This window comes from Choloepus didactylus, chromosome X (assembly GCF_015220235.1).
Source record: "Choloepus didactylus isolate mChoDid1 chromosome X, mChoDid1.pri, whole genome shotgun sequence".
NCBI lineage: Eukaryota > Metazoa > Chordata > Mammalia > Pilosa > Megalonychidae > Choloepus > Choloepus didactylus.
In genome coordinates, this window is record NC_051334.1 from 118,104,236 (window position 1) to 118,176,324 (window position 72,089).

General features: G+C 39.2%; 1 protein-coding gene and 1 pseudogene across 1 annotated transcript; both read right to left on the reverse strand.

The window, feature by feature from the left end:
- Positions 1–451: 451 nt before the first annotated feature.
- On the reverse strand, positions 452–36,426 carry LOC119522319 (nuclear RNA export factor 1-like). The gene is made up of 19 exons (XM_037820867.1): positions 36,352–36,426; positions 35,666–35,749; positions 35,456–35,560; positions 35,265–35,345; positions 35,085–35,154; positions 34,844–34,932; positions 34,573–34,751; positions 33,906–34,244; positions 32,448–32,484; positions 31,980–32,048; positions 31,838–31,893; positions 31,582–31,689; positions 31,406–31,461; positions 31,180–31,295; positions 31,041–31,083; positions 30,381–30,453; positions 29,643–29,825; positions 695–755; positions 452–548 (listed from the first exon to the last, which is right to left on the reverse strand). The coding sequence occupies exons 1-19, from the start codon at positions 36,424–36,426 to the stop codon at positions 504–506; spliced, it is 1,869 nt and encodes a 622-aa protein (XP_037676795.1). The 3' UTR covers positions 452–503.
- LOC119523253 lies at positions 17,983–21,717 on the reverse strand (annotated as a pseudogene).
- Positions 36,427–72,089: the final 35,663 nt, after the last annotated feature.

Below are 72,089 nucleotides of genomic sequence, written 5' to 3' on the forward strand. Positions count from 1 at the left end.
TTCACTGCCCTCACCAGCCAGTGGACATCCTTTGCAAAGCCCTTGTTCCAGGTAACATTCTCGCTTCTGCTGACCTTCAGGTACAGGATCACACTGAGTCACACTGTCTCCAAAGGCCAATCCCCAGATGTAACATGTGTCCTTTCTCATTGGGATTTATTGATATACTATCTGTGGAAGCAAACCTGAAGTGCCTGCTAGGGGCAGCCAGGGCTGAAGAGGGAGGCGTTGGCTCATGGCTGGGACAGGGGATGAGCAGTCCAGGACACACAACATACAATGTGCAACATCATTCTTTATCATGAGAAGAAGCAGAGATCGTGAGTGAGAAAACTACACAGAACAAGTGTCCCTTCGGTTGGTTAAGGGTCTGGTCTACAAACTAACTTTGGCTTCTTGGTCATCTGGACCTATAACCCCAGTCACAGGGGAGGCATCAGGCTGGAGAAAGGAGAAACGAAGATGATATGGATGAAGATGAAGACGACATCCAAGGGCTCCATTTAGGGGCTTTGTGTGAAGGCTTCCTCTGGAATCTTGCCCTCAGCCTGGGGGAAGTGGTGGGAAGGGGTTGGGATGCCAGAAGAGACAGGAGCCCCGAGTTTCATCCCCAGGCCCCCCAGCCTCCACCTTCTTGGCCTTCCTGAAGGCCTGGAAACATCCATCCTCTACCCACTGGGATCCCAGACCTCACCTTGAGCATGGTGAAGACCTGTCCAGCTGTGGTGTAGTTCCATTTGTTGTCCTGCAGGCACCTGGGGTGAGAGAAGAACAGGTGATTTCCATTACTACCACAAGGCAGACGCACAGACCGTGCAATGCCACTGACAAATCCATGTCATTATTATGCTGGGACATGTGTACCAGAATGAGCACTGTGTGTAATGATGAAGACACCTAGTGAAAATCAGAACATCTACCCATTAGCATTGTTCCCCCTCGAATTCAAAGCTATAAAATACAGCTGTTCAAAAGAAGAAGGGAGCTTAATTTATATTGATAAAGAAAGATGTCCAAGAAAATAGCAAATGGAAATTTTAAAAATATAAGTTTTCAAACATTTATTTAATTGAGATATAATTCACATACTGTAACATGCATCATTTTAAACTGTACATGTTAGTGTGCAATTCAATGAGTTTTTAGTATATTCACAATGCTGGGCAGCCATCACAATGATCTAATTCCAGAATATTTTCATCACCACAGAAAGAAACTCCTTATCTCTTAGCAGTCACTGTCTGTTGCCCCCCACAGCCTGCCTTTCCCCCAGAACTTGGCAACCAGTAATCTCCTTTCTGACTCTATGCATTTGTCTGTTCTGGAAGTTTCATTTAAAAGGAATCATACAATATGTGGCCTTTTGTGACAGGCTTCTTTCTCTTACCCTAGTGTTTTCAAAATTCATCCATGTTGTAGCATGTATCAGAACTTCCTCTTTATGGCTGCTTAATATTACACTATGAAGGTAGCACATTTTTTATCCATTCATCATTTAATGGACATTTGGGCTAGTTTACACTTTTTTGCTATTATAAATATTTCCACTATGAACATTCCTGTATGAGTTTTTGTATGATTGTATGTTCTTATTTCTCTTGGTATTTATCTAGGAGTGATATTCCTGTGTCATGTGGTAACTATATGTTTAACATACGGAGGAACTGCCAAATTGTTTTCCACAGTGAATGCTTCCTTTACTTTCCCATTGGCAATATATGAGAGTTCTAATTTCTCTACATACTCATCACCATTTGTTATATTCTGTTTTATTAATTGAAGCCATCCTAGTCAGCGTGAAGTGGTAATTCATTGTGGTTTTGATGTGCATTTCCCTGATGATTAATGATGTTGAGCCCATTTCCATGTGGTTATTTTCCATCTATAAGTCTTCTTTGGAGAAATATCTACTCAAATTCTTTATCCATTTTAAAAAATTGGATTACAGGCACACTTCATTTTATTGCACTTCACTTTATTGTGCTTTGCAGATACTGCATTTTTTATTGTTTTTTTTTCCTACAAATTGAAAGTTTGTGGCAACCCTGCATAGAGCAAGTCTATTGGTGCCATTTTTTCTAACAGCATATGCTCACTTTAAGTCTCTGTATTACATTTTGGTAATTATCACAATATTTCAATCTTTTTCATTGTAATTATATCTTTTGTGGTGATCTGTGATCTTTAATGTTACTATTGTAATTATTTTGGTGTGCCACAAACTGTGCCCGTATAAGATGGCAAACTTAATTGATAAATGTATGTGCTCTGACTGTTCCACTGACTAGCCATTCCCGTCTTTCTCCCTCTTCTCAGGCCTCCCTATTCCCTCCCAATAGTCACAACAGTGTTGAAATTAGTCCAATTAAATAACCCTACAATGACCTCTAAGTGTTCAAGTGAGAGGATGAGTTACACATCTCTCATTTTAAATCAAAAGTTAGAAATGATTAAGTTTAGTAAGGAAGGCATGTCAAAAGCTGAGATAGCCAAAAGGTAGGCCTCTCGCACTAAACAATTAGCCAAGTTGTGAATGCAAATGACAAGTTTTTGAAGGAAATTAAAACTGCTACTCCAGTGAACACATGAATAATAAAAAAGTGAAACAGCCTTATTGCTGATATGGAGAAAATTTTAGTAGTCTGGGCAGAAGAACAAACCAGCCTCAACATTCGCCTAAGCCAAAGCCTAATCCAGAGCAAGAACATAACTCTCTTCAATTCTATGAAGGCTGAGAGAGGTGAGGAGGCTACAGAAAACAAAGTTTGATGTAGCAGAAGTTGGTTCATGAGGTTTAAGGAAAGAAGTCATCTCCATAACAAAAAAGTGCAAGGCGAAGCAGCAAGTGCTGTTGTAGAAGCTGCAGCAGGTTATCCAGCATATCTAGTAAAGATAATAGATGAAGGTGGCTACACTCAACAACAGATTTCAATATAGGTTAAACAGCTTCTATTGGAAGAAAATGCCATCTAGGACTTTCATAGCTAGAGAGAATTCAATGCCTGGCTTTGAAGCTTCAAAAGATAGGCTGACTCTTTTGTTATGGGCTAATGCAGCTGGTGACTTTAAGTTGAAGCCAATGCTCATTTACCATTCTGAAAATCCTAGGGCCCTTAAGAATTATACCAAATCCACTCTGCCCATGCTCTATAAATAGAACAAAGCCTGGATGACAACACATCTGTTTACAACATGGTTTACTGAATATTTTAAGCCCACTGTTCAAAACTACTACTCATAAAAAAGATTACTTTCAAAATATTACTGTTCATTGACAATATATCTGGACTTCCAAGAGCTCTGATAGAGATGTACAATGAGATTCATGTTGTTTTCATGCCTGCTAACACAACATCCATTCTGCAGCTTATGGATCAAGGAGTCATTTTGACTTTCAAGTTTAATTATTTAAGAAATATATTTCATAAGGCTATAGCTGCCTAGATAGTGATTCCTCTGATGGATCTGGGCAGAGTCAACTGAAAACCTTCTGGAAAGGATTCACCATTCTAGATGGCATGAAGAACATTCATGATTCATGGGGAAGAGGTCAAAATATCAACATTAACAGAAGTTTCCAGCCCTTCTGGTTGACTTTGAGGGGTTCAAGACTTTAGTGGTGGAAGGAGCTGCAGATATGGTGGAAATATAAAGAGAATTAAAATTAGAAATGGAGCCTGAAGATATGAATGAATTGCTGCAATCTTATGATAAAACTTGAACAGATGAGGAGTTGCTTCTTTTTGTTCCTTTTTTCTCTTTTCCTTTTATTAGATAAACTGTGGGTTTACAGAACAAGTATGCATAAAATACAGGATTCTCATATACCACCCCACAACCAACACCTTGGATTAGTGTGGAACATTTGTTCCAATTTATGATAGCACATTTTTATAACTGTACTATTAATTAAAGGCCATGATTTGACTTAGGGTTCACTGTGTAGTGAAGTTCCATGGATTTTTAAAATTACTCTGTTACCATATATACAATCTAACATTTCCCCCTTTTAAATCATATTCATATATATATTAAAGTGCAGTTAATTGCATTCACAATGTTGTGCTACCATCGTCACCATCCATTACCAAAATATTTCCATCATTCCAAATAGGAACCCTGTACATTTTAAGCCTTAACTTCCCACTCCCTCTGGATGAGCAAAGAAAGTGCCTTCTTGAGATAGAATCTACTCTTGGCAAAGATGATGTGAACATTGTTGAAATGACAACAAAGGATTTAGACTATTACATAAACTTCATTGATAAGGCAGTGGCAGAGTTTGAGAGGATTGACTACAATTTTGAAAGAAGTTCTGTTGTGGGTAAAATGCTATTAAAGAGAATCGCATGCTATAGAGAAATCTTTCGTGAAAGGAATAGTCAATCAATGCAGCAAACTTCATTGTCTTATTTTAAGAAATTGTCATGGCCACCCCAACCTTCAGCAACCACCATCCTGATCAGGCAGTAGCTATCAACCTAGAGGCAAGACTCTCCACCAGCAGAAAGATTATGACTCGCTGAAGGCACAGATGATGGCTAGCTATTTTTAGTAATAAAGTTTTTTCTACTTTCTGTGGTTTATTTTTTTATTTTTTTTTAATTAGAGAAGTTGAAGCTTTACAAAAAAATTATGTAAAAATAACAGCATTCCCATATACCCACTATTGTTGACACTTTGGATTAGTTTGGTACCTTTGTTAAAATTGATGAAGGAATATTAAAAATTATACTAACTACAGTCCATAGTTTATATTAGGTGTTTTTTTAACCACATACTATCCTATTATTAATACTTTGCATTAGCATGGTACATTTGTTATAATTCACGAAAGAACATTTTTTAAATGGTACAATTAATTATAGTTCATCATTTACAATAGGGTTCACTGTTATACAGTCCTATTTTTTTTATCTTCATTTTATTGAGATATATTCACATACCACACAGTCATACAAAACAAATCGTACTTTCGATTGTTTACAGTACCATTACATAGTTGTACATTCATCACCTAAATCAATCCCTGACACCTTCATTAGCACACACACAAAAATAACAAGAATAATAATTAGAGTGAAAAAGAGCAATTGAAGTAAAAAAGAACACTGGGTACCTTTGTCTGTTTGTTTCCTTCCCCTATTTTTCTACTCATCCATCCATAAACTAGACAAAGTGGAGTGTGGTCCTTATGGCTTTCCCAATCCCATTGTCACCCCTCATAAGCTACATTTTTATACAACTGTCTTCGAGATTCATGGGTTCTGGGTTGTAGTTTGATAGTTTCAGGTATCCACCACCAGCTACCCCAATTCTTTGGAACCTAAAAAGGGTTGTGTAAAGTGTGCGTAAGAGTGCCCACCAGAGTGTCCTCTCGGCTCCTTTTGGAATCTCTCTGCCACTGAAGCTTATTTCATTTCCTTTCACATCCCCCTTTTGGTCAAGAAGATGTTCTCCGTCCCACGATGCCAGGTCTACATTCCTTCCCGGGAGTCATATTCCACGTTGCCAGGGAGATTCACTCCCCTGGGTGTCTGATCCCACGTAGCGGGGAGGGCAGTGATTTCACCTTTCAAGTTGGCTTAGCCAGAGAGAGAGGGCCACATCTGAGCAACAAAGAGGCATTCGGGAGGAGGCTCTTAGGCACAACCATAGGGAGGCCTAGCCTCTCCTTTGCAGCAACCGTCTTCCCAAGGGTAAAACTTATGGTAGAGGGCTCAACCCATCAAACCACCAGTCCCCTATGTCTGTGGTCATGTTAGCAACCATCGAGGTGGGGTAGGCGAATACCCCTGCATTCTCCACAGGCTCCTCAAGGGGGCACTACATCTTTTTTTTTTTCCTTGTTTTTCTTTTTTTTTTTTTTTTTTAACTTTCCCTTCTTTTCTAAATCAACTGTATGAAAAAAAAGTTAAAAAGAAAACAAACATACAATAAAAGAACATTTCAAAGAGACCATAACAAGGGAGGAAGAAAAAGACAACTAACCTAAGATAACTGCTTAACTTCCAACATGTTCCTACTTTACCCCAAGAAAGTTACATAATATAGCAACATTTCTGTGAACTTGTTCCTACTATATCCATCAGAAATTAACAGACCATAGTCATTCCTGGGCATCCCCAGAACGTTAAATAGCTTATCTGTTCTTCTTGGATTATTGTTCCCCCTTCCTTAATTGCTCTCTATTGCTAGTTCCCCTACATTCTACATTATAAACCATTTGTTTTACATTTTTCAAAGTTCACATTAGAGGTAGCATATAATATTTCTCTTTTTGTGCCTGGCTTATTTCGCTCAGCATTATGTCTTCAAGGTTCATCCATGTTGTCATATGTTTCACGAGATCGTTCCTTCTTACTGCCGCGTAGTATTCCATCGTGTGTATATACCACATTTTATTTATCCACTCATCTGTTGAAGGACATTTGGGTTGTTTCCATTTCTTGGCAATTGTGAATAATGCTGCTATGAACATTGGCGTGCAGATATCTGTTCGTGTCACTGCTTTCCGACCTTCCGGGTATATACCGAGAAGTGCAATCGCTGGATCGAATGGTAACTCTATGTCTAGTTTTCTAAGGAACTGCCAGACTGACTTCCAGAGTGGCTGAACCATTATACAGTCCCACCAACAATGAATAAGAGTTCCAATTTCTCCACATCCCCTCCAGCATTTGTAGTTTCCTGTTTGTTTAATGGCAGCCACTCTAATAGGTGTTAGATGGTATCTCATTGTGGTCTTAATTTGCATCTCTCTAATAGCTAGTGAAGCTGAACATTTTTTCATGTGTTTCTTGGCCATTTGTATTTCCTCTTCAGAGAACTGTCTTTTCATATCTTTTGCCCACTTTATAATTGGGCTGTCTGTACTATTGTCATTGAGTTGTAGGATTTCTTTATATATGCAAGATATCAGTCTTTTGTCAGATACATGGTTTCCAAAAATTTTTTCCCATTGAGTTGGCTACCTCTTTACCTTTTTGAGAAATTCCTTTGAGGTGCAGAAACTTCTAAGCTTGAGGAGTTCCCATTTATCTATTTTCTCTTTTGTTGCTTGTGCTTTGGGTGTAAAGTCTAGGAAGTGGCCGCCTAATACAAGGTCTTGAAGATGTTTTCCTACATTATCTTCTAGGAGTTTTATGGTACTTTCTTTTATATTGAGATCTTTGGTCCATTTTGAGTTAATTTTTGTGTAGGGTGTGAGGTAGGAGTCCTCTTTCATTCTTTTGGATATGGATATCCAACTCTCCCAGCCCCATTTGTTGAAAAGACCATTATGACTCAGTTCAGTGACTTTGGGGGCCTTATCAAAGATCAGTCGGCCATAGATCTGAGGGTCTATCTCTGAATTCTCAATTCGATTCCATTGATCTATATGTCTATCCTTGTGCCAGTACCATGCTGTTTTGGCAACTGTGGCTTTATAATAAGCTTCAAAGTCAGGGAGTGTAAGTCCTCCCACTTCGTTTTTCCTTTTTAGAGTGTCTTTAGCAATTCGAGGCATCTTCCCTTTCCAAATAAATTTGATAACTAGCTTTTCCAAGTCTGCAAAGTAGGTTGTTGGAATTTTGATTGGGATTGCATTGAATCTGTAGATGAGTTTGGGTAGAATTGACATCTTAATGACATTTAGCCTTCCTATCCATGAACATGGAATATTTTTCCATCTTTTAAGGTCCCCTTCTATTTCTTTTAGTAGAGTTATGTAGTTTTCTTTGTATAGGTCTTTTACATCTTTGGTTAAGTTTATTCCTAGGTACTTCATTTTTTTAGTTGCTATTGAAAATGGTATCTTTTTCTTGAGTGTCTCTTCAGTTTGTTCATTTCTAGCATATAGAAACATTACTGACTTATGTGCATTAATCTTGTATCCCGCTACTTTGCTAAATTTGTTTATTAGCTCTAGTAGCTGTATCGTCCATTTCTCAGGGTTTTCTAGATATAAGATCATATCATCTGCAAACAATGACAGTTTTACTTCTTCTTTTCCAGTTTGGATGCCTTTTATTTCTTTGTCTTGCCGGATTGCCCTGGCTAGCACTTCCAGCACAATGTTGAATAACAGTGGTGACAGCGGGCATCCTTGTCTTGTTCCTGATCTTAGAGGGAAGGCTTTCAGTCTCTCACCATTGAGTACTATGCTGGCTGTGGGTTTTTCATATATGCTCTTTATCATGTTGAGGAAGTTTCCTTCAATTCCTACCTTTTGAAGTGTTTTTATCAAAAACGGATGTTGGATTTTGTCAAATGCTTTTTCAGCATCTATTGAGATGATCAATTGATTTTTCCCTTTTGACTTGTTAATGTGTTGTAATACGTTGATTGATTTTCTTATGTTGAACCATCCTTGCATGCCTGGAATGAACCCGACTTGGTCATGGTGTATGATTTTTTTAATGTGTCTTTGGATTCAATTTGCAAGTATTTTGTTGAGGATTTTTGCATCTATATTCATTAGGGAGATTGGCCGGTAGTTTTCCTTTTTTGTAGCATCTTTGCCTGGTTTTGGTATTAGATTGATGTTAGCTTCATAAAATGAGTTAGGTAGTGTTCCCTTTTCTTCAATGTTTTGAAAGAGTTTGAGTAAGATTGGTGTCAGTTCTTTCTGGAAAGTTTGGTAGAATTCCCCTGTGAAGCCATCTGGCCCTGGGCATTTATTTGTGGGAAGATTTTTGATGACTGATTGGATCTCTTTGCTTGTGATGGGTTGGTTGAGGTCTTCTATTTCTTCTCTGGTCAGTCTAGGTTGTTCATATGTTTCCAGGAAATTGTCCATTTCTTCTGCATTATCCAGTTTGTTGCCATACAGTTGTTCATAATATCCTCTTATAATTTTTTTAATTTCTTCAGGATCTGCAGTTATGTCACCTTTTTCATTCATTATTTTGTTTATATGGGTCTTCTCTCTTTTTGATTTTGTCAGTCTAGCTAGGGGCCTGTCAATCTTGTTGATCTTCTCAAAGAACCAACTTTTGGTGATATTTATCCTCTATTGTTTTTTTGTTCTCTATGTCATTTATTTCTGCTTTAATCCTTGTTATTTCTTTTCTTGTACTTGGTTTAGGATTGGTTTGCTGTTCATTTTCTAGCTTCTTCAGTTGATCCATTAGTTCTTTGATTTTGGCTCTTTCTTCCTTTTTAATATATGCATTTAGTGCTATAAATTTCCCCCTCAGCACTGCTTTTGCTGCATCCCATAGGTTTTGGTATGTTGTGTTCTCATTTTCATTCGTCTCTATATATTTAGCAATTTCTCTTGCTATTTCTTCTTTAACCCACTGATTGTTTAGGAGTGTGTTGTTTAACCTCCAGGTATTTGTGAATTTTCTAAGTCTCTGATGGTTATTGACTTCTAATTGTATTCCATTGTGGTCAGAGAATGTGCTTTGAATAATTTCAATCTTTTTAAATTTACTGAGGCTTGTTTTATGTCCCAGCATATGATCTATTCTGGAGAAAGTTCCGTGAGCACTAGAAAAGTATGTGTATCCTGGTGATTTGGGATGTAATGTCCTGTATATGTCTGTTAAATCTAATTCATTTATCAGATTGTTTAGGTTTTCAATTTCCTTATTGGTCTTCTGTCTGGTTGATGTATCTCTAGGAGAGAGTGATGTGTTGACGTCTCCCACAATTATTGTGGAAACATCAATTGCTTCCTTTAGTTTTGCCAGTGTTTCTCTCATGTATTTTGTGGCACCTTGATTGGTTGCATAGACATTTATGATTGTTATTTCTTCTTGTTGAATTGCCCCTTTTATTAGTATGTAGTGGCCTTCTTTGTCTCTCAAAACATCCCTGCATTTGAAGTCTATTTTATCTGAGATTAATATTGCTACACCTGCTTTCTTTTGGCTGTAGCTTGCATGAAATATTTTTTCCATCCTTTCACTTTCAGTTTCTTTGTGTCCCTGTGTCTAAGATGAGTCTCTTGTATGCAACCTATTGATGGTTCATTTTTTTTGATCCATTCTGCGAATCTATATCTTTTAATTGGGGAGTTTAATCCATTTACATTCAACATTATAACCGTGAAGGCATTTCTTGAATCAGCCATCTTCTCCTTTGGTTGATGTTTGTCATATTTTTCCCCTCTGTCTATTAATATCCTTTATTGTACCCATACCGAATCTCTTTAGTACTGAACCTTTCTCCAAGTCTCTCTGTCCTTTCTTTGTTTCTCTGTCTGTAGGGCTCCCTTTAGTATCTCCAGTAGGGCAGGTCTCTTGTTAGCAAATTCTCTCAGCATTTGTTTGTCTGTGAAAAATTTAAGCTCTCCCTCAAATTTGAAGGAGAGCTTTGCTGGATAAAGTATTCTTGGCTGGAAATTTTTCTCAGTCAGAATTTTAAATATATCGTGCCACTGCCTTCTTGCCTCCATGGTGGCTGCTGAGTAGTCACTACTTAGTCTTATGCTGTTTCCTTTGTATGTGGTGAATTGCTTTTCTCTTGCTGCTTTCAGAACTTGCTCCTTCTCTTCTGTGTTTGACAGTGTGATCAGTATATCTCTCGGAGTGGGTTTATTTGGATTTATTCTATTTGGAGTTCGCTGAGCATTTATGATTTGTGTATTTATGTTGTTTAGAAGATTTGGGAAGTTTTCCCCAACAATTTCTTTGAATACTCTTCCTAGACCTTTACCCTTTTCTTCCCCTTCTGGGACACCAATGAGTCTTATATTCGGACGTTTCATATTATCTATCATATCCCTGAGGTCCATTTCGATTTTTTCAATTTTTTTCCCCATTCTTTCTCTTATGCTTTCATTTTCCATTCTGTCATCTTCCAGGTCACTGATTCGTTGTTCAACTTCCTCTAGTCTTGTACTATGAGTGTCCAGAATCTTTTTAATTTGGTCAACAGTTTCTTTAATTTCCATAAGATCATCCATTTTTTTTATTTAGTCTTGCAATGTCTTCTTTATGCTCTTCTAGGGTCTTCTTGATTTCCTTTGTATCCCATACTATGGTCTCATTGTTCATCTTTAGTTCTTTGGGTAGCTGCTCTAGGTGCTGTGTCTCTTCTGTTCTTTTGATTTGGGTGCTTGGGCTTGGGTTATCCATATCGTCTGGTTTTTTCATATGCTTTATAATTTTCTGTTGTTTTTGGCCTCGTGGCATTTGCTGAACTTGATAGGGTTCTTTTAGGATTTGTAGACCAATTGAAGTCCTTATCTCTAATTTATCAGATCTACAGCTTCGTGGAGTACACTTTCTCTAACTAACCAGCAGGTGGCGTCCACAAGCCACCTGTTCTCCACAAGCCAGTTCTCCCCTGCTTAGCCTTTTTGGTGAGTGGGGGAGTGAGTCTTGTGGGGTCTAATTGGTGTACCAAGCTTGCGTGTGTATTTGGTGTTGCCTGCCCTGTATATGGGGCGTGTTTCTGGGCAGTCGGGGAGGGGGGGTGGCCCTAACAATCAAATCTCCCTGGTGATCCTAGAGTTTTAAAGCTGCTGCAATAGTCTAATCCTTCAGTTCAGTCCTGCCACAGTTTGTCTCTGCCACTGACCCACAAGTCCTTGGTATTGGCGTATGGCTCCTGAGACTTGCAAGTGGGCCCCTCTTCCAGGCTGTGCACCCCGGGTCCTCTGTTGAGGGATGACTGTGCTATGTCACAGGTGAGTTCCGTCCCCCCAGGGCGGTTCTGGGCTGCTGGGCTGTGTAGGGGGGCTCCCAGTCTGCTGAAATGATGGCTGAATTGGGCTTTGTTAATTCACACTGCTCCACCTTCCCAACTCTGGGAGAATCAGCTGAGGTTGCAGGGAAGGCTGATGTCCACGCCCAGTTTTGTGGTGTGTGCCTGTTATTTGAAGCACTTCCGTCACACTGGGTTGTCTGGGGCAGCTCTGGGCTATGGGGCTGGCGATGGGCAGGAGTGTTTCCTGTCCACCAGGATGATGGCTGTGAGCGGACACCCCCCTTTTCTTGGGAAGTTGTGGTGTTTAGTGAATTTTCTCAGCCACTGGATTATTGCCTTTTGTCTCAGAGCTCTCTTAGTTCTGGTCTTGACTTGACCTGCCCAAATTGCAAGTCTTTGAAGCTTTCTGTATTGGGCTTCTTAGAGTAATTGTTTTAGAAAAAGAAAAAAGGATTAAAAAAAAAAAAAAAAAAAAAAGGGCCCTCCTCAGAGATCTAATGGGTTATTGAAATGCTAAGAGACAAAGCAACCAGGGCCATTAAGGAAAGGTCCACAGGGCAGAGAGATCAGCTTTTCTTCGGGATTTGCATATGCACCTCAGGGCCTGAGCTCTGCCCTTCCCCTTTCTATGTTCACCAGAACTCCAAAAATCCTCCGCTTTTATTTTGGAGTTTTTCGTGTTGTTTTTTTTCTATGCCTGTCTCCTCTCTGCTGGGCTGGCTGCTCTCAGATTCTCTGGTGTCTGGTCTCAGTCTATCTATGGTTGGAGTTTGGATCAGTAGAATGAGTTTCCGATTAGGGCTGCCACTGCAGTTCTCCCTTCTCCTTCCCGGAGGTGACAGCCCCTCCTCCCCCGGGACTGAGCCTGGCAGGGAGGGGCGCGGGTCCCCTGGCCGCAAAAACTTACAGATTTCGCTGATCTCAGCAGTTCCACGTTTTCATGAGTGTTGTATGAAGTATGCCCAAAGTCAGATTGCTCTGTGGTGTCCAGTCCACGCAGTTCCTGGCTTTCTACCTACTTTCCTGGAGGAGTAACTAAAACATACAGCTCACCTGTCCGCCATCTTTCCCTATGTTTTATCTTCTAATTTTTATTCTAGTAACACGTATACAACACAAAATTTCTTCTTTTAGCTATATTCACATATATAATTCAGTGCTGTTAATTACACTCACCATAATGTGCTACCATCACTACCATACATATCCAAAGTTTACAATCACCTAAACAGAAATTTAGTATAAATTAAAAATTAAATTCCCATTCTCTACCCCCAACCCATCCCCTGGTAACCAATATTCTAGATTCTAACTCTATGGGTTTGCTTGTTTAAATTATTTCATATCAGTGAGATCATACAATATTTTTCCTTTTGTGTCTGGCTTATTTCACTCAGCATAATGTCTTCAAGGTTTATTCATATTGTAGCATGTATGTGGACTTCATTCCTTTTTATGGCTCAATAATATTCCATATTAAATCCCCCAAAAACACTAAGCTCTTTACACACGGGGAGACCAATCTGAGCTTTCTCACTTATTCTCCTCTTTCCTTGATTGGGTACCCTGCAATAAAAACTCTTTGTTTTCTCAAAATCCTGGTGTCACTCCATTGACTTCTGTATGTATTGGGCAAATGACCTGATTTGCTTGATAAAAATTTGGTGACTCTGGTGGGACTGAAAAGCCCCCAGGTCCTTCCAAGGCCCTGGAGTGACAGGATTGTCTAGTCACCGACCCTGCATGGCCACCTAGAAGCTTGATGACTGAGGCTTTCTCTGACACCACCAGGGTGGCAAACATGTCGGCGCAATTATATTTTGAGGCAAGAAACATTTCCAGGTTCCAGAAATCTAATCAGTGAGACAGGGGAAGATAGAGTTGAGGCCAGTAAGGTTGCTGGGGGTGTGAGTTCCCGACTGGGGTTAAAAGTTCCCAAGCTGCTCCTTCCTCCAAGACCTCTTCTGTCCCCTACCACTACATCTGATCTGGTTCTAATCTAGTCTGATCTGGTTATTGGATTGTTTGGATCTCTGTAAAGTAACGCTACAGTGTTTGTAAAACTACTTGTTAATATTGTAAAATTAATTGTTATTTTAGATAATCATGGGAAATGTTAATAGTATACCTAATTGTAGCTCCTTAGGATGTATATAGAATAATTGTTCAGAGTTCAGCAATAAATTGATGAAAAGAAAGAGAATGATTTTCTTTTGTAATTCAGTCTGGTCACAATAAAAATTAGAGTCAGAAGAAAAGTGGCCAGAGAATGTGTCTGTTAATTATAATACCATAGTGCAGATAAAACTGCTCTGTAAGATGGAAGAAAAATGGGATGAAGTACCTTACATACAACCTTTCATTGCCCTCAATCAGAAAAAGTATTTCCAAAAAATGAGTAAGATTATGGTACTAAAAAGTAAGGTCTTCCAGACTCTAATCCGGGGGACATCTTTCATGTACCTCTGCTGTTTCCAACAGCCCCATATCTATATGCTAATGGTGCTCTATTAGGAGAGGGGCTTAGAACATCTCAACCAGCCCTAATTTACCCTCCTGTGCATAGCACACAGGAGGAAACAGCCGCTGTGCCTAGTATACAGGAGGAAAAGACTCAGTAACTACCATACAAGAGGAAATGGCTCTTGTGACTAAAATACAGGAAGAAAGGGCCCCTGTACATAGCATACAGGAGGAAACATCCCCTGGGCCTATCATACTGTAGGAAACGGTCCCTGTGCATAGCATGAGGTAGAAACGGAGCCTGCCAAAGAGGAGGAACCAACCCCAGAGCCTGTCATAAAGGGGGGAAACAGCTCCTGTGCCTTGCATGCAAAAGGAAATGGCCCCTGTGCCTAGCATTCAGAAATCAATGGCTCCTGTTATTAAATACAGTACGAAATGGTCCCTGTGCCTAGCATACAGGTGAAAACAGTCAGTAAAGGATGAAATGGTCCCTGTGCCTATCATACAGTAGGAAACGGATCTTGGACCTTGCACACAGGCAGAAAAGGCCCCTGTGCCTAGAATAAGGAGGAAAGGGCCCCTGTGCTTTTCATACAAAAAGAAATGGCCACTGTGCCTAGCATACAGAAAGAAAGGCCTCCTATGCCTTGCTTACAGAAGGAAAGGGCCCATGTGCATAGAATACAGGCGGAAAGGGCCCCTGTGCCTTTCATACACAATGAAATGGCCCCTGTGCCTAGCATACAGGAGGAAATGGTCCCTGTGCCTAGCATACAGGAGGAAAGAGCTCCCATGATTTTCATACAAAAAGAAATGGTCACTGTGCCTACCATACAGGAGAAAAAAAGGCTCCAGTGACTTGATATATGAGGAAATAGCCCTAGGCCTAGCATATGAAAAGAAACAGACCCTGTTCCTTAGAAACAGGAGGAAATGGGCCACTGTACCTAGCATACAGGAGGAAAGGGCCCCTTCTTGTTGCATAGAAATGTAAATGGCCCATTTGCCTGGCATACAGGAAGAAAAGGCCCCAGTTCCTTGCATACAGGAGGAAACCAGCCCCAGTGCCTACTTTACAGTAAGAAACGGCCCCTATGTCTTGCATACAAAAGAAACAGCACCTATGCCTAGCATACAGAAATCAATGGCTCCTGCTACAGCATACTGGTGGAAATGGCCCCTGTGCCCAGAATACAGGTGGAAAAGGTCCCAAAGCCTAGAATACAGGAGGAATGGGTCCCAGTGCCTAGCACACAGGAGGAAATTGCCCCTGAGCCTATCAAACAGGAGGAAATGGCTCTTGTACCTTGCATACAGGAGGAAATGGCCCATGTGCCTAGCATACAGGAGGAAAGGGACCCTGTCCTTTTTATACAAAAAGAAATGGACCCTGTGCCTAGCATACACAAAGAAAAGCCTCCTTGCCTTCATACACGAAGAAATGGCCCCTGTGCCTTGTTTACAGGTGGAAACAGCTGCAGTGCCTAGCATAAATGAGGAAAAGGCTCCTGAATCCAGCATACAGTATGAAATGTCCACTGTGCCTACCACACAGCATGAAACAGCCCATTGCCTAGCATACAGGTGACAGTGGCCCAATGCCTATCATACAGTAGGAAATGACCCCTGTGCCTACCATATATGAGAAAATGGCCAATGGGCCTAGCATGGAGGAGAAAACAGTCCCGGTGCCTATCTTACAGGAGGAAATGTGTCTTGCATACTTGAAAACGGCCCTGTACTTCACATACTGTGGAAGTGGCCCCTATGCCTAGCATACAGGTAGGAACAGCCCCTGTGCCTAGAATACAGGATGAAATGCCCCTATGTCTTGTATTTAGGAGGAAACAACCTGGTGTATAGCATACAGGTGGAAACGGCCCCTGTTACTAGCATACATGAGAAAAAGGCCGCTGTGCCTAGCTTACACATGGAAACAGACACTGTGAATCACACAGAAATGTAAATGGCCCCTGTGTCTAGAATACAGGACTAAATGGCCCCTGTGCCTAGCACACAGGAGGATAGGGCCCTCTGCCAAGCATACAGGAGTAATATGTGCTTGTGACTTGCATAAGAATGGAAACGGCCCCTGAGCACTGCATATAGGAGGAAATGGCCTCGGAGCCTAGCATACAGGAGGAAATCGCAACTGTGCCTAGCATACAGGAGTAAACGTCCCCCTTTGCATTGCATACAGGAGGAAATGGCTCCTGTACCTATCACACAGGAGGAAACTACCCCTGTGTCTGGCATACAGGAGGAAGCAGCCCCCGAACCTACCATATAGGAGGAAACGGACCCTGTGCCTAGCATACAAGAGGAAAGGGCCCCTGTGTCCCCCATAGAGGATTAAATGGCCCTTGTGCATAGCATGCAGGAGGAAATGGCCTCTGTGCTTAGCTTACAGGAGGAAACTGCCCTTGCTCCCACCATGCAGAAAGGAATGGTCTCCACTCCCATACCCATCAGGGTACTCTACTTGGCCAGGAGGTTACCTTACCAACTGCAGACCCATCAACTAGCCCATCCCCCTTGAGACAAGTCCACATAAGACTAGATGACCAGGGAAATCCTCACTGATTTGTGTACATATATTCACCATTTTCAATGTCAGAAAAACAACAATCCTACCTATAGGGATGACCTTAAGACAATGGAGAATGTTTGCTTCAGTCTTTGCTACACCCAATCCAACTTGGGCTGATATAGATGCCCTGCTTAATACTCTTTTGACAGGGGAAGAGAGAAGGATGGTATGAGAAAAGGCTAAGCAGGAAACTGATAGATTGCATGTGGACTACCCAAATAATCCTGTATATTCAGGAGCCAGTCAAGCTACACCAATCGCTGACCCCACTGGAAGCCAAAGGATCTTGGTGACAGGACCAAGCTAGACCATTATAAATAGTGTATGATAATAGGACTGCAGAAAACAGTGCCAAAGCCTACAAACCTAAAAAGAGTACAGGAATTACAGCAAGAGCTAAAAGAAAGCCCTTCAGCTTTTTTTAAAAGAATTTTTGGAGCATATAGAGAGTTCAGAGACATAGACCCAGAACAGTTAGATAATGCAAGTTTAATAAACATGACTTTTATCTGCCAGAGTGCAACAGACATCAGAAAGAAATTACAAAAACTGGATGGGGTCCTCAGCCTGTCTGCCTCACAACTTGTTGGGATTGCTTTTAAAGCCTACAACAACTGAGATCAGGTTAAGGAAACAGGTACCTAAAATGGCAAGCTGCCTTAATTGGAGCTGTTATCAAATACAGTAACCATAGACCAAGAATTGAGAAAGTAAGACTCTGGGGCCCACAGCAACCATGTAGAAACCTAGCCAGTCCAAGGAACCTAGGTTCTAGTCAACATGCTTATTGCAAAGAGGAAGAGAACTGGAAAAGGTTTGTCCCAGGTGACCCTGGGACCAGTTTCCAGGGTGGGCGGGGAGGCTGGGATACCCAAACTCCAGATGCCACAACAGGGCACCGCCGACAGTGACTTAGAATGAAGGGACCCAGGGGCTCTTCTGGGAGACTGTTCTGCCCTCTCAGTTTCCCATACCGGGGGAAAAACAATTAATTGGCTTTCTCGTTGATACTGGTGCAACTTATTTGGTACCAAATAAAAAGCAAAGCTCAATTTCAACCGAAACAGTAGCCATAACCGGTGTATCAGGGAAGAGTGTCCACCGGCCCTTTCTGAAACCATTAGAAAGTCAAATTGGGAGTGAAAACCGAAAACAGTCTTCTATATGCACCTGAATGTCCAGTGCCTCTGCTAGGATGAGATTTACTAGCCAAATTAAATGCACAAATAACCTTTTCTCCAAAACATTTAACCGTAGAAGTACTTCCAGAGCAGGCCTGTGCCCTATAAGCTGCTTTGCTGTTTGCGGAAGTCACTCAAGAAACCCATGATTCTGGAGGAAATCCAGTCATCAGTAAATCGAGAAACCTGGGCAGATGGAAAGCCAGGATGACCAAAAATGGCAGAACTGACCCAGGTAAAGCTTTGACAGCCAGGTACAATTCGTCATGGTAAACAATATCCACTCAAATTAGAATACCACCCTATTATCAACACCTTGCTCTAGTGTGGTATATTTGTTGCAATTCATGAAAGAACACTTTTTAATAATTATGCTATCAACTATAGCACATCATCTACAATAGGGTTCAGTGTTTGTGTTGTACAGTCCTGTTTGTTTGCTTAAAATTTTGATTCTAGTAACATATATACAACCTAGAACTTCCCCTTTTAACCACATTCAAATATGAAATTCATTGCTGTTAATCACAACACAATGTTGTGCTACCACCATCTGCAACCATTATTAAAGCTTTACAATTAACCAAAACAGAAACTCTGTACAATTTCAGCATTAACTCACCATTCCCTTCCCACACCCTAAGTCCTGGTAACCTATATTCTAGATTCTGACTTTGAGTTTGCTAATTCTAATTATTTCATATCAGTGAGCTCAATCAATATTTGTCCCTTTCTGCCTGCCTTATGTCACTCAACATGATGTCTTCAAGGTTCAGCCATGTTGTCACAGGTATCAGAACTCCATTCCTTTTCACAGTTTAATAATAGTCCATTGTATGTGTGTGCCACATTTCATTTATCCATTCGTCGGTTGATGGGCACTTGGGTTGCTTCCATCTTTTGGCAATTGTGAATAATGCCACCATGAACACTGGTGTGCTAATATCTGTTTGAGTCTCTGCTTTCAAATCTCTTGAGTATATTTCTAGAAGTGGGAATGCCAGATCATATGGTAATTCTATACTTAAGTCTCTGAGGAATTGACAAACTATCTTCCACAGTGGCTGCAACATTATACAATCCCACCGACAATGACTGAGTGTTCCTATTTTTCCTCATCCTCTCCAATACATGTAATTTGTTTTGTTTTTCATAATAGCCATTCTAGTGAGTATGAAATGTTATCTTTTTGTGGTTTTAATTTGCATTTCCCTAGTAGCTAATGATGGTGAGCATGTTGTCATGTGCTTTCTGGCCATTTGTATATCTTCCTTGGAGAAATGTCTATTCAAGGCTTTTGCCCATTTTTCAATTGGGTTGTTTGTCTTTTTGTTAAGTTGAAGGATTTCTTTTTATATTCCAGATATTAAACCCTTAATCAGATATGTGGCTTCCAAATATCTCTTCCATTGGGTAGGTTGTCATTTTACTTTCCTGAGAAAATCCTTATTCTTTTGGCAATGTTTTGTAGTTTTCTGTGTACACAACCTTTGCAGCCTTGGATAAATTTATTCCAAGATATTTGCTCCTTTTTGATACTACTGTAAATGGAATTTTTTCTTGATTTCCTCTTCAGCTTGCACATTTCTAGTGTATAGAAACACTACTGATTTCTGTGTGTTGATCTTGTACCCCTCCACTTTGCTGAATTCATTTATTAGCTCTAGTAGCTTTGTTGTAGATTTTTTGGGAAATTCTAAATATAGGAACAATCTTTTTACATTTATTGAGACTTATTTTGTGACTCAACATGTGGTCTCTCTTGTAGAATGATCCATATGCACTTGAGAGGAACATGTATCCTGCTGTTTGGGGTTTCTATGTTCTGTATATGTCTGTCAGTTCTAGTTCTTTTATCATATTATTCAAGTTCACTGTTTCCTTATTGATCTTCCATCTAGATGTTCTATCTATTGATGAGAGTGGTGTAGAGTCTCCATCTATTATTGTAGAGGTGTCTATTTCTCCCTTCAGTTTTGCCAGTATCTGCCTCATGCATTTTGAGGCACTGTGCTCAGATGCATAAATATTTGTGATTGTTATTTCTTCTTGGTGGATTGCCTTTTCCTTAATACATAGTGTCCTTCTTCATCTCTTTTAACAGCTTTTGACTGAATGTCTATTTTATCTGATATTTGCTTAGCTACCCCAGTTCTTTTTTGGTTACTATTTGCATAGAATATCCTTTTCCATCCTTTCACTTTCAATCTATTTTTTTTTTTTTCTGCCCTTACAGAATTTAATGAGGTTTTCAAATGCTTTCACAAAAATTTTAAAAGACTCCCTTTATGATTATGTTGTAACTCAAAGATAACAAATGTGGAACTTCACATTACATCTTTTGGGGGGGGTGTTTTACACATATACATATGCACACCTGCTAAATACACATATACACTTTTGATTCTTTAAGATTTAAAAATATAATCTAAAACTTGTTTTTCTTAGTCTGTTTTGTCCCTTAAGGTAAGATCTCAAGACTTGTTGTGGACCACTGTGGGTTCCACAGAATTCCTTCCCTGCTTGCTGTGCTTCCATCCTTTTCATTCTCACCAAAGAAAGCACTTCAGAATTTAGGAGTGGGAAGGATATTATCAAATAGTTCTAGTTTATATTCAAGGTACTCAACCTAAAACCTTAAAACTTTTAACTATTACTCATATTCAGTCCTTACAATATACTTTATAACAATAGTTGTTTTGTTTTTTTAAATAATAGTTTTGAGAGCGGACAAGTCACTCAAATAGGGGAGAAAGTATAAGTTGTCTTTATATTTTTATTTATTTTTCTAATGTCTACTTTTTTCTTTCCAATATACATATTAACACAGGAGTACATACATACAATTTATACAACTTTATATTGGGGCTGTGTATATGATTTATTTTTTGGTAGGATGCAAAATCAAATATTTGGAAGGCCTGTGGTTGAAGAGGGTTGAACTTGGGTTGGTTTCCAATCTTAGCAAACTGGGAAGTGAATCCTTTCTCTTTTCATTCTACTGAAGACTCATGAAGTAAGAAAGCCAGTCTGCTGGACTGCTCTATTTATTTCAGTTGAAATCAAGTATTGGCACTTGCTTATTGCTCCATTTCATACCTGCAAGTTAGGCCCTTATGGGGCTGGCTTCCAAGCATCTTACTAACCTACAAAGGCAATATAAAGGTGACTATTCTACTTGGTATAACATTATATCCTTCAGTAAATTGAGGTTATCCAACCAGTGAGAACTGATTAAATTGTTCTCTCTCAGCCCCAGGAAGCAATTAAACACTAACTAAACGTTAGCTTAGAGGTTTGGAAAGATTTATAACAAAAAAGTGAAATCAGTAGTTAAGATTTTTATAAAGTTTAAATTCAAAAACTCCCAACAATGATTACAATTGGTATTTGTTTAAAGTGATATATTTGTAGCCCAGATAGTTCTTAAATTGTACATTTTAGGTTTTACCAACTTCATAAAAATACTTTGGGGACAGCTGCACCCACATTTCCATCACATGATTATTTTTTGCCTATTCTTCTCTCGCTTTTCTTTCCCAAATAACTTCTTTCAGATATGGTTCAAGATACAATTTATCCTCCTCATATTATTTCCACTGCTGTTTAGGCAAGGGTCTACCATCTCATGCTCAGGTCGAGTGCTCTCTTAATGCGAAACACCCTGTTATAGAGGTTCTCAGGAAGCCTTCTTATGGCCTCTTTTACATCTTCATTCTCAGCTATTGTATCATCTCTCATTAACCCCAATTTATTGAACCCTGCAGCATTATAATACCATTTTCGAATACCATCCAGCCACCGGCCTGATGCTGCAACAGCAGGGTGGCCCGCCATTTTGACCCCCTCAATCTATTTTTGACTTTGGTCTAAGGGGAGTCTCTTGTAAACAACATAAAATTAGATCACACTATTTTATCAATTTTGCCAACCTGTGTCTTTTGTTTGGGGGGTTTAATCCATTTAATATTCATTGTTATTACTGTAAAGGCAGTACTTATTTCAGCCATTTTGTACTTTGGTTTTATATGACATATCTTTCTTTTGTTTCTCTTTTTCTGTATAGTTGATCTTTTGTGATGTATATGACTGATTCCTTTCTCATTTCTGCTCTCCATATTTTACAAATTCTTCCTTTTCGCTTACCCTTGGGTTTACATTGTACAACCTACATCTATAACCTATTAATTTGAAAAGATTCCAACTTAGGTTCAATAGCATACACATTCTCTGCTCCCATATCCTTCTGTTTTCCCTCTTTATGTTGTTTTTATCCCACATTGCACCTTTATATTTTGTACATCTGTTATCCAGAAATATGCCTTCTTGTTCAGTTGTATTCTGACTGTTATAGGAATTAAAGAGTAGAGTTGTGCATTGAGGTTACAATACTGTTGGGTTTAGCATTTGCCATTTTAGTTACCCTTACTGATTATCTTCATTTCTTCATACTACTCCATGCCACTCTTTCCTGTCTTTTCCTTTCAACCTGCAGAACTCCCTTTAGTAATTCTTGCATGGCAGGTCTCTTGTTGAACTCTCTCAGTTTCTGATAATCTTTGAATATTTTAAACTCCTCCTCATTTTTGAAGGACAGTTTTACCAGATAAAGAATTCTTGGCTGGCAGTTTTTCTCTTTCAGTACCTTAAATATATCATACCACTGCCTTCTTACCTCCATGGTTTCTGATGAGAAATCAGATTTTAGTCTTATTGAGGATCCCTTGTATGTGGTGCATTGCTTTTCTCTTGCTGCTTTCAGAATTCTCTATTTATCTTTGGAATTTGATATTCTGACTAGTATGTGTCTTGGAATAAGTCTATTATGAATTATTTTGTTTGAACTACATTGCCCTTCTTGAACATTTATATTTAAGTCTTTCATAAGAGTTGGGAAAATTTGATCATTATTTCTGCAAATGTTTTTTCTGTCCCTTTTACCTTTTCTTCTTCTTCTGGGATACCTGGGATGTATATATTTGTATGTTTTGTGCTGTCATTCAAATACCTGAGACCCTGCCCATGATGTACATGTTTGTATGCTTTGTTCTGTCAGTCAAATTCATAAGACAATGCTCATTTTTAAAATTCTTTTCTCTATATCTGTTCTTCCTGTATGATTTTGATTGACCTGTCTTCTAGTTCACTGATTCTTTCTTCTGCCTGTTCAAATCTGCTGTTGTAGGTCTCTAACGTGTTCTTAATCTCTGTTATTGTGCCTTTCATCCCCCTAATTTCTGCCCTGTTTCTCTTAATACTTTCAAATTCTTCTTTATGCTCATACATTGTCTTATTAATACCCTTTATTGCTTAGCCATAATTACTTCATCTCCTTGAATTAATTTAGATTTTTTTGACCTTCTTTGATTAGTTATTCCAAATGCTTGTCCATCTTAAGTTTTAATTTGTTCCATTGACTGAGCCATATCTTTCTGTATCTTAGTTTGATTTATAATTTTTTGATATCTTGGCCTCTGCTTATCTTGATTAGTTAACTCTGAAGGTCAGTTTTTCCCTCTTTCCTAGGGTTTTATTGTTAATTGGATTCATGTTAAGACTCTTCTTTGATGCTTGGTCCCAACTTATTCTAGACCTTTAGAGCAGCCCATGTTTAACTGTTCAGATTTTGTCAGCTCTTCTTCATCTGATTCTTAGCCTGGATATATGGTATAATTTTTAAGATTGCATTTTCTGATCAATTGCTTCACCTCCAGGAGAATGCTTCCATTTCTCTGTTCCTTCTCTGGTATTCTTGATCTGTTTGTTTGTTTTTATGTAGAATTTTCTCCCCAAATCCTTTGACTTGTTTAATTCTTCCCCCTTACTCAGTACTCCCTTTCCCTGTCACTTTTCAGATATGGGACCCTCCTGTCTAATTGCAGTTCAGTTTAACCTCCCCTGTTTTTCCTGTTAGGCTGTCTGCCTCTGGTTTCTTCCCTGTTATGGTATCCTGCATGTGAGAGCCTTGTGGAGTCAATCCAGAAAAGGAGGATCACTCCAGAAAAGTTCATTTTGTGTTTGAGTAGTCCAGCCAGTGGAATCTGGATTTAATAAGTGCACCTGTTGCCCACAGTTCTGTCACATTCTCTCCCTCTCTCTTCCCCCTGGGGGCCCTTTTGTATGCAGCAAGACTTAGCAATTTGTGTTCTGCCCTGGATCTCTATGGAGTTGGGTTTCTGTGCCTGGATATGCATGGGGTTCTAATTTGCTGCTGTGAGTGGCTCTACAGTTTTTGTGCACAGGAGGAGCAACCCTGGCCACTGCCTCTGTATGAATCCCAAGCTTTGCAGGACTGATTGAGTGGGAGGGAATATGGATCAGTGGGTCCAGGACTGAAATTTCCTACCTGCTTTTGTAGGTTATTTTTCTTTATCTTCTATTCAGCATTTGTGGAGTCTTTCTCCACTTTTTACAGCCCTACAATGTTCTAAGCTAGTGGGATTTGTCCTTTTATTAGCTGATTCTGAGGGAAGACTTTTCCAGGGGATGTCTTACATTGCCATATTGATGACATCACTCCTTGCAATAAAGTATTTTAAATTAAGAGATGTACATTGCTTTTTAGACATAATGTTATTGAACACTAGACTACAGTATAGTGTATGCATAACTTTGATGTGCACTGGCAAACCAAAAAATTTTGTGTTACTTGCTTTATTGTGATATTTGCTTTATTGCAGTTGTCTTGAACTGAGCACACAATATCTCTGAGGTATGCCTGTATTTGTCTTTGGATTGTTGAGTCATAAGAATTCTTCATATATTTTCAATAGCAGACTGCTATCAGATTTATGATTTGAAAATATTTTCTTCTATTCTGTGGATTATCTTGTCACTTTCATGATAGTATCTTTTGATGCAAAAAAAGCTTTTAATTTTTATGAAATCCAATTTATCTACTTTTTCTTTGGTTACTTGTGTTTTGGTGTCATATTTAAGAAATTATTGCTTAATTCTAAATCACAAAGATTTACCCCATGTTTTCTTCTAAGAGTTGTTTATTTTTGGCTTTTTTAGATCTTCAATTCATTTTGAGTCAGTTTTTGTACATGGTGTGAGGTAGGGATGAACATTCATTCTTTTGCATGTGGATATTCAACTGTTCAGCAACATTTTGTTGAAAAGATTAATTTTTCCCCACCGAATTTGTTTGGCACCCTGGTGGAAAATCAAATGACCACAAATATATGGTGTATTTGTGGGCTTTCTATTCCATTCCATTCACTTATGTATTTATCCATATGCCAGTACCATACAGTATGATTATGTAGCTTTGTGATAAGTTTTGGAATTGGAATTATGAATGCTCAACTTCATTCTTTTTATCAAGGTTGTTTTGTTTATTTTGAGTCCATAGCATTTCCATATGAATTTTAATATCAGCTTATGGATTTATGCAAATAGGCTAGCAGGGATTTTGATAAAGATTGTGTTGAATGTGTAGATAAATTTGGAAGTATGTTAAGTCTTCCAATCCATGAACATGGATGTGTTTTCATTTATTTTGGTCTTCTTTAACTTATTACAATATTTTATAGGTTTCAAAATATAAGTTGTGCATCTCTTTTGTTAAAGTTGGTCCATGTTATCCTTTTTGATGCTATTGTGAAAAGAATTTTTAATACAAATCATTTTCAAATTGTTAATTTCTTGAAATACAATTGTGTTGTATTGGTGAAAGACTGAAAGCTTTCCCTCTAAATCTGGAACAAGACAGGGATGCCCACTCTCATCACTGTTATTCAACATTGTGCTATAAGTCCTAGCTAGAGCAAATAGGCAAGTAAAAGAAAAAAAGGCATCCAAATTGGAAAAGAAGGAAAACTTTCACTAATTTCAGATGACACGATTCTATACATAGAAAGTCCCGAAAAATTTACAACAAAGCTAAAAGGGCTAATAACAAGTTCAGCAAAGTGGTGGGATACAAGAACAACAAGCAAATATCAGTTCTCCCATACATTTGTAATGAACATCTGAGGAGGAAATCAAGAAAAAATTCCCTTTACAATAACAACTAAAAGAATCAAATATCTAGGAATAAATGTAACCAAGGATGTAAAGGACCTGTATTCAAAAAAGTACAGAACATTGCTAAAAGAAATCAAAGAAGACCTAAATAAATGGAAGGGTATTCTGTGTTCATGGATTGGAAGATTAAATATCTTTCAGACGTAAATTCTACCCAAATTGATTTACAGATTCAAAGCAATCCCAATCAGAATTCCAGCAGCCTACATTGTAGAAAAGGAAAAGCTAATTATCAAATTTATCTGGAAGGATAAAGAGCCCTGAAGAGACAAAAACATCGTGAAAATGAAGAAGGAAGATGGAGAACTCACACTTCCTTACTTTAAAGCATATTACAAGACTACCGTGATCAAAACAGCATGGCACTGGCATAAAGATCAATATATTGACCAATGGAACTAAATTGAGGGTTCAAAAATAGACCCTCACATCTGTGGACAATTGGTTATTGACAAGGCTGCCAAGTCCACTCAACTGGGACAGAATAGTCTCTTCAACAATGGTGCTGGGAGAATTGGATATCCATATGCAAAAGAATGATAAAAGATGCCTATCTCATACCTTATAAAAAAATTAACTCAAAATGGATCAAAGACCTAAGTATAAGAACTAGGGCCAGAAAAGTCCTAGAAGAAAATGTAGGGAAGCATCTTCAATATCTTGTGTTACACAATGGTTTCTTAGACTTTATACCCAAAGCAGAAGCAACAAAAGAAAAAATAATAATAAAAGATAATATAATAAGTAAATAAAAATATATAATAAAATATAAATATATTATTTATACAATATTTATGTAATATAATGAATAATATAATAAATAAATAAATAAAAAGAATAAAAAAGAAAAAATAACTAAATGGGATCTCATCAAAATTAAAAACTTTTGAACATCAAAGGACTTTGTCAAGAGAGTGAAAAGGCAACCTACCCAATGGGAGAAAATAACTCAACAAAAAAGACAAACAACCCAATTAAAAATTGGGCAAAAGACTTGAAGGGACATTTTTCCAAAGAGGAAATACAAATAGCTAAAAAGCACATGAAAAGGTGTTCAACATCACCAGCTATTAAGGAAATTCAATTCAAAACCACAAGGAGATATCATTTCACACCTACTAGAAGGTGGAGAAATAGGAACACTCATTCACTGCTGATGGGAATGTAAAATGGTGCCGCTGCCGTGGAAGACAGTTTGGTGATCCCTCAGGAATCTAAATATAGAATTGTCATTTGGTCTGGCAATCCTGCTGCTAGGTATATACACAGAAGAACTGAGAGCCAGGACTCAAAAAGACATTTGCACACTAATGTTCATAGTGGCATCATTGACAATTGCCAAAAGATGGAAGCAACCCAAATGTCCACTAACCAATGAATGGATAAACAAAATGTGGTATATGTGTATGATGGAATATTATTCAGCTATAAGAAGGAATGAAGTCCTGATGCATGTGACAACATGGGTGAATCTTGGAGACATTATGTTGAGTGAAATAAGCCAGAGACAAAAGGAGAAATGTTGTATATCTCACTGATATGAATTAATTATAATAGGCAAACTCATAGAGTTAGATCTAGAATACAGATTACCAGGGGATAGAGTGGGGGTAGAGAAAGGGGGGAGCTGATGCTTAATTTGTGCAGAATTTCTATTTAGCTTGATAGTAAATGTTTAGAAATAGATAGTTTTGATAGTAGCACATTATTGAGAGTGTAATTAACAATGCTGAATTACGTTGGTGAATGTGGTTGAAAGGGGACATTTTGGGTCATGTGTGTTACTAGAAGGAAAATTAGAAGATAAAACAGGACTGTATAACACAGTGAACCTTATTGTGGACAACAGACTGGGGTTAATAATGCAAATATAATAATGTTCTTTCATGAATCCTAACAAATGTATGATACTAATACACGGTGTTAATAATAGGGTGGTATATGGGAAAAATACACCTAATGTAAACTATGGATTACAGTTAACAGTAATATTTTAATATTCTTTCATCAATTGTAACAAAGGAACTATACTAATAGAAAGTGTCAACAATAGTGGGGTATAATGGAATGTTCTATTTTTTACATGACTTTTCTGTAAACCTACAACCTCTCTAATTAAAAAAAAATTTTTTTAAAAAAACATTATACTAAGTGAAAAAAACTAGACACAAAGTACTATATATTATATGATTCCATTTATATAAAATGGAAATATAAATAAAGTTATAAAGACATTTAGATTAGTGGTTATCCAGGGTTGGGGGAAGATAGAGGGATTGTGAGGTGACTACTAAGTGGTATGATTTTTCTTTTTTGGAGTAATGAAAATGTTCTAAAATTGATTGTGGTGATGAATGCACAACTCTGTGATTACACTAAAAGTCATTGATTACAATCTTGGGATGAATTGTATGGTATGCAAATATATCTCAATAAAACTGCTTTAAAAAATAAAATAAAAAATAAAAAATTACAGTGATAACGTATATACAACATAAAATTTCCAATTTTAACAACTTTCAAGTATATAATTCAGTGGTATTAATTACATTCACGATGTTATGCTACAGTCATCATCATTCATTACCCAAACTTTTTCAACATACTGAACAAAAGCTCTGTATTCGTTAAGCAATAGCTCCTCATCCCCCGATCCGTGGCCCCTGGTAACATGTAATCTACTTTTTGTCGCTATGGATTTGCGTATTCTAGGTATTTCGTATAGGTACAATCATAGAATATTTGTCCTTTTGTGCCTGGCTTATTTCATTCAACACGGTGTGTTCAAGATTCATCCATGTATCAGAACTTCCCTCCTTTATATGGTTGAATAATATTCAATTGTAGGCATATACCACATTTTGTTTATCTAGTTATCTCTTGATAGACTTGGGTTGTTTTGAAATTTTTGCTATTGTGAATAATGCTGCTAGGAACACTGAGGTACAAAAATCTGTCTTAGTACCTGCTTTCAATTCTTTTGGTTATATTCCTAGACAAGGAATTGATGGGTCATATGGTTATTCTATACTTAACTTTCTGAGAAACTGCAAAACTGTTTTCCACTCTGAAACCATCATTTTACATTTCCATTGACAATGTACAAGGATTCTAATTTCTCTGCATCCTCACCTATACTTGTCATTTTCTGTTTTTTTTTTTTTTAATAATACATCCACTCGTTTGTGAAGTGGTTGGTATCTTTATGTGGTTTTGAGTTGTATTTCCCTAAAGACTGATGATGTTGAGCACCTTTATATGTGCTTATTGACCATTTCTGTCTCTTCTTTAGAGAAATATCTATTCAAGTCCTCTGCCCATTTTTATAATGGGCTGTTTATCTTTTTGTTGTTGAGTTGTAGGAGTTATTTATGTATTCTGATATTAAACCTATATTAGATATATGGTTTCCAAATATTTCTCCCATACACTTGATTTTTGCATATCAATTTTGTATCCTGAAACTTTGCTAAACTTGTTTATTAATTCTACTAGTTTCTAAAATTGGATTCCTTAGGATTCTCTATATACAAGATCATGTCATCTGAACCTTATATTGTTTAAAAATATTTACATATATCAGTATAAAATCAATATGTGTTTTTCATGGGTGCATTCTTTTGGGAGCAAAAATCAAAATAGTTATTTTTTAGAATTACCTGTGAGTCTCCATTATTCAAACCCCCATTCCTCCCAACTCACCCTTATCAGAACAGACTCCCAGCACTTACTTCTGAGAATACTCGTGGTTCTTCCCAGATTGGATGGATAAAGCCTGCACCATTTCCTGCTGCTCCTGGGAGAGGGTGGGCAGGCAACTGGAGGAGGGTGTGGGCACTGTGATGGAGAAAGCTCTTTGGGTCTCTTTGGTGCTGGCATTTCTCACAATCATCTCATTATTCATGATGCATAAACTGAAGAAAAATGGCCCCAAAGAAAACTGGATAGATGGACAATCCTACGTCTTCCAACAATGATCCTGCTCCCACTGCCACTCAGCAACCAGATTCTTTCCATACCCCTACTCTGCTTACCTCCCATATTCCTTGACAGATATCCTTTGCCCCTCTCACAAAACCTATGTTTGCAGAGATTGTCTATCAGTTTCACTAGATTTGCAGGTTTACCCACAAGCCAGGGACAGTTTTACACCCATATTTACCCTTCACAACAGCTCAAGAAAGTGGGTACACTAATCTCCATTTTCAAAGGAAAATCCCAAGTCACACACAGGTCATGTAACTTGACCAGGATCACAAAGCTAGTGGGTGCTGGGGTCGGGAAGAGAACCTGGTCTTTCAAATCCAGAGCCCATGCTCTTAACTACTGGGTTAGATTGATCCTTGGGTCTGCAATTTGACTTTCCACAATTTTGAGAAAACCCTGAGGACAGAACAATCACATTCCTACACCAATAGCCCCAGGATGGAATGGGTGTTTCCACATGGCACCCACAAAACAGCACTTACCCAGAATTGCTGCCAGAAGTCAAGATGAAGGTCTGGGTGAAGGCACGAACAGAACCCTGAGACTTTCCTTCCACTTCAAAGACAATAAACAATACCCTCTTAGAGTTGAGCATGGTTTACATGCTCACAGGCGGTGTTCCCCAGTCAGAGTCTTACTTGATACTCATGTGGAACCCTGAATGAAGCCAGATGGGGACAGTTGACCACTGGGAGCCAGAAGGGGTATTGGGGATGGAGAGGCCAACAAGAGGAACAATCAGCAACCAATGATAGGGCCTCTACATGTAATCGGTCTTGTGCAAACACTTCACAATTCAATTGATTCATTTTTCACAGCAGCCCAGGAGATGGGTATTATTAATCCCATTTGCAGAAGAACCTGAGAGGTTAAGTAACCAGTCCAGGTTGCAGAGCAAAGACATAGGACGGGAGCCATCAAACTCCACAGCCTGTGCCCCTAACTCCTGCGGTGTGTAAGGGCAGACAGGCATGGTCGTATGTGAACAAGGATGGTTTAGAGGAAGAGTGGGGGCGGGAGAACACAGAGGGAAGTGGAAAAGAAGGTGTAGGATCAGTGATGCTGGGAGAATTCTGAGAGGGAGATCAGCCAGGAGGAGTGAGCACTGGGGGATCTGGGGAAATGGCTTTACACAAACCCACCTTCCTTGAACACACCATTCACAGAAAAGCAGAGCATTGTTTTCTGAAAAGGAAGAATTCAGGTTCTTAGGATTCAACTGAACCTCCCTATCCATTTCAGGCTTTCTTGGCCACAGTGAGAGAGGAAGTAGGTGCTCACCGTCTGGATGCACATGTCCACTACGAAGGAGCCAAGGTCATGCTGAGTTTTGGGCAACACACTGAGGGAGGCGACAATGTCATGTTTTGTGTGCTTCAGCAGCCGAACACGCAGGTCTGTGGGGGAGAAGAAGCAAAGGTGAGGGGCTGCCACACCCTCCCTGGCTCCCATGACTGACCCTTCACACCCCCTTTTCCATCCCCATCTTCCCCCATCACATGCTCACCAGAGTCCTTGAGCTTCAAATTTCTGCTGACCTCGAGGTACTCACTCAAGCTGCTTCTAAGAGAAAAAGAGGAATGGAAGGTTGTGGTCCAGCCATGCTGGACACTGCCAGGAGCTGGCCTGTGTCTTCTGGGGAGCCACATGGCCCACATCCAGAATCTGTGCTGTGATACTCACGGGGCTGTGTCCTGGGACATGAAGGGAGTGGTCAGGGAGAAGCAAGCCTCTTTGTGGTACACACCAAGGAGGCCCTGTCGGTCTCCATAGTCATAGATCAAGTAATACCTATAAGGAAACAAGGAGGACAAGCTATCTCTGTGGTCTCAGCCCCTCAGGACTGTTAAAAGCCACTCCTCTCCATGAGCAGGTTTGTGCTTGGAATGGCTTGTCCCATCTAAGCCTTCCCCTGCCTCTGTGTCCCAGGAGTACTTACTGAAGTAGGAATTGCAGGACCAAACTCTTTAGGGTCTCAGATCCTTTATAGCTTTCCTGGAACCAAAAGATACCCTAGGATTCTGCAGCTGACAAAGCCTCCCTTGTAACATATCAACAATTGCTTTGTCCTTTCTCCTTACCTTGCAGGGTTGTATGATCTCAGGGACTTCAGTGTCAATAAGTATTGGTGATGGTAACTCCTTGCCATCCTGGGGAAATAAAGGAGTCAGCAGTGCAGACCAGGGAGGTGGCACTGGATAAGCAGTGAGATGAACAGGACTGGGAGAGAGAGTTAGAGTCCAGGGTCAAGTGTGAAATGGACATGGAAATTCTCTGAACAAGACTACAGTCAGGTTCTTCCGCAGGGTGTCCCAGAAGCCCTTATTATTTTATGCAACACGTGTGTGTGTGTGTGTGTGTGTGTGTGTATGTGAGTGACAATGGATATTTTTTCAGAGGGAATAGCCATGTCTTTGTTGGGAGCACATGTTTCCTAAAATAGCTAAAGGTCAGAGGCAAAAGTGTAACCTAGGATAGTCCCAAAGTGCTTGAGGACAGGAGTGAAGTAAATGATAGTAAGAGAGACAATGATGGAAGTATGCACTTACTAGGTGTAACAATTTAGGGAAACAATCCCGGATAGCACTGTTCAAAACAAAAAATAGAAAGAAGTGATTGACAGTTCAGCATTGTGCTGCCTCTTTGAGCTAACACTAACACCATAAATAGCGAGTTATGGCCATCTAGTAATCCCATGACACTCCTCACCCCAGCCAGCCTCTAAGGCCTTGGATTATGGGTCCATACTCTCTGCTGAATCTTAAAGACAGACTCTGTCTACCTCTATCAACACTCCTCTCACCCTCATTCCTTCTCTCTCTCAATCTCTCTCTCTCTCTCTCAATATTTCTCTCTCTCTCTCCTCTCTCTCCCTGTCTCTCATTGTCTCCCTCCCTCTCCTTCCTCCTGGGCAGCACCAGCATGGTCTGCCCTGATTCCCATCTCCAGGGCCACAGGAAGCAGCATTTGGAGTCCAGTCTCCAGGGGTTCCTTCCACTCCCTAGCTCCCTTCCTTTCCTCAAGTTCCCAGGGAAGGCTCTGGAGGGAGGAGGGAATGCAGTAAGACCAAGGGCTTGGTGACTTCACCAGGTGTCCAGTATTCGGCCATGCCTGGCCCTGGCAGAGACCCCAGGGATGATGGCCCAGGATGCTGGGGCAGGGAGGAGTGTGGGGCAGGGCTCAGGAGGCAGAGAGGGAATGACACAGGCGGGGGATGAGGGCAGCAAAGGAAGTGATGGTAAGGGAGGCAGAGCTGGGAGAGATATAGGAGAGGTGACAGCAAAGAAGGAAGGGAAAGCAAAGGAAAGGAAAAGGAAAGGCGCTCTACCACAGTGGTGGTAGAGAGGGAAGAAAAGAGAGAAGAAAGGGGAAATGGCTCCCCTGATGCATCCCTTTCCTCTGCCCCTGGCTGGCCCTGGGGCCTGAGGAAGGAATGGAAAACATGCCCTTGTTGGGCTGGGCCCAGCATTTGAGGCTTTGCCACCCGTGTGATCTTTCCCTGTGTGAGCCGGGCATGGGAAAGGAGCAGCCCTGGGGGCAGGAGCCCTTCCCCAGAAGAAGTAAAGGGCCAGGCCCCCGCACAGCATGGGGTTGAGGGTGTCTGGCCACCTCCTATGATCACCACATTATCTCCTGATGGCCCCTGTGCCACTGTGCTTGTCTTAGTTGGTCCCATGCCCGAGGATTCCCACCTGCCTCGGGCTCCCCAGTGTTCCCCTGAAGGATGAGCAGGAACCTGTGATGTGGGGAGTGGGGAAGGGGCAGTGCCCCTCAGAGGGCTGTCCTCCTGTCTCCTCCTCCACCTCTGCCCCTCTGCCTTCCTCACTTGGCACCTGCCTTGGGCTGCCCTCTGCTTGCTGGCAGTGGCCCACCTCTCAGGGACTCAGGGAACCCAGGTTCCTCTCCAGGAAGCCCCAGCTCCTGGCATTGGGCCAGAGGACATTGGAGGAGATGTCATTACAGCAGTCGTCCTGGGGCCTCAACCATCACCACAGTGCAGGACAGACCCCATCTCAGCCTGGGACAGGTGGGGGACTCCCTTGAAGCCAGGGAAAGAGGGCCCATCACAGGCCAGGGGAGGGAAGCCCCATCTCAGCACAGAGGCAGGAAGGCCTTTCTCAGCGGGAGCCCACGGGCCAGAAGACACTTCTCCATCCAGGGCACCAGGATCTGGCTCGAGGATGAACACCCCTGGCCCTCGCATGGAAGGGGGAGCCCCACCTCCTCTAGCACACTCATGGGAGTGCTTGCTAGAGAAGGCCGGGTGTGGAGAGGTGGGAAACAGACTCCAGCCCCAGTGGGGCCAGGTGAGCAGGCAACAGGAAGGCAAGAAGATCAAAGCACAGCTGAGGGACACAGAGAGAGGAGTGGGCACAACACATGGTCCTCCCAGAGGATAAGGGCTGCCCCCTCCTGCAGATGCACACTGTCAGGTAGCTCAGGCTCCCAGGAAGTGACAGAGGGTACAACTGACCTTAAGTTGGTCGACTTATCTGGGAAGATGGTGCACAAGGTCTTTCTGTCTGCACACATCCTTTCTGACTCCAGCTCTTTTACTTTGTCCACCTGTCTTGCAGACTGCAAATGTAATTATGGGGAGAAAAATATAGACAAGGGAAAGAATGTCTGGAGAGCCCTGTACCCATAACCACCTTTTCCCACAAATCTCCTTACCTGCCTCTTGCCATCAGCCTGCTGAGCCCTAGCACCCTCCCTTCAAACATGATCTGTCTCCTGCTTCTCACCTCACTTGTTGAGAAGTTCATGTTCTTGATGTTGTGGGCCCTTTGCATAGTGTCAGACAGGCTTTCTGGTTTTTGTGGTTTATTGTTACTGGAGTTCAATGTCAAAAGCTAAGATGATGAAAGAACCTGAGACACAGCTGCCCTCCACCCCTTCTGTCCCACCCTTGCTTTCAATCCCAGCATTTGGCCTAAGGCCTTACCTTGGGCATGTTCTCTTCATGAACCTGCAGGGAGGCAGCCATGTCTTTTCTAGGGTTCATTGCTATTTCCATATCATGGGTCATCAAGTCTTTAGGAAGCCAAAAAGAGACAATCAGAGGGCTGAGAAGGGCTCAGCCGAACTAGCCCCAGCACCAACTCCTCCCTAAATTCCTTGTAACCCTTCCTTCAGGAAGCCTCCTTTGCCCTTGCCTGTCCTAGCATTACTGTTGTCAGTTATACCTGGGTCTGAGTGGAGTCTCTGGCATTCAAGGGCTTTCTGGGAAACATCATGTTGTTTGTTCATGGTCTGCTGCAGAGGTAGAGATGGGGGTCAGAGGCTCTGAGGTTGAGGGGCCAATCAGTGGGGAAGAAAAGTTCAGTCTGAGTGTAGGCACACACTGTTTCTTGAGTCTGCATTACCTTTAGTTGCTCTTTCTTTTCTGACTTCAGTTTCTTCTGCACAGAGTCAGGTATAGCAGAAGGGATCACGAAGATAGATATCTGCAGGGAAGCAAAACAGACTGGGTAAGCAGCAGCAACCCTAATGCCTAAGACTTTACCTGTGACCTGCTCATTTCTTTACCAGCCAGGCCTGATGCCTTGAAATATACCTTTTCATTCTGCTGGTCCCAGATTTTGAAGTTGCTATTCTTCAGTGCAGAGGCAGCACTGGCATTCGCAACAAAGAACTGGGCCTGCATGTTTTCATAGTGAAACTACAGGGAGAGGAGACAAGAGAAATAGACTATGAGGAAACAGTCCCTGCTCTATGACTCCCTCTACCTGTCCTGTGTCACCTCATCCTCCCTGTCCTCTCTTACATCAACCGGGGTGAAGGGGACACTGCATTCATTCTGGATCAAATTTAGCAGCCATGTCTTGTCATATTTTATGCCGACCGGAATCTAAGAGTGAAAGATATAAGAGGAGAGTGATAATGTGAAATGAATTCTAGAAAATATAACAAACCAAGTGTTTCTTTCAGACTTTTTTCAAAATCCAACTTTAAATGACTTTCTAAAGAAGGGACCATAGATATGATTTCTCTTTTCTGCATCTTACATGGATTCTGTAATTTCCTTTTCTTTCCTTTCAAATCATTTTCCCCAAATAATAAACTGAAAATGTTCAAGGTGATTTTCTTTTTATAAGGTTCCAGGTAATCTTACCTATTGCAAACGCTGCCTGCCCCTTATTCTCCCCCTCCCCCACCACACTCACTCAACTTGAGCCAAACTGAAGCATCAGATGTGGAGTTGATCCAACTCCTTGGCAGCACTTTCCAACTTTGCCTTTAGAAAACCTCTGCCCAGCCCTCCTGCAGTTGGATTGTTCCCTTTTATTGCTTCTCTGAACCTTCCCTTAGATGATTGAGGATGTAAACTCCTAGTAATAAAGACAGATTGCCAACTCCTCCTGCCCACAACAAAGTACCTAGAATGAGAACACGATTCCGTCTGATCTGCCCCCGCCACACACATTCCGTACATTTTGCCAAGACACTCACTGTGATCTTGAACCAGCCCCCCTGGGTTCTATCCTGCTCCATTTCTCTCCTTGGAGGAATTTTCTCTCTCCTCATGTCCATATTAGCATGGATATGGTCTCTATAATGCCACTTGCCTCTCCTACGGTAAGGTCGAATGGCATAGGGAGAGCTGTAAGAAGTGAAAAGAAGGAAGCAGTCCATGAATGCTAAGAAAGTCTACACATCCTTGCCCTACTGATACCAGGTTTACAATAAAGTTTGATGAACCCTTGATCTGGTCCTAGTGTTCCTCATTCTGCCAGGTTGTAGAGAAGGAAAAAAATGATACAGTTATCTATGGGGTAACATATTCCACCGGCTGGTAATGCCATGCTGACAGGTCACTTACTGTTTTACTTGTGGGCCTAGGTGGACATCACTCATTGCTGTGTCTCCATGTTGCCCCTGGTGGGATGAAGGATGAATGCCAGCACTGCCTTGTTCAGCTATCTCACCAAGTCTCCCTAGGTGAATATTCTGATATCTTGCTCTTTTTTGAAAGGCACTAACTTGATCATTGTGCTCTAAAATTGAAAACAACAGCAACAAAAAAGCAAACAAACAAAAACAAGGTAGAATATATTTCAATGATATGATACAAAAAAAAACAATGTCCTGGGATAATATTATGACTAATTAAGAACTATCACTGAGTTTTATGATCTAAAAAGAAATATAGCCCAGCACCAAAAAGGGTGGAAGTCTCCACTGTGGTTTCATTTCCTGAGAGATGAGAGGGAAAGGTGGGGAGCATTCACAGCTTATGAGAGAGCAAGCACAGTGGGAGGAGCTTGGGCAGAGGGTCCATTCTGGGATGTTAGTCCCTGCTCTGCCTTCTCAATTTGAGTAACTTGAGACAAGATACTTTGTGTGTCTAACCCTCACCTCCTTCCTCAGCTCTGGTGGAATCATAAAATCTAACCTTTAAAAGTTTTGTGTTGTGTTTCAAGGGTAAGAGGTAAGTTCCCCAGCTGAACTGAGAACTGGAGAATTGAAAGATAGGTCTGAAGAAAACATCCAAAATGAAGCCTGCAAGAGAAAATGATGAGGATCATGAAAGAGAGGGGAGGGAAAATTTAACAGATATATGTTTAATTAGAACCCTGGAAGGAAGGGGAGAGAACAGCAGAGAAGCAGTATTTGAAGAGATCATGGTTGAAAAGTTTCCAAAAGTGATGAAAGAAATCAAGCTGGTATAACTATATTCATAAGACAAAAAAATATACTTTTAGGAAAAGCATTACTAGAGAAAAGAGATTTAATAATGATAAAAGGTTCAATTCAAAAAGAAGGTATTAATAAAACAATTTGAAATTTGTATAAACCTCTTAACAGAGCAGAAATATACACAGCAAAAATCGACAGAAGTAAGTGGAGAAATGGACAAATCTACAGTCACAGTGGGATATTTTAGCATACTTCACTGAATGACAGATGAACAGCCAGACAAAAAAGCAGTTAAATAGAGATGATTTAAGTAAATAAAATTTACTTAACTGACATAGAACGATGCACACAAGTACACGTGGAACATTCCAGAATAGATCATACATTGGCCACAAAGCAAGCCTCGCTACGTTTCTTTCTACCTGAATGGTTGGCATTTCACCCTACCCTGAATGGTTGGAGCGAGGCTTCAGGGGCAATGGTGGGTTTCCTGGCCCTCCCCCACCTCCAGTATGAATCCTCAAAACCTTAGTTTCCAACACCCTCCACCCCAAGTGGCCCTCCACATCACCCAACCCTGGGCCTGAGAGAATCACGTGAGAGAATCAGGCCTTTCCCCTCAACCAGGGGGACAATTTTACCTCAGCCATGACCACAGCCACAGGAAGGGAGGTTTTCCAGGTGCAACCATGACAGGGGTGTCAGGGACCCTCGGCCCACAACCTCAGGAGAGTGGAAAAGCCAGGCTGGGCCCTCACTGCCACCCCCCAACTAAAAGGGGGTCCCCTGGGTGTCCCGTGAGGGGCCCAGAACCCCTGCCATGTGGAAGCCTGAGTCTGAGGCCCTGGGGCACTGACCAACTCACCCGTGGTGTGGCCTGCGGGCAGAAACCTGTCACCACCGTCCTCACAGAGTGTTTGTGGGGGAATCTACAGGATCTGGAGCCAGGGGGTTAAGGCAGGTCGAGAGAGGCTGAAAGGAGGCTGTTAGAGCAGACTCCAGACAGCCCTGTCAGGGCCACAGGAACAAGATGGAGTCCTCACAGAAAGTGCCTACCCCAAGGGTGTAGAGAGGGGAGCCCAGGGGGAAGAGGAGACTGAACTTCCTGTTCTTACTGCCCCCTAAGTTTGCTACCAGCCTAACATCCAGGGAGCTGTTTCCAAAGGAGCCAACCCTGCAGAAGTGGGTCCCAGGTCTTGTAGCTACAAACCCAGGGAACTGTTCTGGGCCAGGCTCTACCGTGTTACGTTGTATCTCTTCATGAATTCCTCACAAAGGAACTCTGATCTTCAGAATCAACAGTCTTTGCCCTCTCTGAGGTTGCTGAGGTTTAGTGTAATATAGGAGTTTGTCTTGGGTAATTCAAATGCTACATGGAAATACAGGGACTGGAACTGAGTTCTGTCAAATGGACATGATCTTGCCATGCATGGCTTTCATAAACTAAAGTTGCAATGTATGGGGTGTTCTTAAAGGCAAAGGTAACAGAACAATCTGAAAATAGTCATCTGTCAGGAAACAACACCAGCTCAGAGATTCATCACCTAAAGTATGAAGGAAATAGCAAACAGAGTTTGGTGGGTCATTGGAATGAGAGTAGGAAAAAAAGCCATGCCTTTTCTTTAAAAACAAACAAAACTATAAACACACCTGTAATCAGTGTAGATAGATGCCCCCCTGGTGGTTAGAGTCAAAATTGTAGCTTTGAAGGGAAGGGGTGAGGGAGGGGCCTGAGCTCCAGTGCATCTGCCAGAACATTCTGGAATTTTCCAACTTTTGGCAGCAATCCCTTCCTGGATGTCTGTGCACTGAGAAAGGAAGTTCAGCTCATAAGTGAACTGAAGAGAAAACTCCACATGAAAGTGTGTGATCATTTGGGGTGAGGGGAGTGTAAAATATACATATACATATACATATACATGTACATATACAGGTAAACATATACAGGTAAACTTTCAAGTCAAGAGTTGTACTCTTTTTAAAATTAAACAGTATGGTGTGAACATTTTTCAATTGGTTAATAGATATTTCAAGTGATTTTCTCAATAAATTTGCCTAACTGCAAAACATTAAACACTAAAAATATATACTTAGAAAATGAAATCATTCTGCCTCTCCTTACAGGTATCTAATATATATAGATTGGTACATGTTTTCCAGGTGTGTTTCTCTTTACTTAATGTATTTACCTACCTTAAAATATTTGTATTTTTTGTGCATTGATTAACACTGTTTTTCTTTCTCTTGACTATCAACTGAGAAATAACAAATTAAGCTGCAAGGCAATAAAGGCATTTATTTGGGGTCTTAGAATTGCAATTCTGGGAGCATAGATTCAAGTAGCAACCCAAATCTTGTCCCACCTTGGCATTTCCTGGCAAGGGCTTTTTTTTTTTTCTTTTTAATTTTTATTGGGATTGTTCAGAAAAAAGACAACTTCAGGCCTTAACTATTCTAAATAGCATTCTTGCCCCCTACCTCCCCCTCCCCTCTCCCTCTCACCTTGGCCTTTATGCTACTCCGGCACCCAATTACGTGGTTCCTTATCTCCCTCCTCTCTCCCAACCCTTACAGACTACAGGTGCCCTAATTATCGCAAAGGAAAACCTACAGAACCAACCGGTCCCATTAACAACCTCAGTAAACCCTGTCACCCATCTCAGTGGAACCAAGTCTTTCTAATTGCAACCTCAGTAAGTTACTCACCCACCCCAGTGATCAACCCCCTTTACTGCCCTGCTGTGCTTTTCTTCCAACCCATTAGCAGCCCTTAAAAAGCTTGTTGTCCTTTGTTTTGACAGAGTTAAGTTCTACTCTCTCTCCTGTTATAGCATCCCTTGAATAAAGTCATCCTTGCTTGTTTAACATTGTCCAATGGAGGTTTTTTTTTCTTTGATAGTATGTATATTCTTTCAAAAATTTTCAGTCTCCTGAATAGTTTTCTGCACATTGGCATTTTCACTTATTATGTCTCTGGATTTTTGTTTCTTCAGCTAATGTGCTTCAGCATCTCTTCAGATGTTTGTTGAAGAAATATTTTGCTTTTTAGGTAACTTATTGGTTCATAGCTCATGTCCCACTCTACCAATTAGGAAAAGTTCTTGATGGTCACACATGTTACCATAAAGCTAATATTGTTTACAAATATTTATTAAAGCTTTTCACACTTTTAATTTTTTTCCTTTGTTAGTCAAGAAATTGTGTTTTTTCATTGATTTTTTATTTAAAAATAATTCAACTCATGACAGAAAAAGTTTAACAATGCCTAGTGTTGCATTGAATACCAGACTACTTCAGATTCTAACATTCAAAGACTTGAAGGCTTCAAGACACAATGGAAAAATGTTAGACCTAATTTTACATTTGTGATTAATGGGGATAATAATTGAATACATGTTTGGCATCAAGAAGATACCATGTAAAGTGCCTCTTTTAAAGTAACTCTGTAAGTGTTCACTTAACTTCCTCTGCAGAGCCACCTTTCCTGTGCTTCCTCCTGGGCCCTAAACACCACCTCCAGGACAGGCCAATCCCTATGACCCTATATCCAGAACTCTAGGTCTATGGATGAGATTTCATCTCTACCAACATCTTCAACCCCAAAAGGTGTGGTTGTTTACTATGTGGACATGGCATAGACAACAGGGGAATTTAAAATTAGATGTTTGACCCTGGAGAAGTTTTTAACAATGATACAAATTTATTAGATAAATTGAAGGGAAGTTACAAAAGATCTTGTCTATCTCAAACAAAAATGCCACATATAAAGAAACAGATTACTGGAAAAAATATTTTTAACATATTTTATAGGTAAATGTTTAGTATTCTTTTATATAAATAAATCTGATTACCTAAAATAGCATTGTTCAAAGTCTACAATGAAATAATTCAAAGAACTAGGCATCATAAGCATATAAAAATTAAAGAAATAAAAAATCAATTATATAAATGTGTGTATATAAAACATATTGAAGAATAGTATATACATATTTTATTCCAAATTTTGAAGCATATTTATGCTCATATGAATGTACCTATCTTTTACTATACACACAGAAACATATCTGGAGAATATAAACTATATTACTAAGGATGGACATGTAGTTACATAAAATTATGAAAGAAAATTTTATCTAATAAATACACTTTTCTGCACTGCATTTATTTTTGAAGCAAATATATTAATTTTGAAATCAGCAAAAATAGCAGATAAAATTCTATAACACTGTAGAAAATTCTGGGTTGGGAATTTCATCACAAAAATAATGCGCATGTATGTGTCTCAACTATGCATATGTGAGTGTGTGTATGTGTGGTGTATACGTGTGTGTATGCATGTGTCTGTATGTATGTATTCAAGCAATATAAAACAGAAAGGCAGATGTTCAGATATTTTTTCAAATCAAGGGAAATAGTATAATTGATTCACAAGATAGATTTTGGGATCTGGGGAGTGGGTCATAGACACAAGGGAGAGATTACAAAGGAGAATGGGGAACATGGCTGGAAGTTGGTGCTAGTTGTCATCATAGGGCCAATACTGATTGGAAGGGAGAGACTCCATCTCTTAATGAAGGGATTGGCAAAAGAGTTTGTGGCCATCTTTAATCCACCATATTGACTAGTACTGTAGGAAAAAAAAACTGACAAAAGGTATTAGTGAAACTGAATGCAAAGCTCAGAAACAGACCCAAGAACGTGGAAGGTTTTAAATGGATCAAAAGCAATTTTACAACTGTGAAAATATCACTCAATGCTAAAGATTTAAATCCGGTAAGAATCAAATTTAACTGGAAAGGACAAATACTGGGTTCAAATTAGAAAAAAATTAATCAATTTTTCTCTAAAAATAATTGTTTTATTGGCGTATTTATTCTTTCCAAAGAAATATTTATTGTTCTATAGATACAATAAAAAGGCTCTTTTTAATCTCTGACATACTTTATTTTTTTTAATTCAGTTTTATTGTGCTATATTCACATACCATACAATCATCCATGGTGTACAATCAACTATTCACAGTACCATCATGTAGTTGTGCATTCATCACCCCAATATATTTTTGAACATTTTCTTTACCAGAAAGAATCAGAATAAGAATAAAAAACAAAAATAAAAAAGAACACCCAAGTCATCCCCCCATCCCACCCTATTTTTCATTTAGCTTTTGTCCCCATTTATCTACTCATTCATCCATACACTGGATAAAGGGAGTGCAATCCACAAGGCTTTCACAATCATACTGTCACCCTTTGTAATCTACATTGTTATACAATCGTCTTCAAGCATCAAGGATACTGGGTTGGAGTTTGGAAGTTTCAGGTATTTACTTCTAGCTATTCCAATATATTAAAACTTAAAAAGTGTTATCTATATACTGTGTAAGGATGTTCACCAGAGCGACCTCTCGACTCCATTTGAAATCTCTCAGCCACTGAAGCTTTATTTCATTTCATTTCACATCCCCCTTTTGGTCAAGAAGATGTTCTCAATCCCACGATGCCAGGTCCAGATTCATCCCTGGGAGACATATCCTGTGTTGCCAGGGAGATTTACATCCCTGGGAGTCAGGTCTCACATAGTGGGGAGGGCAATGAGATCACCTGCCAAGGTGGCTTAGTTAGAGAGAGAGAGAGAGGACCACATCTGAGCAACAAAGAGGCACTCAGGGTGAGACTCTTAGACACAATTGCAGACAGTCTTAGCTTCTCCTTTGCAGTAACAAGCTTCATAGGGGCAAGCCCCAAGACAGAGAGCTCAGCATATCAAGCCATCAGTCCCCAGTGTTTGTGAGAACATCAGCAACAATCCAGATGAGGAAGTCCAACACCTCCACATCCTTCCCCAGCTCCTCAGGGGGGCCCCGAATATGTATTTTTATTTTCCACCCAAATTACTTTGGGATGTCTTGCTATTTCACTCTAACTTATGCAGACCTACCAGAGCTCACTTCCTATTCAAAGTTCCATGTAATTGTGGTGTTTGAACAAACTGACTGTAGAAGTTATATTGTTTAGAAAATATAGATCCTGCACCAAATAAATATCTCTTCCCTTGGTCTCACATGGAAGTTGAAGTTTTAACACACAGTCAGTTTCAATCTTTACCCTTTAGCCCAATTGGCCCTAGTATTAACCAGATCTGCTTCATTCATATCTCTAATTGAAGTCTGGGCTCTTTCTCAGCTTTTTTTTTTTTTTAACAGTTGCTGTGTGCTGCCGAGCTCTAGCTCTGAGTTTCAGGTGTCAGAGAGAGACCCAATGTTCCAGAGACCAATCAGGTTATACACTAAGGGATCACCATCTCAGAGTTTGGAGATAGCTGTTACAATTCAGGAATAGATTTGACTGCTGTAAGAGCTTACAATCTAGGGACCATTACAATAATCATTTCCGTTAGGCTGTGCTCTAAGATTCAATTCTGAATTTACACATTGTAGTTAGTCCATATTGATGAGGCATTATAGAGTTTGCCTTTATTTCTGGCATACTTCATTCGAAATGCTGTCTACAGGATCCATTCATCTCCTTGTGTGTCTCGCAACTTCACTCCTTCTCATAGTTTCTCAATATTCCATTGTATGCATACATCACAGTTCACCATTCTGTTCCTCAGTCAGTGTACCCTTAGGACACCGCCACCCACTGCAAATCATGAATATTGCCTCCATAAACATCAGTGTGCAAATGTCCATTCATGTCTCCGCTCTCGGATCTTCCAAGTACATACCCCATAATGAGGCTGTAGGACATCATGGCCCCCACATACTTCGCTTCTTGTGGTACCACCACAGTGACCTCCAAAAAGGCTACACCATTCTGCCTCCTCATCAACAGTAAATAGGTACATCCTTCTCTCCATGTTTTCTCTAGCACTTTTACCCCTATTTATATTTTTTCCTACAATTTTATAGAGATATATTCATACAATATACAATTACCCACAGTGTACAATCAGTTGTTCATGACATCATCACATAGTTGTACATTTATCACCACAGTGAGCACTTGAACATATTGATTATTAGGAAAAAGTGGTTTTTTTTGGTGAATAATAAAAAAGATAAAAATAAAAAAAAATAAAGTGTCATACAATACAATATATTAGTAAGGACAGAAAACAACACCACCACCTAGAATCCCGTAGCCCTCCCCTATATCCCCCTCTCATACAGATCTAACTTTGGTATATTGCCTTTGCTACATTCGATGGAAGCACACTACAATGCCACTGCCAACCACAGACTCCAGTTTGCTTTGATTATGTTTTTTCCCCAATACCATCCCTTTGTCAACACTTTGCGTGGTTGACATTCATTTGTTCTCCCACATGTGAGAACATTTTTATATTTGTACACTTAGTAACAGTCATTGGGCACTCCAGTTTTTGCCATTATACAGTCCCAGTCTTCATCATCTATCTTTACCTCTGGTGTCATACATTCCCCTATTCCACCTCTTTCAGCCTTACTCACGGACATTTTTGTTCAGTGTACTTACAATAATGTGCTACCATCACACAGTATTATGCTATCTATTTCTGTATGTATACAATCAATCTTGCTGAACATTCTGTCATCTTTCAGCATCAAATGCCTGATCTCTACCCTCTTTCTATCTCCTGGTACCCTGTGTTATCAGTTTTTAACTCTCAAAGTTTGCTCACTAGTGTTAGTTCATATTAGAGAGACCATACAGTATTTGTCCTTTTGTTTCTGGCTAACTTCACTCAACATAATGTCCTCAAGTTTCATCCACGTTATTATATGTTCCATGCCTTTGTTCTGTCTTACAGCTGCATAATATTCCATCATGTGTATATACCACAGTTTGTTTATCCACTCGTCCATTGATGGACATTTGGGCTGCTTCCATCTCTTGGCAATTGTGAATAATGCCGCAATAAACATAGGTTTACAAATGTCTGTTTGTGTCTTAACTTTCAGTTCCTTTGAGTATATACCTAGCAATGGAACAGCTGGGTCATATGGCAAATCCATACTTAGCCTCCTGAGGAACCTCCGCACTGTCTTCCAGAGTGTTTGCACCAGTCTCCATTCCCACCAGCAATGAAGAAGTGTGCCTCTTTCTTCACATCCTCTCCAGCACTTGTAATTTTCTCTTTTTTTGGTTAATGGCCATTCTGGTAGGTGTGAGATGATATCTCACTGTGGTTTTGATTTGCATTTCCCTAATAGCTAGTGAAGTTGAGCACTTTGTCATATGTTTCTGAGCCATTTGTATTTCCTCTTCAGAGAAGTGTCTGTCCATGTCTTTTGTCCATTTTTAAATTGGGTTGTTTGTCTTTCTGTTGGTGAGTTGTAGGATTGCTTTATATATTCAGGATATTAAACCCTTATCTGATATGTGGTTTCCAAATATTGTCTCCCATTGTGTAAGCTGCCTTTTTACTTTTTTAACAAAGTCCTTTGATGTACAAAGGTGTTTGATTTTGAGGAGATCCCATTTCCCATTTGTCTATTTGTTCTTTGGTTGCTCGTGCTTTGGGCGTAAGGTCTAGGAAACCACCTCCTATCAGAAGATCTTTAAGATACTGCCCTATGTTTTCTTCGAAAACTCTTATGGTCTTAGTGCTTATGTTTAGGCCTTTGATCCACTTGGAGTTAAGTTTTACAGAAGGTGTGAGGCAGGAGTCCTCTTTCATTCTCTTGGAAATGGATACCCAGTTCTCCAAACACCATTTATTGAAGAGGCTGCTTTGTCCCAGTTGCTTTGGCTTGACTGCGTTTTCAAAGATCAACTGTCCATAGATGCGAGTCTATTTCTGAACACTTAATTTGATTTCATTGGTTGCTATCTCTGTCCTTATGCCAGTACCATGCTGTTTTGAGAACTATAGCTTTGTAATATGCTTCAAAGTCAGGTACTGTGAGACCTCCCACTTTGTTCCTCTTTCTCAAGATATTTTTGGCTATTTGGGCACCTTACACTTCCAAATAAATTTGGTTATTGGTTTCTCTATTTCTGCAAAGTAAGTTGTTGGGATTTTAATTAGTATTGCATTGAATCTATAAATCAGTTGAGGTAGAGTTGACATCTTAATTATATTTACTCTTCTAATCCATGAACATGGTACGTTCTATTTTTTAGGTCCTGTTCAATTTCTTTTAGCTGTTTCTTGTAGTTTTCTTTGTATAGGTCATTTGTGGCCTTCGTTAAGTTTATTCCTAAATACCTGATTCTTTTGGTTGCAATTGTAAATGAATTTTTTTTATTTCTTCCTCTTGTTGCACATTACTTGTGTATAAGAACACTACAGATTGTTGCATGTTGATCTGTGGCCTGCCACTTTGCTCTGTTCATTGATTAGCTCTAATAGCTTTGCTATTATTATTTTCTGGATTTTATACATATAGAATCATGTCATCTGCAAACAGTGAAAGTTTTACTTCTTCCTCTCCAATTTGGATGCCTTTTATTCCTTTTTCTTGCCTATGCTCTAGCTAGAACTTCCAGCGCAATGTTGAATAACAATGGTGACAGTGGGCATCCCTGTCTTGTTCCTGATCTTAGAGGAAAAGCTTTCAGTCTCTCCCCATTGAGTATGATGTGAGCTGTGGGTTTTCCATATATTGCCTTTATCATATTGCATAAGTTCCCTTCTATTCCTACCTTTGAAGTGTTTTCATCAAGAAAGTATTTTGAATTTTGTCAAATGACTTTCTGCATCGATTGAGATGATCATGTGGTTCTTTTGCTTTGATTGATTGATATAGTGTATTACATTAATTGATTTTATTGTGTTGAACCAGCCTTGTATACCTGGAATAAACCCCACATGGTTGTGGTGTATAATTCTTTTAATATGCTGCTGGATTCTATTTGTGAGTATTTTGTTGAGGACTTTTGTATCTATATTCATTAAATGGATTGGTCTATAATTTTCTTTTTTTGTATTATCTTTGATTTTGGTTTTAGGGTGATGTTGGCTTCATAGAATAAATTGAGTAGCTTTCCCTCCTCTTCAATTTTTTTGAAGAGTTTGAGCAGGATTGGTATTAATTCTTTCTTGAATGCTTGGTAGAATTCACATGTGAAAACATCTGGTCCTGGGCTTTTTTTTTTGGGAGCTTTTTGATGACTGACTCAACCTCTTTGCTTGTGATTGGTTTGTTGAGGTCATCTATTTCTTCTCGGGTCAATATTGGTTGTTTATGCTTTTCTAGGAAGTTGTCCATTTGGTGTAAGTTGTCCAGTTTATTAGCATATATTTGTGCATGGTATTTTCTCATTATCTCCTTTATTTCTGCAGGGTCAGTAGTTATGTTTCCTTTCCTGTTTCTGATTGTATTTATTTGCATCTGCTCTCTCTCTCTCTCTCTTTTTTTTTTTTTTTTTTTTTTTTTTGTTAGCCTAGCTAGGGGTCCAGCAATTTTGTTGATTTTCTCGAAGAACCAGCTTGTGGTTTTGTTTATTCTCTGTATTGTTTTCCTGTTCTCAGTTTCATTTATTTCTGCTCTAATCTTTGTTATTTCTTTCCTTCTCTTTGCTTTGTGGTTTATTTGCTGTTCTTTCTCTAGTTCCTCTAGGTGGACAGTTAATTCCTCAATTTTTGCTCTCTCTTGCATTTTAATATAGGCATTTAGGGCATAAATTTCCCTCTCAGCACCGCCTTTGTTGCATCCCATAAGTTTTGATATGTTGTGTTTTCATTATCATTTGCCTCGAGGTATTTACTAATTTCTCTTGTAATTTCTTCCTTTACTTACTGGCTTTCTAAGAATGTGTTGTTTAGTCTCCATATATTTGCGAATTTTACAATCTTCTGTCCATTATTTATTTCCATCTTCATTCCATCATGGTCCGAGATAGTGTTTTTTATAATATCAATATTTTTAAATTTGTTGAGACTTGCTTTGTGAACCCAGTGTTGTCTAGCTTAGAGAATGTTCCATGAGCACTTGAGAAAATGTGTATCTTGCTGTTGTGGGGTGTAGTGTTCAATAAATGTCTGTCAAGTCTAGTTCATTTATCATACAATTCAACATCTCTGTTTCTTTAGTGATCCTCTGTCTAGATGTTCTATCCATTGATGAGAGTGGTGTATTGAAGTCTCCAACTATTATTGTAGAGGTATCACAGTGTTTGCCTCATGAATTTTGGGGCATTCTGGCTTGGTGCATAAATATTTATGATTGTTATGCTTTCTTGATGAATTGACCCTTTTATTAATATATAGTGTCCTTCTTTGTCTCTTTTAATTGTTTCACTTTTGAAGTCTAACTTGTCTGATATTAATATAGCTACTCCTGCTTTTTTCTGGTTGTTGTTTGCATAAAATATCTTTTTTCCAACCTTTCACTTTCAGTCTATTTTTGTCCTTGTGTCTAAAGTGAGTTTCTTGTAGACAGCATATAGATGGGTCCTGTTTTTTAATCCATTCTGCCAGTCTGTGTCTTTTTATTGGGGAGTTTAATCCATTAACATTTAGTGATATTACTGTAAGGGCAGTACTTTCTTCTATCATTTTGTCTTTTGGATTTTATATGTCATGTCTTTTTTCCTCTCTCTCTTTTTACCCTTCCTGATAATCTTCATTTTTACACTCTTCTCCGAACCTCTTTCTCCTGTCTTTTCCTATCAGCCTGTAGCACTCCCTTTAGTATTTCTTCTAGCGCCAGTCTCTTATTCACAAACTCTCTCAGTGTCTGTTTGTCTGGAAGTATTTTAATCTCTGCTTCAGTTTTGAAGAGCAGTTTTGCCGGATATAGAATTCTTGGTTGGCAGTTCTTCTCTTCCAGTATGTTAAATACCACTGTCTTCTTACCTCCATGGTTTCTGTGGAGAAATCTGTACATAGTCTTATCAAGCTTCCCTTGTATGTGATGGATTGCTTTTCTCTTGCTGCTTTCAGAATTCTCTCTTTGTCTTTGACATGGGACAATCTGATCAGTAAATGACTTAGAGTAGGTCTATTGGGGTCTATTCTGTTTGGGGTGCACTGTACTTCTCGAATCTCTAATTTTCTGCCTTTCATAAGAGTTGGGAAATTTTCAGTGGTTATTTCTTCTATTATTCTTTCTGCTGCTTTTTCCCTCTCTTCTCCCTCTGGGACACCCATAACATGTATATTTGTGCATTTCATGTCACTTAGCTTCCTAAGACCCTGCTCATATTTTTCCATTCTTTTCACCATCTCTTCTTTTGTGTGTATGAATTCAGATGTCTGGTCTTCCAAGTCACTTATCCTTTCTTCTGCCTGTTCAAATCTACTGTTGTATCCCTCCATTGTCTTTTTCATCTCCTCCATTATGCCCTTCATTCCCATGAATTCTGCCATTTGCTTTTTCAAGTTTATGAAATCTTCCTTATAGTCATCCAGTGTCCTCCTTATATCCTTCATCTCTTCTGCTATGTCTTCCCTCAGTTCATTGATTTGATTTTTGAATTGATTTAGTTTTGTTTGTATATCTCCAAATTAGTTCTTCCTTCAGTTCATTGAATTGATTTAGCAATAACTGCTTCAACTCCTGTGTCTCATTTGAACTATTAGTTTCTTCCTTTGGCTCACCCATATTTTCATGTTTCCTGGTATGGCTTATTATCTTAAGCTGTCTAGGCATCTGACTTTCTTGATTAGTTTATTCTGGAGCTTGTTTTTTTCACCCCTTTACCTAGGGTTTTCTTGTTGATTGGCTTTGTTCTCTAACCACTGGTGTTTAGTTCAACTTATTCTAGACCTCTAACTTGGTTCTATTTAGTTGATTGGGGTTTTTCACCTCTTGCTTTTCTGTTTCTTGCCCTGCCTCTATGTGGGCTTTTTGTGTGAGGGTCTTTTCAGATATGGGCAACTCCAATCAGATTTTCCCTGTCCAGAGACGCCCAGGTCTCAGGAGGAGAGTATGGAGTTTCCTTGAGAATGAGACCCTCCTGTGATGCCTTTAGAGTCTATGCATCTCCTATGTTGTCCAGCAAGTGGTGCTTGCCAGCCTGCAGTTACCCACCAATGTAAGGAGGTGTGGAGCCTTTAGTTCTCCTGGTGACCCTGACCCTGTCATGGGTGTGGCTGACTGAAGCTGGTTTCTGAATTCCAGCCCCTGGAGTCTGAGTTCCCAGAAGAAGGGCTGTCACTGGAGCTTGGCCACGCCCCCCTTTTCTTGGGAATTTATGGTATTTAGCGAATTTTCTCTGCCATTAGGCTTATTGCTTTGTCTCTCAGAGCTATCTTAGCTCTGCTCTTGTCTGGGCCCAAATTGCAAGTCTTTGAGGCTTTCTGTAATGAGCTTCTTAGAATAATTGCTTTAGAAAAAGAGAAAAAGGTTAAAAAAAAAAGAAGAAAAAAAGAGAAAGCAAAAGAAGGGCCTAGTATGCACTATTTACAGTCCTTGCAGAGCTAATGGGCTATTGAAATACTAAGAGACAAGGATTTGAGGGCCATTAAGGAACAATCAAGAAAGCACAGAAACCAGCTCTTCAGACAAGGGTCCTTGCCCTCTGGATTTGCATATGCTCCTGATTGTGTTTGAGCCCTGCCCTTCTCCATGTTATGTTCACCAGAACTCCAAAAAGTCTCTGTTTTTATTTTTGGGTTTTTTTTTTTTTTTTTTTTGCTGTTTTTGCTAGCCCTATCTCCTCTCTGCTGGGCTGACTGCTCCCAGATTCTTCGGTGTCTGGTCTCTGGTCTCAGTCTATCTATGTTTGGAGTTTTTGATCAGCAGTCTGAGTTTTCAATCAGAGCTGCAACTGTAGTTCTCCCTCCTGGTTCCCAGTACCGATGGCCCCTCCTCCCATGGGACTGAGCCTGGCAGGGAGGGGCACAGGTCCCCTGGCTGTGAGAACTTACAGATTTCACTGATCTCAGCTGCTCCATGCATTCGTGAGTGTTGTATGAAGTATGCCCAAAGTCAAATTGCTCTGCAGTGTCTGGTCCATGCAGTTCCTGGTTTTCTACCAACTGCCCTGAAGGAGTAACTAAAACCTGTACCTCACCAATCTGCCATCTTGCCCTGCCTCCTCTGACATACTTTATTTTGAATGAGAAGAAATTAAGAAGGACATTTTTCCTCTCAAAAAAATCAGTAAACCCATGAACACATCAAAATCATGACAAGCCATATTTCTGATAAAAAACAATTTCTCTAGTTTTTATATTAATCCTTAGTTATTTGCTTCTATTTTGCTCATTTCACATTTATTATGAAATATCTACTAACATGTAACTCATTTTATAAATTGTAAATTATTGATTTCTGGGCTTAAATGTAAAATAAGCTTTCCAACTGAAATTTGAATATAAAATAATTGTGAAGAGCAGAGTATCAAAATGCTTAAAGATAAATCCTAATAATAAAATTGTTCAGATTGTCAAGGATAGGAATACATCCCCAATAAAATTTGCTATTCATGTTGATCAAAATTTGAAACATACTCATTCTGTTTTTTTCATTTGTGTACTAATAATATTGTAATATATATTTATGGAGACTATTACTAAAAGCAAAAAGGGGTGAAGAATCCAGTCTTTCATGTTTATGGTTACCTTTGCAGGACTTAATTAAGCAGTGGGTAGATCTGGGAGAGTCTATCTCAGTTACATATCCAGTCATGTCCCCAACCTTCCTGGAGTGGGCACAAGTACCCATCAGGCCCACAGACAGACTCTGGTGAGTAAAGGCAAGGAACAGACTGTGATCTGGGTTTCCCAATTGGTGTTCGTCTGGGTTATCATTAAGTCATGTTTTCCTAGTTGTGTGAGTCTTTAACATTTCTGAACATTATCTGTGCTTCTCCAGAGGTGAGCCCATACCCCTTGATCTCTAAACTGTCAGAAGTCTGTGCCAGTTTAGATGTATGTCCCCCAAAACACCATTTTTTTAAATACAATCTTGCAGGAGCAGCTTAGAGAGACATTTTGAAGATGGCCATTGAAAGCTGATGCTGACATTTTGGAGAACGCCATTTTGAAATGCAACCTGGGAGCAAGCAGACACCATCCATGTGCTTTCCCAGCTAGCAGGGGTTTTCCAGATGGCAATGGCCTTTCTCCAGTGAAGGTACCCTATTTTTGATGCCTTACCTTGGACACTTTATGGCCTTAAGACTATAACTCTGTAACCAAATAAACCCACTTTATAAAAGCCAATCCATTTCTGGTATTTTGCAAAATGGCGACATCAGCAAACCAGAACAAACCCAAAGAGAAAACACTTGTAAGAAGAGGTTATCTGCAACTGAAAAATCATCAGGTTTGTGTAAGTATTCTATTCTTCATCATTCATCCCCAGCAGGCCCCTTTATCCATGCCTGTGGGGTGGCTCAAATAGGTACATAGAATATGCAATACATCAGGAAATGGTAAGGGATGAAGAAAGCCCATGTTGGTTGTTCCTGCATTCCAAGAAAACCAACCACGAGCCATTCTATGCAGAGGATAAATGCAAGCAATGCCTTTCCCTCAAGAGCTCTGTTCCATTTTCTCTGGTGATAGGTTCTCACAAGTTCTGAGCCGTTTTAGGAAGCTGGTATCATTTGCATCAGCTCTGTCAAATATTTGACTACCCCTGGGTTATAGGAATTTCACATGCTCTCATTTGAATCTCCTAACATCCCAAAGATGCAGATGTTATCATCTTCATTGTGAGGTCACCCTGCTGCTAAGGGACAGATCTAGGCTTCATACCCAGATCCATTAAGGGAAAAGGTTCCCACTTTTCACCACAGTAGCACACCTTAGAGTCAGTGCCCTCAACCAGGGAACTGTGAGATCCCGTATCTTGTAGCTAATTTTCCTAGTGAAGATGATGGATCTTCCAGTCCTACACTCAATAAAGATAAGAAATTAAGGGGGATGGGAGTAACTGGAGAAGTTTCTTCCATCCTTTGTATCACACTAAACCCTTGCAATGGAATAGCTTCTTCAAATGAAATCACAATAAATCCCATTAGAGTTGGAAGACCTAGAACTAACCCGTTTAGGTCAACTGCTTTAACATCTTCCCTCTTCCCCTCAGGCACTTTTACAGCCTCAGGAGCTCTAGTTAGTATAATTTGAAAACCACTGGTCAGAACCAAAGGAGTGAGTCTAATAGTGCATAGTTAAGACACAAATGGATGGATGTGGGTACTGCATGGGGATCCCCATTATCATGAGTGTATTCTTACTTCATAGGTGGGAGGGGCTATACCTCACTGGAGTTCCCACAGTGGGTGTCTCAGCTTTGCAGCATGAGTGGTTTCCTTCTGTCAGTCTGAAAATGGGTTAGCAGATGCTTGAGAAAGTACTCCTACAAGAGTTTGGTTCATTTACCCTTCACCAATTATAATGTGGGACTGAGCTTTTCTGATTCAAGTATGAGGTCAGTCTCTAGGGCTCCCATTCCTTATATCTGAGAAGCTGGGTGAGTCTCCAGGGGCATATTTGGAAGCAGAAATTCCATCTAGGAAGTTTGTCATCAGGAAGATAATTTCAACAAATATTCACTGAGCACCTCCTTATACTGAACTAGGCAGTGGTTTAGCTGGTGAGTGTGGTTATCAAGAAAAAGACTGATATTTGCCATCCCAAAAATCATAGTCCAGAGAAATCCTCTCCCCAAGGCAATGCTGGAGTTTTATTTAATATATTCTCACTCTCTAAGACTCTCCTCTGTCTGTAGCCCATGGGAACAGCAACCCTCTCTCAGCCACACACACACATTGGTATTGTTCTTAACACCTGGGATAGCATACCAGGTTAGAATCTTAGGGCTAATCACTTCACATCTCTGAGCCTTTGTTTCCTCATCTGAAAATTGCAGTATTAGCAATCTCATAAGGTTGTGGTTAAGACTGAATAAAGGAGTGAGTATATACATTCAAACTAAAAGTTTGTTTATGAGATGAAACCATACATAAAATAAAAAGACAAATGAGAGAATGGGAAAAATCTGCTCAATATATTTTACAGGCAAAGGAATCATATTAACAATACAGAGAAACCTTACAAAACAAAAGGGGTAATACACACATTAGATTGTGGTGATTGTTGCACAACTCTGTTACTATATTTTTAAATGACACCGTGTATTTTAAATGGGTGAATTGTATGGTATGGAGATACAATTAAATCTCCATAGGCTTAAGGAAAAAAAAAGAACCCTCCCTGAGTGTCCCTCCTTGGCAGATACCTTTGCCCCACCCTGTCCTAAAATTAAGGCTGTCAGTCATACCTGAGTCTGAGTGGATTCTCTGGAGATCAAGAGCTTGCTGGTAGGTATCATATGGTGTTTTCATGGTCAGTTGCAAAGGTAGAGATTAGGATCAGAAGATCTGAGACTGAAGTGGTGGAGGAGGCAATCAGTGGGGAAGAAGAGGTGAATCTGTGTTGACACACATCATGCCTTGAGTCTGCATTATCTTTAGCTACTTAATCTTTTCTGACCTCAACTCTTTCTGTATAGAGTGGGGTACAGCAGAGGAGTTGACAAAGGCAAATATATAGAGAGAAGATAAGAGGGGCTGGATAAGCACAGGGTCTCTAAACCCCAAGGACATGCAAGATCCAGTCTTGAAACAAAGATAAGTGTACCTAATGTGCATTGAAAAGTTGGTGTTTTGCTGGGTAGGATGGCCAGAAATACATGGGTTGGAGTTGGTTGGAGAGTGGTTGAAGCCATGAGCTATGGGATGTGGATGGTATGGGGAAGGAAGGGAAGACACGGGAAGTTGAGTGACAGCATTGAGGTTGGCAATAAATTTATATGAGGAAAATATCTGAGGAACCAATTTCCTTCTGGCAACTTTCCTCCTGGTAAAAAAGCATCACCCCTTATTCATTCAGTCAGTGAGTCATCTATTCATTAAACAAATACTGAGTGCCTACTACATGCCAGGAAATGGTCTAAGCACTAGGAATATAACAATCAATAAAAACAGATAAATATGACTATCTTCATAAGCTTATATTTAAATTGTGGGGGTGAGAGAAAATCAATACAAATATATAAAAGATGATTTTGTGTAGCAACGCATGCTAAGGAGAACATAAATCTGGAAAGGGGAATAGAAAGCATGGATAAAGATTTCAAGAGAAGAACTCACTTAGAGGGTGACATAAGAGTAAAGAGATTATAGAAGAGTGTGCTATGAGGTCAGAGAAGATGGAAATAGATGCAGCGGTGGGCATCTCATGGCAGGGTGTAGATGTAGATTGTAGGTTCTGGTGGGCTATTATTGAAGACTTTGACTTATTCTCTGAGTTAAATGGGAAATAGTGGGAGATTTTTTGAGCAAATGAGTGACATGACTGCACATATTTTAACAGGATCACTCTGGCTGCTGTGTTTAAATATTCGCTACCCTAATCCTCCCAACACACCCCCATCCCTGCCCACATCCAGCACTTACTCCAGTGCTGAAGGTTCATCCCTGACTAAATGAAAAAAGACTGAGTCATTGATTGCTGTTCCTGGGAAAGGGTAAGTATTGGGATGGAGAAGGTACTCTGAGTCTCTGGGGCTGGTGTTCCTCAATGACAGATCCTCATTCATGATGGATAGGCTGGAAGAAAAACGGCCCCTCTGACAGACAACCCCACACTCCCAACATTGATACAACTCCCACTTCCTCTCAGCAACAAGAATTTTTCCATACTCCTACTCTGCCTGCCTCCCAGATTTCTTGGTTGGTACCTTTTGCCCCTCTCACAAAACCTATGTACAGAGAGATTGTCTATCAACTTCGCTAGATTTTTCAGTTTACCTCCAACCTGGAGATGGTTTTTCACTTGCCTTTACCCTTCACAGCTCCCCAAAGAAGTGGATACTCTAATCTCCATTTTCAGAGGAAGAACCCGAGTCATAAACAGATTATATAATTTAACCAAGTTCACACAGCTAGTGGATTTGGGGGCCAGGAAGAGAAAAAAGTATTCCATATCCAGAGTCTATGTTCTTACCCACGGGGTTAGACTGCTCCTTGGATCTACTGTTTGACTTTCCACAGTGTTGAGAATGTCCTGAGGACAGCACTGCCACATTCCCTCACTGCTGACCCCAGTTCCCTGATATGGCTGCTTCTGGACCTAGTCTAAGAGTACACTCTGTAGATAGGCTGAGAATTTTCAAAATCATCTTACGGTTACAATGTGCTTAAGAGTTTAATTCTCAGCTTATCCCTTTCCTCTCGCATTTTACTATAAGTTCCAAGGAGGAACCAGGCTGCACCTTCTACACTTAGCATGGGCATCTCCTAAGCTAAATATCCAAGTTTATCACTTACAAGTTCCAATTTCAATCTGACACCAGAACACAATTTTACCAAGTTCTCTGCTACTTTCTAACTAATATTGACTTTCTTCCAGTCTCCAATAACACATTCATTATTTCCCTCTAAGGCTTCATTGAAGGTAACTTTAATGTCCATATTTCTACTGACAGTCTCTTCAAATAAATCTTGGCTTTTCTGATCAAGCACCTCACAATTCTTCCAGCCTCTAAACATTGCCTAATTCCAAAGCCATCTCCACATTGTTAGGTATTTGTCACAGCAGCATTGCACTTTCTGGTACCAAAACTGCCTTAGTTTCCCAGCTTCTAAAACAAATACCATATGGGAGTTGGTTGGCTTAAACAATGGGAATTTATTGATTCCTGGTTTTGAAGTTAGGAGAAGTGCAAAATCAAGGTGTCAATGAGGTGACGCTTTTGCCTCAATGACTGTGACAATTTTCTCTTTCAGGGTCCATTGACTCACAGTTTCTACTCCTTCCTAGTGGATTTCTCCTGTGGTTTTCTCTAAGAGGCCTCCATCAATAGGATTAAGACCCATCCTGATTCAGTTGGCCACACCTTAAACAAAAATAACAAATTCAAAAGGTCCTATTTACAAAGTGTTCACACCCACAGGAATGGATTAATATTAAGAACATGTCTTTTTTTTTCCTGTGGTATGTAACTCAATCTACTACACAGTCTTTATCTTTCAGCAGTTGAATGATGTGTGAATATTTCTACTTCCACAAAGAAGCAGTAGAAGGCTTTTTTTTCTTTTCCTCCCCCTAAGTATGGTTAAAAATTCTGGACATTACATATAAAACAAATATAAGAAGATTCTGAAGGATGGAAAGAAGCAAGACCAGCTAGGGCCCTTTGAACCAAAGAAACAACATTGTGTGGGGGGGCGGTCCTTGGGTTTTCTTTTTGTCTTATGTATACCAGACTTAGAGCTGAAGATGCTTACAACCCAGAAATGCCGAATGGAACAGACCAAAAAAAAAAAAAAAAGCTCCACTAAAAGCCTGCTTTTTCTAGCCAAATGATTAGAAAAGAGGAAGCATAGAAAGACAGAAAACTTGCAGATAATATTCTATCTACGCCAGTGAAACACCACAAAAAAATCTGGCCACACCCACACCAATACCATCAAAGGGTGAATGAAAAACCTAGATTCTACACTTGTGAGGCTGTAACTAGGTGCCTAAACAGCCCTGCTAGAGTGGTATCAGAGAAGGACAAGTATGGAGCTTGGACTTTCATCCCCACTAGCCAGTAACTAGGTTTGCCCTCTCTCCATTGTCAGTGAGGCCACATCTGCAACCACCTGACAATGACCCTCCCCCTCCATAATGAAGTGATATCAAAGGAGGCCTAGAGAAGCATCAAGATTTTCACTATTGCCAGTGGTAACAAGGCTATCTCCACCACAGTGTCAGTGGAGACTATATGGGAGACTGGAACTCCTAACCATGCTCAGCAGTAATGAAGAAGCTCCCTACCAATGCCAATGGATGCCAAGCATGAAACCTGGTCTTCTACCACCACCTGACAGTAATGAGGTATCTTCCCCCTTCCCATAGCAGACTGGTATAAAAAATCCAGCTACAAGAGAAAGTTTAAATAAGATCCATAGTCTCAAAACATAATATGAACAGGTCATATTTTCCATATTACAATGGAAAATCATTCATAACATCAACGACCCCACAAATTAAGTGAAAAAGAACAATTAATATATGCCAATGCCAAAATGAGAGATTATAGAATTATCTGACAAAGATTTTAAAACAACCCTTCATATGGGCTAGGGGCATGAATGACTCCTGAGGTAAAGATAGAAGATAAAGACTGGGACTGCTTAACTTAGCAAAAACTGGAGTGGTCAACGATTGTGACTAAATGTACAAATATAAAACTGTTCTTGCATGTAGGAGAACAAATGAATGTCAACCATGCAGAGTTTTGTAAAGGGTATGGTACTGGGTAAAATATAATCAAAGCAAACTGGAGTCTATTGTTAACAATAACATTGTAATATTCTTCCATTAAATTAGCAAAGGCAATATACCAAAGCTAAATGAGTATGAGAGGGGGATATAAGGGAGGGTTATGGGATTCTTGGTAGTGGTGTTGTTGCCTGACCCTACTATTATATTGCATTGTATGATATTTAATTTTCTTTTTATTATTCATTAAAAAAATTTTTTGTCATGGTAATCAATATGTTCAAGTGCTGACTGTGGTGATAAATGCACAGCTGTATGATGATAACATGAACAACTGATTGCACACTGTGGATAATTATATGGTTTGTGAATAAAGCTGTATAAAATTCTATGGAAAAATATAAAGATGGATAAAAGTGCTGGAGAAAACATGAAAAGAATGATGTATGTATTTACTGTCAGTTAGGAGGTAGAACGGAAGAATGATATAGCCTTTCTGGAGGACAGTGGGGTGGTTCCACAAGAAGCTAAGTATGTGGGGGCCATAAGGGCCTGCAACTTCATTAGGGAGGATCTGAGAGCAGGGACATGAATGGACATTTGCACACTGGTGTTTATGGAGAGAGTATGCATGATTTTCAATGGGTAGAGGTGGCCTAAGGGTACATCCAATGAGGAACAGAATGGTGAACTGTGGAATATGTATATAATAGACTACTGACCAACTGTGAGGAATGAAGCTGGGAGACAGGCAACAAGGTGAATGGAACCTGTAGACAGCATTTTGAGTGAGCTACGCCAGAAACAAAGGTAAACACTACAATGCTTCACCAATGTGGACTAACTACAATGTGTAAACTCAGAATTGAATCTTAGAGCACAGCTTATCAGAGGAATGCTTATTGTAATGGTCTCTAGATTGTAAGCTCTTACAGCAGTCACATCTATTCCTGAATTGTAATAGCTATATCCAGATTCCAAGATGCTGATCCCTTTTTTGTATAATATGATTGATTCCTGGAACTTTGGGAAACGCAGAGCTAGAACTCAGCAGATATGAGTGTCAGTATTAGAACATATAGCAACTGTTAAAAAAAAAAGCCAAAAAAGAGTCCAGACTTCAATTAGAGATATGAATGGAGCAGATGTGGTTAGGACTAGGGCAAATCAGGCCAAAAGGTAAAGGACAATATCGACTGCATTTTAATACCTCAAATTCCATGGGAGACCAAGGGAAGAGATGTTTAGTTGGTGCAAGATCTACATTTCCTAAACAATTTAACTCATACAGTTTGTTCAAATACCATAATTGCATGGAACATTTAATAGGAAGTGAGACCTGGTAGGTTTGCATAGGTTAGTGTGAAACAGTGACACATCCCAAAGTAATTTGGGCAGAGAATAAAAATATATATGCAGGGGCTCCCTGAGGAGCTGGGTGAAAATGCAGAGGTGTTGGGCTTCCTCACCTGGATTGTTGTTGATGTTCTCACAAACATTGAGGACTGACGGTTTGATGTGCTGAGCCCTCTATCATGGGACTTGCTATTATGAGGCTCATTACTGCAAAGGAGAGGCTAAACCTGCTTATAATTGTACCCAAGAGTCTTCCCCTGAGTACCTCTTTGTTGCTCAGGTGTGACCCTCTTTCTCTAGTTAAGCCAACTCAGTGGGTGAACTCACTACCCTCCCCCCTGTGTGGGATCTTACTCCCAGGGATATAAATCTCCGTGGCAACATGGGATATGACTCCTGGGGATGAATCTGGACCCAACACCATGGGATTGTGAACATCTTCTTGACCAAAAAGGTGACGCAAAATGAAATGAAACAAAGTTTCAGTGGCTGAGAGATTTCAAATGGAGTCAAGAGGTCACTCTGGTGGGCATCCTTTTTTTTTTTTATATTCATTTTATTGAGATATTCACATACCATGCAGTCATACAAAACAAATCGTACATTCGATTGTTCACAGTACCATTACATAGTTGTACATTCATCACCAAAATCAATCCCTGACACCTTCATTAGCACACACAAAAATAACGAGAATAATAATTAAAGTGAAAAAGAGCAATTAAAGTAAAAAAGAACACTGGGTGCCTTTGTCTGTTTGTTTGTTTGTTTCCTTCCCCTATTTTTCTACTCATCCATCCATAGACAAGACAAAGGGGAGTGTGGTCCTTATGGCTTTCCCAATCCCATTGTCACCCCTCATAAGCTACATTTTTATACAATTGTCTTCGAGATTCATGGGTTCTGGGTTGTAGTTTGATAGTTTCAGGTATCCACCACCAGCTACCCCAATTCATTAGAACCTAAAAAGGGTTGTCTAAATTGTGCGTAAGAGTGCCCACCAGAGTGACCTCTCGGCTCCTTTTGGAATCTCTCTGCCACTGAAGTTTATTTCGTTTCCATTCACATCCCCCTTTTGGTCAAGAAGATGTTCTCCATCCCACGATGCTGGGTCTACATTCCTCCCCAGGAGTCATATTCCACGTTGTCAGGGAGATTCACTCCCCTGGGTGTCTGATCCCACGTAGTGGGGAGGGCAGTGATTTCACCTGCCAAGTTGGCTTAGCTAAAGAGAGAGGGCCACATCTGAGCAACAAAGAGGCATTCAGGAGGAGGCTCTTAGGCACAATTATAGGCAGTCCTAGCCTCTCCTTTGCAGCAACAGTCTTCCCAAGGGCAAATCCTGCGGTAGAGGGCTCAACCCATCAAACCACCAGTCCCCTATGTCTGTGGGCATGTTAGCAACCATTGCAGTGGGGCAGGCCAATACCCCTGCATTCTCCACCAGCTCCTCAAGGGGGCTCTGCATATTTTTTCCTTTATTTTTAACTTTTTTTTTTAAGTCAACTGTATGAAAAATAAAAATTAAAAAATTAAAAAAAAACATACAATAAAAGAACATTTCAAAGAGATGGTGGGCATTCTTATGCACTATATAGATAACCCTTTTTAGGTTTTAATGTATTGGAATAGCTAGAAATAAATACCTGAAACTATCAAATCCAACCCAGTAGCCTTGACTCTTTAAGATGATTGCATAGCAATGCAGCTTACAAGGGGTGACAGTGTAATTGTGAAAGCCTTGTGGATCATAGCATAGTCCTTTTATCCAGTGTAGAAAAATGGTAGAAAAATGGGGACAAAATAGGGTGAGGGGATGATTTGGGTATTCTTTTTTACTTTTATTTTTGATTCTTATTTTTACTTTTTCTGGTACAAGGAAAATGTTCAAAAAATAGGTTGTGGTGATGAATGCAGAACTATATGATGGCACTGTGAAGAACGGACTGTACACTTTGGGTGATTTTATGGTATGTGAATATATCTCAATATAATTGAATTTAAAGAAAGCAAACAAGCAGAAAAAACACATCATATAAATTCTTTATCAAGCAATTATGAGCATGCTTAAAACAAACACAGTAATAGAGCAGCTCAACAAAGAAATAGAGAATTTCAGCAAGAAATAGAAGATATGATGAAGAACCAAATGGACATTTTAGAACTGAAAAATACATTAACAGAATTAAAAGGCTCAGTGGATGGCCCGACAGCATAATGGATTAGGGATAGAAAAATATCAGTGAGCTGGAAGATAGAACAGTAGAAATTACCCAAACTGAAAAAAGAGAGAAAATAGATTGAAAAATTAACATTTTCTGGGACCAATGTGATGATAGCAAAAGGTCTAACATTCATGTCATCAGAGTTAGGAAGGAGAAGAGAATGAAGGAAGAGCTGAAAAAAGACTTGAAGACATAATTGCTGAAATTTTCCAAAATTTGGCAAGAGATAGAAACCTACAGATTCAAGAAGCTGAATGAACTCCAAATAGGATAAACCCAAACAAATTCATGCCAAAATACATCATGATTTAACTTCTGCAAACTAAAGACAAATCTTGAAAGTGGTTACTTAAAGGGTAATATTAATTCTTATGACAGCAGATTTTTATAAATCATCATAGAGGCCAGAAGGAAGTGGCACATTATTCTTCAAGTGCTGAAAGAAAAGAATTTTCATCCCAGAATCCTGTCCTATCCAGAATGAGGGGGAAATCAAGACATTCTCTGATGAAAGAAAATAAAAAGTATTTGTCACCAGCAGACCTATCCTAAAAGAATGGCTAAAGGAAGTTCTCTAAATATAAAGGAAACCATAAAAGAAAGAATCTTGGGACATCTGGAAGATAGAGAATGGTAACCAACATATGGGTAAGCACAGCAACTTTGCTTTTCTTTCTAAATTATGTTTGATGATTGAAACAAGAATTTTAGTAATGTCTGATGTCATTCTGAATGTATGTATATAAAGTATTTAAGACAATTATATTATAAGGGCAAAGGGACATAAAAGGAAGTAAGATTTGTATACTTCACTTGAACTGATAAAATGATGACTCCAGTAGAGTGTGATAAGTTTTGTATATATTACACTTCATATAGCAACTGTAAAAAATCTAAACAAAGAGATACACTAAAAACACTATAGAAAAATATAAATTGAGTTCTAAAATATGTTCAAACTATCCACAGAATGGCAGGAAAAATAAAACAGAAAAACAAAAACCATAGAGAACAAACAGAAAACAAATAATAAAATGTCAGACTTAGGCCCTAGCATGGCATTAATTCCATTAAATATAATCTTAAGATAAATGTAAATGGACTAAAGACACAAAAGACAAAGATTGGCAGAGTGGATTAAAAAACATGACACACTTATATGCCGCCTATAAGAAATTCACTTCAAATATGATATAGGTAAGTTGAAAGTAAAGGATGGAAAAAGATATATCATGTAAACATTAATTAATGGATAATAGGAGTATCTATATTAATATTAGGTAAAGACAACTTTATAGACATTTCCAAGACACATATTATATAATGATAAAAGGCTCGATCCATCAAAGGACATAGCAATCCTAAATATGGATACTCCAAACAACAGGCTTGCAAAATATGTGACAAAAGCTGATAAAATTGAAGGGAGAAATACACAATCTATGGTTGTAGTTGGAGACTTCACCACCTCTTTCTCAATAATTGATAGAACAACTATGCAGAAAATCAGCAGGGATATAGAAGAACTCCACAACAACAAATATCAGGATCTAATTGACATTTATAGAACCCTCCACCCAACAAAAGCAGAATACATATTCTTTTGCATTGTTCATGGAAAATATCCTGGCCATAAAGCAAATCTCAACAAATTTAAAAGAATTGAAATCATACCAAGTATGTTCTCAGACCATAATGGAATCAAACTAGAAATCAATAATAGAAAGATAACATTTGGAGACAAAGAAACACACTCTTAAATAACCCATAGGTCAAAGAAGAAGACTGTCAAAGGGAATAAAAAATAAAAATACAGTAAGCTGAATGAAAATGAAAATGAAGCATTTGAAATTTGTGAGACTCAGCTGAAGCTGTGCTGACTGGGAAATTTATGACATTAAATGCCTACATTAGAAAAAGGAAAAGTCTCAAATCAATAATCCAAGCTCCCACTTCAAGAGACTAGAAAAAGAAGAGCAAAGTAAACTCAAAGCAAGAAAAAGAAGAAAATAATTTTGAAAAGAGAAAAACTCAATGAAATTGAAAACGAGAAAAACAATAGAGAAAAGCAATGAAACAAACACTTGGTTCTTTGAATAGAGCAATACAACTGAAAAACTCCTAGCAAGACTGCTAAAGAAACAGAGAGAGAGAAGACATAAATTACCAATATCAGGAATGAAAAAGGGGATGTTACTACAGACACTTTAGGCATAAAAGTGATAATCAAAGAATACTATGAGCAACTCTGCACATATCAGTTTGACTGCTTAGACAAAAGGTACTAATACCTTGAAAAACACAAACTACCACAACTTACCCAATATGACATACATAATTTAAATAACCATCTAATTAATAAGGCAATTAAAATTATAATTTAGCAATACCCAAAACAGATCATTGGGAACAGATGGTATCACTGGAAAATTCTGCCAAGCGTGTAAAGAATAATTAACACCAATTTATGCAATTTCTTCCAGAAAATAGAAAATAGAGAAGGGGAGTCTTCCCAATTTAATTCATGAAGCTGTTATTACCCTGATACCAAAACTAGATGAAGACAATACAAAAAGAATAAAACTACAGAAAATAAAGAAAAGAGAGAGAGAAAAATCTACATATCTTTCATGAACATATATGCAAAAATTCTTAACAAAATAATACCAAATAGAATTCAGAAATATGTAAAAAGAATTATATACCATGACCAAGTGGAGTTTATTCTAGAGATGTAAACATGGTTCAATATTCAAAAATCAATCAATGCAAACCACCATATTAACACTCAAAATTCAACACTTGGACTTCCAGGCAGATGGTGGAATAGATGAGGCAGAGCAAACTTTTCCTCCATGAAAGAAACTATAGAAGGGCTGGAGGATGCCCACAGCAGCAGTTTCAGGGTGCAAGCTGCCAGAGAGGGAATTCTACAAAATGTGTTGGGGACTTGGATGAAAACATGGAGAAACTGTGTCTCAAAGGATGGGGTGAGTTTATTCAGCTGGGACCACTGCTGGGGGCTGGCAGTAGCAAGATAGCAGCCAAGCAGAGGAGTGAGCATTTCCCCATCCTGTGCACCCATCTCAGCAATTAGCTGAGATAATCCTCCAAAGCCACATGACCAGGAGCTCCCATGATGGAACCCAGAAGACAGTGAATAATTGCTGACATTTATACATGGATGTCCACTGTGTGCATGGGCAAGAGGCAGGGATAGGCAAGGGTGCCAAGCACCTCCCACACACCAGAGGCTTGTGGGCACATTACAGGCAGGGAATGGGGCTTGTTTGAGCTGGAGGGTAAGATGCACATTCCCACAGCCTGAGAGTGATCCCCTCAGAAGCCCAGGAAAAACCAGGCCCACAGTCCCTTTAACAGACTCCCTGACAAACTGCACAGGGCCCACACCACACCCTGATGGCTGGCAGTCCCCAATGCACATGGAGAAAAGGTGTGCTGAATGGATTTCCACCTGGTTTGGATCCCACCCAGCACACAGACAAATTTGGGGGGAAACTGGCTTGAGGATGAGAGGTGGCTTGAGTGCCATCTGCTAGGAAGACAGGGAAGGTGCACTCCAGCAAGCTGTGGCTCACTAAAAAAATATATATATATAAATGTTCAAATAATCCTGAATTTAACAAAATAACCTTATCAAGATAAGCAAATGCCCTGAAACCAAAAGAAAATCATAACACACATGAAGAAACAAGAAGACATGTACAAGCCAAATAACCAAATTAAAAAGCCAGATGAGACATAGAACTTGGAGCAATTAATCAAAGAAGTACAAATTTCCAAAACAACTTCAGTGGGTTGGCTAAAGACATAAAGGACATCAAGTAGAGTCCAGAAGAACATAAAGGAGAATTTGAAAAAGTAAATTAAGAAATAGCAGATCCTATGGAAATAAAAGATACTGATGATCAAATTAAAAATATACTAGAGACACACAACAGTAGTTTGAAGAGGCAGAAGAAAGAATAAGTGAACTAGAGGACAGATGAATTGAATGCGAATGCACAAAAGAAAAGATGGTGAAAAAAATAAAAAAAAAATTGAAATGGATCACAGGGAAATGATTGACAACATGAAGCACACAAATATAAGAATCATTGGTGTCCCAGAAAGAGAAGAATAAGGGCTAGGAAGAGTATTCAAAGACATAGTTGAGGAAAACATCCCAACCCTTCTAAATGAAGTAAATATGCAAATCAAATGTGCCAACAAACTCCAAATAGAATAAATCCAAATAGACCCACTCCAAGACACATACTAATCAGATTGTCAAGTGCTGAAGAGGAGAAAGTCCTGAAAGCACCAAGAGAGGTGATTCACCACATAGATAGGAAACCACATAAGAGTAAGTACTGACTACTCAGTGAACACCACAGAAGCAAGAAGGCAGTAGTATGACATATTTAACATTTTGAAGGAGAAAAATTGCCAGCCAAGAATATTTTATCCAGGAAACCTCTCCTTCAAAATTGAGGAAGAGTTTAAAATTTTCACAAACAAATGCTGAGAGAATTTGTTAACAAGAGGCCTGCCTTGCAAGAAATACTAATTGGAGTTCTACTGGCTGAGAAAAAAAGAAAGGAGAGAGAGCTCTGGAGAATAACACAGAACTGAAGAGTATTATTAAGGGTAACTTAAAGAAAAAAAAAAGAGAGGGGGGTGGAATATAGATCTGACAAAGGAAAACCGAAGGGTAAGATGGTTGGTTCAAGAACAACACAGTAATAACTTTGAATGTCAATGGATTAAACTCCCCAATTAAAATGTACTGATTGGCAGAAGGGATAAAAAGGCACGATACATCAATATGCTGTTTACAAGAGACTCATCATAGATCCAGCAACACAAAGAGATTGAAAGTGAAAGAATGGAAAAAAAATTCCACTCAAGCTGCAGCCAAAAGAAAGCAGCAGCAGCAATACTAATATCAGACAAAATAGACTTTAAATGCAAAGAAGACATAGAGACAAAGAAGGACACTATATATTAATAAAAGGGACAATTCACCAAGAAGAAATAACAATCATATATGTTTATGCACCCAATCAAGGTGTTCCAAAGTACATGATACAAATATTGACAAAACTGAAGGGGGCAATAGACATGTCTACAATAATAGTGGGAGACTTCAATACACCACTCTCTTCTATAGATAGAACAACTGGACAGAGGACCAATAAGGAAATTGAGAACCTAAACAATATGATAAATGAATTAGACTTAACAGACATATATGCAGCATTACATCCCAAATTATCAAGATATACATTCTTCTCTGGTGCCCATGGAATGTTCTCCAGGATAGATCATATGCTGAGGCACAAAACAAGCCTCAATAAATTTAAAAACATTGATAGTGTTCAAAGCTCATTTTCTGACCACAATTGAATGCAACTAGAAATCAATAACCACCAAAGAACCAGAACATTCACAAATACGTGGAGGTTAAAAAACACACTCTAAACAATCAGTGGGTCAAAGAAGAAATTGCAAGAGAAATCAGTAAATATCTAGAGATGAATGAAAATGAGAACACAACATATCAAAACCAATGGGATGCAGTGAAGGTGGTGCTGAGGATGAAATGTAAAGCTCTAAATGCATACATTAAAAAGGAAGAAAGAGTTAAAACCAAAGACCTAACTGAACAACTGAAGAGGCTAGAGAATGATCAGCAAACTAACCTTAATCTAAGTAGAAGAAAAGAAATAACAAGGATTAAAGCAGAAATAGATATGGAGAACAATAAAGCAATAGAAAGAATAAATAAAACCAAAAGTTGGTTCTTTGAGAATATCAGCAAGTTTGACAAATCTTTAGATAGACAGGTAAAGTAAAAAAAGAGAAAAGACCCAAATAAACAAAACTAGAAATGAGAGGAGGGACGTTACTGTGGATCCCCAAAGAAATTTAAAAAATCATGAGGATACTATGAACAACTGTATGTCAACAAACTAGAAAATATAAAGGAAGTGGCTAATTTTCTGGAAACACATGAACAGCCTAGACTGACCCAAGAATAAATGGAAGACCTCAAAAACTAATCACAAGTAAAGAGATCTAATCAGTCATCAAAAAAACTTCCTACAAATAAAAGCCCAGGGCTGGATGGCTTCACGGGGGAATTTTACAAAACTTTCCAAAAGGAACTGCTCAAATTCTTTCAAAAAATTGAAGAAAAGGGAACACTACCTAACACATTTTATGAAGCTAACATCACTGTAATACCAAAACCAGATAAAGTTGCTACAAGAAAGGAAAACTACAGGCCAATCTCCCTAATGAGTATAGACACAAAAATTCCCAGCAAAATACTTGCAAATTGAATCCAAATGCACATTAAAAAAATCATACACCATGACCAAGTGGGGTTCATCCCAGGCATGCAAAGGTGGTTCAACATAAGAAAATCAATCAATGTATTACAACACATTAACAAATCAAAAGGGAAAAATCAAATGATCATCTCAATAGATGCTGAAAAAGCATTCAATAAAATCCAGCATCTTGTTTTGATAAAAACACTTCAAAAGGTAGGAATTGAAGGAAACTTCCTCAATATGATAAAGAGCATATATGAAAAACCCACAGCCAGCATAGTACTCAATGGTGAGAGATGGAAAGCCTTCCCTGTAAGATCAGGAATGAGACAAGGATGCCCAGTGTCACCACTATTATTCAACATTGTGCTAGAAGTGCTAGCCAGAGCAATATGGGAAGACAAAGAAATAGAAGGCATCCAGATTGGAAAGGAAGAAGTAAAACTGTCATTTGCAGATGATATGATCATTTATTTGGAAAATCCTGAGAAATAGACAATAGAAATACTTGAGCTATTAAACAAATTCAACAAAGTGGTGGGATACAAGATTAATGCACAAAAGTCAGTAATGTTCCTCTACTCTAGAAGTAACTTAACTGAAGACACACTCAAGAAAAAACATCCTTTCACAATAGCAACTAAGAAAATCAAGTACCTAGGAATAAACTTAACCAAGGACATAAAAGTCCTCTACACAGAAAGTTACAAAACTTTACTAAAAGAAATCAAAGAGGACCTAAATAGGTGGTAAGATATTCCGTGTACATGGGCAGGAAAGCTAAACATCTTTAAGATGTCAATTCTACCCTAACTGATCTACAGATTCAATGCAATTCCAATCAAAATTCCAACAACCTACTTTGCAGACTTGTAAAAGCTAGTTATAAAATTTATTTGGAATGGAAATTGGCCTTGACTTGCCAAAAATGTTCTAAAAATGAAGGTTGAAGAGGGAGGGCTTATACTTACTGACTTTAAAGCCTACTATAAAGCCACAGTGGTCAAAACAGCATGGTACTGGCACAAAGATAGACATACTGCTCAATAGAATTGAATCAAGAGTTCAGAAATAGACCTTCTCATTTTCTATAGTGGTAGTCTTCAAGATTTTTCACAGTGAAATTTTTTTATCAACCAAATATTACCTGAAAAAAACTGACATAGTCTGAAATACTCTGGTAAAGTGGATTTGAAGACCCCCAAATCTAACCTATTCAGTTTACACTTGAACATGCATTGGCCTGAGACATTTCTAGGGAATTCAGGATTCTAGGGGTTAGAAATACTCATTATGTGTATCAATCCATTGCAATTATTATTATCACTAATGTTTAATGTTTCCCATACACATTCTAAGATTATAATATTTGCCAACATTTTCTTCTATAGTTTTCTAGTTTTATTTTAAACTTTTTAAGTCTGTAAACCATGTGGAATCCATTTCTAAATAGAATGTGGGTAGAGATAACATGATTCTTCCAATTGGATAGTTTTTAATTGCTTCAGTGGCATTCATTTGGTATTCTATCCTTTCCTACTGAATTGAAGCAAATTAAGATTGATGTCCAAGTTTAACCCTCACCAAAAGACAAAAGGAGCTTCATCCAACAGATCCTTCTCCTGTGTCTTTTCTTTGATACATTCCTTTTCCCCTTTATAGTGATTTTTGTCCTCTTTTATGGCAGTCTTGTTCATTTTCCTTTATCTGTTTTGACTTCTGTGCATTGACTGTATCCACTTTTAGTTCTCTCCTCCTAACGCTGTTTTTCTCATGGTGGGCATCTCCACCCCCCTGGTGTTCTGTTTTCATCTTTTGTTCTAGTTGCTCCTCCTCTGCCTCTCCTCCTCCCTCCTCCTTGTGCTTTCTTCTCTGCTGGTGTTTGCATTTGTCACCTGTCCAATTGACTCCTAGGACATGTGATTGTAAGATTTTATAGGTTTTATTTTACAATAAAACAACTTTATGGCAGAGTTATTTTATTGCAGAGGGAGGTCTGGGAAACAAGACGTTTAGAAGCTTTTTTGTCTCCTTTGAGTAGACATTATTGTAGAGTTCAAGTATTTTCCTGGGGTCATGTATTTTTATTGTTTCCAGCCTGTGGTGGTTTGAAACTGTATGTACCCAGAAAAACAAATTATTAAACTCAATCCATTCCTGTGTTTGTGAACCCATTGTAAGTAAGACCTTTTGATGAGGTTATTTCAGTTAAGATGTGACCCACCTCAATCAGGATGGGTCTTAATCCTATTACTGGAGTCCTTTATAAGAGAATGAAATTCAGACAGAAGAGAGAAAGCCACAATCCTGTTTTGACTCTTGCTTATGCTATTGCAGTAAGTGACTAAAGGATTAATTATTACTTTCATTTTGATCTTGTATTAACTAATACCTTAAACCTGGCAGCTCAGTTCACCTCAGCTCAGCTCTTGACAAAGTCCATGTGATCTCCCTCATCTCTGGGTGCATATTTCTTCATTACCTTTGTCTTTGGTGATAATCCTCTAGATTTTTGTTTTCTAAAATAATCCTCAGTTTTGTTTTGGAAAAAGATGCATGTCTTGGAATTTCCCATAATTTCAATCATAGGGAATTCTCTCATGAGGAAGATGGAGAGAAAGGTTGTTTCAACTGGATTATTATCCTTCATTGTATTATTTGCCTTATAAATGATCAGGGTCATAAATATCTAGTAATAATGGATCAGTTAGTAATAGTGGATCAGGTAAATAAATCATACTATTTTCATATAATACAATATTGTGCAGCCATTTATGAAGTAAATGTATATTTATTGACAGAGTGACAATAATATATGAAGTGATAAATGTGAGTTAGAGAACCCTATACTTAAATATTATAAGTTATGTTTTTATTTGTGGAAGTATAAAATTATTGGCATTATGAGTTCTTTTAAACTTTTTTCTAAACTTAGCGGTATTTAAAAATTTTCTGCTGACATTTTTATTAGTATAAATCAAACACATTTTAAAAGATAAAAAGGAAATTTCAAGCTAACCAAAACTCTCTCATTACAAAATATACTACATAGCATCCCTCTTTCTCTTCTTTCTCTGCCTCTCATCCTCCCTCCACCATTTGCCTTTTCTTCTTCTGGTGTCTGTCTTTATCATTTACACATTATACACTAGTTCTCCTGTGTGAGGAGAGGATTTTGGAATCTTCCCTGGGTTTTACTTAATGGGACTGAATTTTTTCTTGAAAAAGCTTACTTGGCAATCATGGGTTTTTGAAGAATTATTCTATTTTCACCCACCATTGTTTGAGATATTCCAGTCGTTGCCAGGTTTCAAACATTTCTGCCTAGTGAAATAACTTACTTTCCACCTTTCCCAGCTTATTGAAGAACCCTAGGATCTTCCGGAAATTTCCAAATGAGAGCTTTTGCTCTAACTTTACAGATTTAGGTTCAGTGTGAACTACCAATTTGTATGCATAGCCTGTTCAT

Bases quoted from the DNA above. Each gene is read 5' to 3' on its own strand.
- LOC119522319 (XM_037820867.1), bottom strand. From the start codon at position 36,426: ATGAGGAGAGAGAAAATTCCTCCAAGGAGAGAAATGGAGCAGGATAGA. The intron at 29,826-30,380 runs GTAAGTGCTGTT...ATTTTTCTTCAG, and splicing joins ACTTCTGGCAGCAATTCTGG to TTTATGCATCATGAATAATG. The intron at 549-694 runs GTGAGGTCTGGG...CACTTCCCCCAG, and splicing joins AGGTCTTCACCATGCTCAAG to GCTGAGGGCAAGATTCCAGA.